Consider the following 72,089-nt stretch of genomic DNA (forward strand, 5'->3'; position numbering starts at 1 on the left):
ATGCCAAAAAAAGCTTCCTCCCAGCTATGAATGATCAGAGAAACAAAGAGAGGCATTCAAAAGACTTAGAGACAAGCACCTTCACATTCAGATGCAATTACTTGTGTGAGCCTTATCAACTGTGACTGTCCAGGTATTTAAGAAAACATTACTATATCCCGAAGCTGATTGAGACACCACCAGAGTTTTCTTTACATCAGTATCCAGAGAATAAATGCACAGAATCTAGCACAGAGACTGCAATTTGGTCTCCTTCCAATGCCCCTGAAAGACGATGGACAGAGTTTCTTACCATTAGTCAGTCTGGGTGGAGCTTCTTGGGAAGATTTGTTCAAAAACATATTTTCTGGGTGGAGGAAGTTGCATTCCTGGTCTAGCAGTCACCAAGAACTTCACTTTGGTAATCAAGGACATTATTTTGTTACCAAAGATTGTAGATGCAATATTGGAATCTCCAGATAAACCTGGGAGACATTCCTATCTGCCTATCAATGGAAAGAATAATGAGCTAAAATATTTTTGTACAGTCTGATGAATTGCACAAATGAGTTTATCAGTCTTCTACTCTCCTTCCTCCCCTGTTTGGGTTGGCCAGCAAATCCACGTTCCAAGAATGAACTGGGCAGCATCAGAGTCAACACATTCTGCACAACCAAAGAACCCTTGGCTGTGCATAGACAAGGAACATAGAGATAAGGATGGAAAGCATTAGTTAGAGGTTTTCCTCCCAGCCTTTCCATTGGCCTTACCTTTGGGTGTATTCTTCTTTTCTGGCAATTGAGAGCAGGCTACTTGGGAACCCTCATGGTGTGTTATTTTGCAGATAGTCTTTTATAAGTTTAGTTTAGGGAGAGATTTCTCTACAGATGCAACTACCATTGTTGCAGGTGTGATAAAAGAAGAGGTATACAGTGTAACCTTCAGAAAAAAATCTCCTAATTCTGGCACAGTGGTTGTCCAGCTGCATGAAGTATTCATCGGGGGTGATGGAGCAGGGCATAATATGTAGAAATGTTTTAAAAAATTAAGGCCTATACATCTATATTTTATCTACGGCAGGCTCCTAGAATCCTGATTCATCTGCAAATTGCAGACTCCCAGCTTTTTGTTTGGCTAAAACCGGACATGTGTCTTTGCAAACCGCCCCTTGAGAAAACTTTATTACAAAACAACTTGCCCTTGCCTTCTTCCTAAGGCTGAGGCAGAGTGAATGGCCCAAGGTCGTAGGAGCCGAGGGGGCGCAGTGGTTAGGGTGCAGTACTGCAGGCCACTTCAGCTGACTGTTATCTGCAGTTCGGCGGTTCTAATCTCACCGGCTCAAGGTTGACTCAGCCTTCCATCCTTCCGAGGTGGGTGAAATGAGGACCCTGACTGTGGGGGCGATATGCTGACTCTGTAAACCGCTTAGAGAGGGCTGGAAGCCCTATGAAGCAGTATATAAGTCTAACTGCTATTGCTATTGCTAAGATCAGAATGAACTTTATGAAACAGTAGTTTGCTCTGTATCAGCATGAGATTAAATGCCTTTTTAATGTCATGCCAAACTCCCTTCCTGCCTTTGCCAGTTTTTAATGACTCCCCATTCTGTGCTTCGTGATCTTGAAAATCAGCCTTTATTGACCTACCTGACAACTCTGCCTTGACATCAAGAACCATTTATTAACTTTCTTCCTCTTCCTCCTTTTTTTTTAGCTTCAGGTAAAGAAGTTATTTCTCCTTCTCATTTCATCTTCATTTCTTGTTTGGTTAAATTAGACAGGACTACCACTCAGAATTCATTCTACTTCTTTACTGGATGGTCTGTTGGCTTCTTCTAGATCAGAGATATTTGAGAAATCAGTTTTCTTGTTTCTGTCCTTGGCCATATAACTCAGCTTTCATGCCCAATAAGGTCCTTTCCTCAAAATTATAATAACTGGCAGCTTTAGAAACTTTATTATAAAGCCAGCCAGGTGACCTGGATTTGTATGTTTGCTAAAAGGAGAACCGGTCAAGATGGCTGTGTGTGTGTGTGTTCATTAGCTGTCTCCTAGGCATGTTTAATGTTCAGGTAGTTTTTCCAATAAAACAAATATTCAACCCTACTTCTTCAGTTTCAAGACTCCAGAGTTCTTTACTTCAAACTACTTCACCTCAGAATAAACTGACAGAATAACGGAAGCTAGGAGGGACTCAGCAGGAAAGGATAATATCCATGGATCAATTGATTTGTGACAATTAATTAGAGCATGGGCCGAGTTACTATAAGTGAATTCCACAATGGGGAAAGATCCCTCCAGTTGCCATGCTGATAATTAGCACAGCTATAAAGATATTATTCTGAACATTGGAGGTCTCAGAAGGTCTCAGACTGAAGCGTGTGGGACCCCAATTGGGTCTTCACTGCTTTAAATCCATGTATGATATGAACTGGGCTGCCTTCAGCTTTCCTCCCCTTTCACAATAAGAGTTCTAGCATTATATGACCATTTTCTGTGTATGTTCCTGCTATTTCCAATTCCTCCCTATTAGTTAGTATCTTGATTAGCTGATAGTCGTATCTGTTTCTGCCCACTCTAAAGGAAAAAGCAGTCAGAAAGACAGTAACTGACTATGATCTCTCCTACTGAGTCTATGCAACTGCAACATCTCCACCGTCCTCTTCTGCAGTCTTCTGCACTCTTTCCATTCCTCTGAAGATTCAGATACTGTTTCATCTCTGATGGTCTGAAAACTACTTCTGAGTTCCAGCAGTGCAGATCTTCTACATATTTTTTTTCTTTTGGTAGAGATTATTTTTGTATTGCTTTCTTTTGATCCTCTTTCTCACCAAGAGTTACTTGCTCTGTCAGCTTTTATTGTAGACCCTCTTTCTTTGAACTGAGAAATCTTCACCTTCTTTGTCAGTTGAAGTACCACTCCAATTCTTTATTTTTTTTTCAAGGACTGCTGTAAACTTGTTATTTTTGCAAATATATGCCAAGTTCTTTTCAGCAGGAATGCAAACAATTCAAAACGATTACAGTTGTGACTACAAATTCCTTTGTATTTATCTTCATTTTGACTTTTTAAAGTTCTTTTTTGTAAGTTCTCTCTAACAATGGGTGAAATAGTCATACATAAAATGCTTACAGATGCTGTTGCCAGAATCATATAAAGGTGTATTTGGATCAGGGGTATCAAACTCGATTTCATTGAGGGCTGCATCAGAGTTGTGTTCGGCCATGGGGGCCGTGGTGTGCTTGGCCATAGTGGGCATGGCAGCTTGGCCTCACTCATGTTGGGGACCCCTGTGGTGGCCCGAGAACTCTGCCAGTGAGAACGGGGTTCCGAACTCCATTTTCGGCTGGGACGGCCTCCTGCCACCCTTTGCCAGCGAAAATGTGGCCCTCCTGAGCTCAGTTTTTTCTGGCAGAGGCCCTGTGGGCCGGCCTTTCACTGTTTCCAAGGCGGCCCCACTGGCAAGAACTAAGCGCCCTGTGGGCCAGATCTGGCCCACGGGCCTTGAGTTCGACATCCCTGATCTAGATTATGATCAAATTAGAGCTCCCTGAGAAGGAAAGCGGATGTGAGTTTGTTTCCTAGACTTCATCCCACTCACTCACCCAAAAGAGAATGAACAGAGCCGAGGTGGCGCAGTGGTTAGAGTGCAGCACTGCAGGCTACTTCAGCTGACTGCAGTTCTGCAGTTCAGCGGTTCAAATCTCACCGGCTCAGGGTTGACTCAGCCTTCCATCCTTCCGAGGTGGGTAAAATGAGGACCCGGATTGTTGTTGGGGGCAATATGCTGACTCTGTAAACCGCTTAGAGAGGGATGAAAGCACTGACTTTCTCTTTAAAGATCCCCATTTGCATCTTTTAACAAATGTATTTATTGCCTTTCTATTCCCAAAGTTACCTCACCAGCAGTCATGGAGGGTAGCTTTGGTAATTGCTTTTCCTGGTCAAAGGCTCCAGAAAACCTTTTCCTTTCTCCCTCCACTGCACCTCTTGACTTGGGATACAGAGATAGGAAAAACAGCAAAACTGGAAGAATACACCACTGGTTTTACTTAGTATGCCACACATATGTAAAATCAGGACACAGCTGACCAGAGAGGAAGCCTAATTAAAATTAGAAACGGGGACAGAAGAATTCACGCTGGTTCAATTTTCTCCTCTTAGTTCAGGAATGGACAGAGAGCACTTTAACTGAGTGAAGAGGAAATTATTAACAGAAGCTGCCCCTCTCTTGGTTATTTCACAGTGCAATCAAGTAGCACTCGGTGGCCATATGCATATTCAGAAGTTCATACCTGGAGAGGTTCTTATTTATAGAATGCTCAATTGCTTTAGGGCTAAATGTCGAATGTTATCCTGTCCAAGCCTGCCCAATGAACTTCAGTGGGATTTTCTTTGAGTTATAGAATTGATATAATACCTGATTATTGACAGTAGGAAATATTGGAAGGTCTTTTGACAATGCTACCTACCATTTTCTTCAAGACTGAAGAAGGAGGAGAAATGAATTTTGTCAAGAGAGTGCATTGAAAGAGAGGACGGACTGAATTTCACAAACGATTACGCCTTTGCTTTGCCTGCCACTTGTGCAACACCATGCTCCGGATACTTCGTACATATTTAGTTTATTTTTACCATGCTTCTGAGGGCCAAAGAAAGTATGTAATCAGCACTTGGGAGAGATGAAATTAAGCAACAGAATGAATCTTGTCTGTAAAATCACTTGAAGACTCAGTGGGTGACATGATTGTGGTCCAAGGGAAAGTAGGTGAAATTACTATGAAGTTGTCTCCAAGACAATAGCAATAGCAATAGCAGTTAGACTTTCAGCCCTCTCTAAGCGGTTTACAGAGTCAGCAAATTTCCCCCACAGTCTGGGTCCTCATTTTACCCACCTCGGAAGGATGGAAGGCTGAGTCAACCTTGAGCCGGTGAGATTTGAACTGCTGAACTGCAGATAACAGTCAGCTGAAGTGACCTGCAGTACTGCACCCTAACCACTGCGCCACCTTGGCTCTGTCACCTTTTTATGAATGAAATAGTGAACATACTATGCAGAGGAGGAAATAATAATGGGTCCCCAGTCAAAACAGTGTTCGGCCACACTGTCTGAAAACAATATAAAATAAGCCAAGAAACTGGCAAGGTAGTCTAAGACTAGCCTAAGATCTCAGTTTAGAGTAGGAATACCATACATGGAAGGCTAAGCCTAAAATATAGATCCTATAGAAGCAGATCGATATTTGAGCCCTTTGTGTCTTCAGCAACTGCAGTCTGTAACTTTCTCAAATTATACTGGCTTTCAATGAAAACTATATTCTCACATCTCTCCAAGCTGCCTCCAGATGTTTTGGATGCTCCAACACTGAAGGTTTTAAAGAAGAGATTGGACAACCATTTGTTTCAGATATGATATATGATTTCCTGCTTGAGAAGAGGGTAGGACTGGAAGACCTCCAAGGTCCCTTCCAATTTTGTTATTCTGTTATATAATAAACATTGAGCAGGGCTGCATTTCTTTCCAGTCTTTCCACCTCCGTGAAAAGCAGGACTTCTAGGTCTGTAGAAATATCTCTGGGTTGATACAGAGAACAATTTATAGGATAGCGTGCCACAATAAGGAACGTATCAAATGTCAGGGATAAGTATAGGAAAAAAAATAAGTCCAGTTTTTTTCCTCTTACTTTCTTTTTAGTATTTTTAACAAATAGGAAAGTACAATTCACTCAGTGGGAGAGAATCACTCAATTCAATTCAATCATTGAATTGCAAAATTTGATTATTAATAAGGCAAATATTTTTTTTCAGGGACATACTTTACGGCAGCTTAGTAATTTGATTGGTTTTATTATCTTCAGATATGTATTAAAAGAATACAAAGAAACAAAGGGATTTTTTTTAAAAAAAAAAACTGAATCTGAAAAACTTTCAGTGTTTAACTTAAGAGACTCTGGTAATTAATTGGGTCGCATGAACTCAAAAGCCCAACAAGTGAAAGACTTCAGGATAAAATGGATACAGGATTTAGATGCAGAAATAGATATACAACAGTGGGAATTTCATTGGAAGAAGAGAATTGAGTATTATAGTTAGAGAAAATTGGTATAAAATGATTTACTAGTATATTACTCTAGTTCTAACTTGCTAAAAGGATTGGTTCGTTTTCTAAAAGTTGCTGCAAATATAATGAACTAGTGCATCATTCTTTCATATCAAAACTTTCATATCTTCTATTAATCCCATAAAGCTCAACAATTTTTGAAAATGATTTCAAATGAATGAAACAAAACTTAAATGTTGAATTCCCATCCCCACTTGCATTATTTTTACTAACCTTTAATAAACAGTACTATTTACCGTACGTTCCCCACGCTTTATTGAACCAGATTTGTATATGCTGACTATTGCAAGGATATTACTATGTACTTTTTATTAGAAAGGACAGTTGAACCCTTCTATGGAACAATAGTGAATTAATTGTGGGAAAATACTTCAATATCTGGAATAATCTCATATCCAGAGTTCTGTCAAAGAAATTAATGCAAATTGGAAATTATTCCTAGGCTACAATTTAATTCATGGAATTATACCACTTACAAAATTTAGATTTCTGTCTGCAAAAAGCTTTTATTTCAATTTTACAAGAATTTTTTAATCAAAAGAAACTTTTAGTATTATGCACAGAATTTAGTGCTGTCACAATATCATTTTGTGATTTATATTGTTTGTGAGATTTATGCTTTGTGTAGATCTCAACACTGCTAACAATATTAAAGCCATCTATTCAGTCATTCACAATGAATTAATGATGTCCTGGAACTTTACTGTCTCTATGGCAATGGAAAATCCCCTGTTTACTCATTTGTATCCTACTCTTTTATATCTTTCTTATACATCTTCTCTAAAATATCTGCCTGCCTGCCTGCCTGCCTGCCTACCTGCCTGCCTACCTGCCTGCATCTATCTATCTATCTATCTATCTATCTATCTATCTATCTATCTATCTATCTATCTATCTATCTATCTATCTATCTATCTATCATCTATCTATCTATCTATCTATCATCTATCTATCTATCATATGTCTGTCTATCTACCATCTACCTACCTACCTACCTACCTACCTACCATCTATTATCTAATTGTTGTAATCTCAATGCAACTGGAACATGCCAAATTGGGCAGAGCTAATTAACAATCACCACAATTATGTGGATTACTGATGGCATAAATGAAGCCAAAAATGTATTTATTGGTTGCCAACAACTTTAAAGAAAGTATTTGAGGAAAGAAATCAAGTATTGAATTCCAAAGATTTTAAAATGCTTAAAATGCTTACAAATTCTTGTTTCTATTCTGCATATTTAAAAAGCAGAGCCTTAAGGGTTTAAGTATGTAATAGAGGGAACTATGGAACTTGATGTTTTAAACTTAAGAAAGAACACAAGTATTAATGTCAAATGTTTTCAACCATCAATGATGTTCTTGAAGGAAAAAGTCTCTACAACAAGAATCTGGTTCTCTATTTCTGATAAAGTAGCCACTTTGCTCAGCTAGTCATGCATTTGCAAGCAATTCCTAGCATTTTAAAACAATATCAGAACTATCCATCTTTCTCAAGAAATAGCTCAAGTGAAACAGTCATACTCAGAAATATCCAAGTGCCTGTAACGTTCTATTTCTCTGAAAAGACAAATTAGCTGTATATTTCATAAAGCAATGCAGTAGGTTTGCTCTCATTCATCTTTGGCTCCCCAAGACGGCTCCCGCTGGTTGCCTGATTCAGAATAAAACAGTGGGGGGGAAAAAAAATCTTGTGTTGCTTATTCTTTGGGTGTGATAACAAGATCACTGGCTGGTTTTACTCTGAGACATGAACAGAAATGTACAAAGCAATCAAGTGATGGCCACATATTTATTTAACCCATGTGCATAAAACATGCTGCAAACATTTTTAAAACTAAAAGGAGGATTTAGTGTGGTCGAAATACCCTTTTTAATGCAAGATATGAATAATTAAAATGGATATGACAAATCCAAGATGCCAGCAGTGTTTTCCTGTCTTCTTTAGAAAGTCCTTTGAAATAAGAATGTGAAATAAGAATGTGAAATAAGAATGTGAAATAAGAATGTGAAATATGAATGTGAAATAAGAATGGCCTTCTTAAATAACATTTCCTGGAAATTAAAAACCTACCAGTTAGTGTTAGCTAAACAGAAATATCTCACTCTTATCTCGGGAGCCATTTCCCAGTCATTCTGCAAACAAAAGCAAAGGCTTTAGTGAGCCATTGTTTCAAAAAAAAAATATCAAGTTTTTGAAGATTTTAAAATGTATCTTTAACCCCGGTATAAGTAAAATCTGACATAATTTTACGTTTGTTATGCCTTCAAGTCAATTTTTACTTCTGGCCAGCGTGTGACCTGGTCCCTGCAATTTTCTCTGCAAGCTTTTTCAGAAACGGTCTGCCGTTGTCTGCTTCCTACGGCTGAGAAAGAGTGATTGGCCCAGGGTCCCTCGTTCGGTTTTGTGCCTAAAGCAGGGCTGGCACTCGCAACCTTCCAGTTTCCAACCTGGTATCTCAGCCATTTCCAAACTGGTTTATTTGACATACTCTACCTTTCAGTAACTTCTAATACAATATATAAATTGCAATAAATACATAAATCTTACACTTAGTGCATGAAAAACTCCATCTTTACATCTTTGGTCAAAATAGCATCATATTTAAAGATTTAGATTTAAAGTTTATTTATATGCCGCCCTTTTCCCTGGGGGGACTCAGGGCGGCTTACAACTTAAAAAGGGGGGGGGGGTTGAGTTTAGCTTACTTTCAGATCACTGAATATAAAAATATAAGTTTTAATCTTCATATTAATACTAAGCTACATGTTCCAAAGTATTGAAAAGCTGATTTGCTACCAGAAGCGTCAACAAGATTTCAGTACTTTGGAGCACGTGTATAACTTAGTATTGCACATTGGAGAGGGAGAGGGCCACGATGGCAAACCTATGGCATGGGTGGCAGAGGTGGTATGCAGCGCCCTCTCTGGCGGCATGCGAGCCGTCACGCCAGCTCAGCTCTGCCACACATGTCCGCCCACCTCCTGCCAGTCAGCTGGTCTTCAGGTCTCTGCCCATGTGGTTAGGGCATGTGCAGGGGGGCTGTACGTGCATGTGGGGGGCATGTGTGAGGGACTACACACACATGTGTGGGGTGGGGCACATGTGGAGCCTGTACACCCATGTGTAAGAGGTGGGGTTCATGTGGAGGGCCACATGTGCATGCACGGGGGGGTGGGTTGCATGCAGGAGGTGGGATATGTGGGATAGGGTTTTCACAAAGTGACTTCTCATCTTCATCACAAGTATAAGCCATTTATCATCATCTTTTAAAATAGAACAAATGAATGTTTCCTCCCAAATCCCATCTCTTACTTTGCAAATCCAGAAAGCATTGTCATTGCACTCCTGACATTAGCAAAAGTCCACTGTTACCAGAGATAATGACATGTATATTTTCATCTTGATCAAATAAACCAAAATTATCTTCTTTCCTTTCACTTTTATCAATTTTAATCTTAGTCCCTTCAAATAGTATTATTGAACTTGATTTCTTTTTCTTCCTTCCTTCTCACAAAATAATTCAAAACTTTAACAAGGATCTTTTGCAAATCCAATAAAAGAATATCACCTATGTTACTCTCTTGGTTTATTGTTTGTATATTCCTTTTAATTATTAAGACATCAACTACTATCTTTTGTATGTTCAGTAGAACATCATTTTCTATGACATTCTTGTAGAAATCAACTTTCAGTTCAACCTTACTCTTATCAGGTACACCTTATTCCTCTTCTATAACGTCGACACAGTCTAAAGGAGAACAAATGGCACCCCAAGTTGGCCATCTTTCTCTGTGCACATGTGTGTGTGTTTGTTTAGGGCACATATAAAATATGTATGTAAGAAGAGAAGTGTATGTCAGCAAACCTTATTGAGTGGAAGGACATTGTTATGGAAGAATCATCCAGAATTCCTACAGAGCAATATAGATGATTAATCACAATTCAAGGAAGTGTTTGGCTGCAGTTATCGCCACAAAATCTGGTGTGACCATTTCGTGAATCTAGACGATGTCTACTTTTTCACAGATTAGATTGCAGATTCAATTATTTAGTTGAGGGAAGAAAAAAAAAAAAAATAACCCAAGCACCAGCCCTTGGTCTCATTGGCTTCACTATCCAGACTCCCTTCATATATTAGGAGAACCTCAAGAAGTTTTTGGAATATTCATAGACAAAGAGATGATGGGGGAAAGAAATCTGAAAGGAAATACTTTTGTCAGAGGATGGTGGGTGTGTTTATGGGTGTACTGTATTCATGACTGCATGAGAGACCCATACGAAGAGAAGTAGAAAACAAACATTTTTAGTTCAGCGTGGGGACTTTTTTAAAAAAATATTGCCACTTACTTATATGAAAAGGATTCTGCTTTTAGGGGTTGCCTTTGAAACAGCTCCTGTGTCAGAGAAGGTAACATTTTATATTTATCATTCTTTCTTAAAAGCCAAAGATGCCAGTGACTGCTAATATATCATGCTATTGAAGCCGAGTTTCCCACCCTTTTATTTGCTCCTAGTGTTTTTCAAATAGCATGAATGTCAGGAGCTACATTTTCACCTATTGTGGCTCCTATGGGGTAATTTGAGCAATGATTATAACACAGAATACTAAGCAATGCAATTATTGATTGCATGGCGGACATTAATGCTAACTTTTCCATCATTTGGTTCCGGTGCTGTTAGTCTGGGAAACTGAGATGTGAACCGTGTCTGCATAGCTTATTTCTCCCCTCAGGGCTCAGCCCAGCATTACGTTAAACAGACATTTGTCTGTGCTAGAAAAAGCAAAGACGGAGAGGATCTTCCAAGTCCTCCTGCAATCTGTTGCTGTCTCAATTAATATTGCTCTGGAGAACGATAAGGACACCCTTTCCGCCTAATGTGAAAAACAACACAAAGGACAGAATTAATAAAATGTTTTCCTACGTCTGTCCTGTTGCTTCAGTTTCTGCTGGCTTTGGTTTTGTCAGGCAACTGAAACCTCTAAGTAGAAGTGATCTTTGGCTCCATTTTTTGAGAAAGGCATAGTTTTATTAGAAGTCAAGTGTATTGCAGTAGTCAGAACTTAGACTCACCCACCAAAATCACTAAGTTCAACTCCCCCCCTCTTAATTGTCCCCCCCTCCCGTGCCCAATCAGAATGAAGCAAGATGTTTTCAGGACAGTCGTTTCAGGTTGACAGGTTGACATGCAGCTGCCTTCTTCTCCCAGCCGGATGACCTTGAAGCTCTGTCTCAGGGGGGATCCGGGAGTTAAAAATTTACACTTCCCCCTTTCAAGCATTCCCCCTCCCACCCACCCTCCCCAGAGTCCATGGCACACTGTCCCAGCACAGTAACAGATGACAGGCAAGCACAAGGTGACAGCTGAGAAGTATTTTCCTTGAGATTAATCAGACTCCGAATAGCCTCGCCGGATCCACTTTGAGATCCCTACAGTCACAGGTGGAAGATCATAGGAAAGGACTTCTGGTTTTCTCTTTAGCTCCACATTGCTCTTCTGGGAACTAAGAGCCACCCTTCACTGGAATGTGCTGTGGTGTCAGGGGAAGGCTGGGAAGATCACGCAGAGATGTCAAAAACCTGGGGAAAAAAAGGTGTCTTTAACCGTTCTTAGCATCTTGGGTAGCTAAGCAATAAGAAAAAATAAGCTTTTAGAAACATAAAGAAGCAGTGGGCCATTGCTCTTAGATTGCCCCCTGAAAACACGTACAGGTTAAAGTGGGTCACTTCTCATTCCTTACTCCTGAAATCTAATCCCTTATTTTGACTCTTTAAAACCAATTTGCTTTTTAAAATTGAAAACTTTTCTTGCCCGGAGATCTGGGACAGAACTTTTTCCTTTGATTAATCTGTGGTGGCATTGGGCAGTTTACATATCTATAAATTTGGAAGATCTGTCAAAAACATAACATTCAAAAGTTTCAAATGGCTTGGGTAAAAATATGGATTTTGAAGTCTTTTAAAAATAAAATATTTTATTATCTTAAATATATTTCAAGATACTTTATTCATAAAAATATAATAATAAATCAAATTTTCCCTGCAGCGCATTCCTTCATAGAGTCCCTGCTGATAAAGACATTGATGAAGAATTAAGATCCAATGCTCGTGATGGGATTAGCAAAGAAAATCTGTTGAGGAATAGAGAAACTGATCAGGAGTAGCAGAACCTGTAAGTATAGACCTCCACCTAACAAAATAGATATTTTGAACTGGGTTAATAAAGCACAATACTCTCAAGCTGAAGAAACAATTGTGGGCAAAAATACATTTTTACCAATTTTTCACTGTGTATCTACGTAACAGATTCTCATTATTGGAAAATAAAAACATTCTTGAGTGACTAATTGACTACAGCTACAGCATGTAATGAATGCCTCAGAAATTAAATCTTCCAGCCTAGAAAATAAAGATGATCTAGTGCACATGTTAAGGTGTTGCACTTTAAGTGCCAGGTTCTAGCCTACTTGCAGTTGCAAAAGTTCTCTCTGGATGACTTTGAGCAAGGCATTCTCCTTCAGCCCAAATTTTACCACACAGCATTGTTGTTGTTTAAAAAATGTAGAGAGAGAGAGAGCATGTTATCTTGAGACCCTGAACAAAAGTTTGGACATTCATTTAATAAAGATATTTTCATCCATAAATTGTACCAGTAATGTAAGTTGCTTATGAATGAGAAAAATATTGAAGGTTAATTGGAGTGAAGTTATCCACTGGCTGTAAGATGTTCTAGTTCTCAAAACTGAGTTATACTCATTAAATTTTACTTTTAGTGAGAGAGAAATCAAGATTCCCAAAACTCATATTCTACAAGCTATATCCAAATAACACACTGGGAATTTCTAACAATATTATGTAGCTCCTGAGGTTGCTACCAGCAAGGCCCTACTGTTAAATAGCATGCAGATGCTCAGACTCATAAGACATTCCAGGAACATCACATTTTCACAACTCATGGCTCAATCCAGCGATCTGGATCCTGGCAGCAATGTAGTATGGGCAAGAAAACTGTACATTTAGTGACCTCAAGCAGAATCCTCAACTAATTAAAATGGATCTATTTTAAAATAAAGCCTTTTCATTTAATCAATGCATGTTTAATAGCATACTAAGAAGCTGCTTGTTTTCTTCCAGTTTGATTCATTTGTGATGTTGGAATCAATGTGTGAAATCATTTTTTCTGCTCTTGGGTTAATGAAATGGTCCTTGTGACAATCTGAGTTTGAGACTCCAGTGTTAAGATTTTGGTTCAAGATATGAAGAATTGAAAAGGTTTATATCTCCATTGAGTCATCAAAATTACCGAGTAACTTTCCCTGTCATCTAAGTTTAACTCACATCTAAGAATTACCTGGTTGAATATCTACCTTAGACACACAGATGGAAAGTCTTCTAAAATATGATTTGTGTTTAAAGGTAGATCCTGAGTCTAACATTAGACTCAGGATCTACCTTTAAACACAAATTGGAACACAATGACTATATTTACTAATGTTTCATTGTATATATTCACCTTCTACTCTAGCTACTTTCAAATCTGCAGTTTAAGAACAGGAGTTGTATTGCTAGCTACCGTATTTTTCAGAGTATAAGACACCCCCCCCCCCAAAAGAGGATGAAAATCTGGGTTCATCTTACACACTGAATACAGCGTTTTTGGCCTACCGAAACCCCATCCTTTTTGCAAAAATGAACATGCAGAGGGTTTGAAAGGCTTGCAAAGTGCTCCTGGGGGCTGGGGAGGGCAAAAGCGAGCAAAAAAGGGCCATTTTTGCTCATTTCTGCCCCCCCCCAGCTCCCAGGAGCTACAAGCCTCCCAAAGCTCTGCATGCCTTTTTTTTTTGCAAAAAATGAGGTGTGCAGAAGGTTTGGGAGGCCTGCAGAGTGCAAACAATTTTTAAAAATTTACCTCTTCAAAATCATGGTGCGTCTTATACTCAGGTGTGTTTTATAGTCTGAAAAATACAGTAATCCTAAATCAGATTGACACCAAGGTCCATTAGTTCAAGGCTAATAGAGTCTACCATAAATATTCAATATATCAGAATATATATCAGGATGTTAAAATAATAGCAATCGTCATTATTACCAAAACTAGAAATGACTATGAGAAAAAAGTAGAAATTATTGAAATGTCAATTTGCTCCATTTTCACTATAGCTTCATTGAAAATTGTCTACAAGATAGCAATTTCAAGCTTGGCTATAAAATAAAGGTTAACAAGTCCTGTAAAATTTCTATAACAGGCATAAATAATCTTGCATTGAAATGACATAATTGCCTTTTGGTATACAGACGGCAGTTTGTTGAATCATAATGTGAGTCATAAGGGGGAAATGAAAAAAGCAATACAAAGAGTAGAATTAATGAAATAAGCATTTCTGTGTGTATGTTGAATATGTTTGTTGTGTGCGTAGGTGTGCGTGTGTATATTCATCCATCCATTTCATTTGGGAAGAGAAAAACGCTTATAATACATCTTTCACCTGAATCTGTCAAAGATAAGGAAAGGGGATTTGGAACATTTTCAAATGTGAATTCATGTACTATAAAACTGTGCAAGATGTAGACAACAGGTTTTTTTCCCATTAATCAAGCTGCATCTTCAAGTTATACCACAGTAATGGTGCCAAATATTGATCTCTCCCAGTGCTTTGAAGGTGGTGATGATGTCAATGTAATGGTACACATATGCTGGGTGTAGTTTTTAGATTAAAGATTCTGATTTGCATAAAATTGTGGGCAATGGGGAAAGAAAGGTATGTGTTGGTTCTGTTTATGACTTACAGCATAACCGACCATATAATTGTATCCTTGCCAGTGGTAGAGGTTGCTACATGGGTATGATAGATAAAATCTTTGAACAACTCCATGATGGCCAGCAAAGGTAAAATTGTATGGAGCCTTATAGTGATAGCCATAGCATAATTGCACCATGGAAAGTAAGAGGGTAAATATATGAATGAATTAAGTAAATAAAATAAATAAATATAAGTGAGATGTGTGTTTGTGAATTTTTTTAGAGAAAGGGACAAATATGCTACATATGAATGAAAGTGGACTGGATATGTTGAATATAAATGCCAGCCAGATCTCCAGCATGGGTTTCCCTTTCATGCTTGCTTGCTACCTGCTGATGGAGGAGATGGAGATAGCATTGGGGTTTAGGAAGTGAGCTGGTGTGAAGAAGGCCCAAGTGAATAAAAAGGGAGGTTTGCTCTCATGAATTTCTGCGCTGCTGAGTGGAGTTGTTTACATCCAGTCAAGGCCAACTCCAGATGGATGAAAACACCTGAAGATGTGCCCCACATAACACTATGAGGGATGGGGATTGGACATTCAGCTAAGGTCCCTGGGGGGGGGGATGATGATGACCCCCTGGTAAGTCAGAATGTAGCCCTCATGACCATCCCAGGGGAGCTGTGGGTGCCTTCGTCTGGCACTCAGGGCAAGATGCTAGCCCTCTTGGACTCTGGGTGCACAAGATGCGTGATGAGCCCTGAGGTAGTAGACAAACTGGGACCGAGACTGAGAACACTGAGGGTGCCCATAGCATTTTGAGAGCTGGATGGGTCAGTATCTGGGGGAGACCCAGCTCACTTTGTAACTGAACCAGTGGATATGTGGATGGGGGATCACCCAAAGACACATTGTAGCCCCAGAAAGGAGCAACCTCTCTTGCTTGGATTAGCCTGGCTCAAAAAATGGAACCCCCATTGAACTGGAGGAAGGGGCTTTTACGTATCCATTCCACACAGCTGGGAAGAAGAGGGGAGGCAAAACCCCACCCAGCGCCAAGGCTGGAAGGGAGCTAGGAGCTGCAGCAAGCAAGCACCTAGATGCTGAGGACAAAATCCCCAAAGAATACTGGGACCTCAGATAAACGTTCAGCAACAGCCGCTTGGATGTGCTCCCACCCCATTGCCCCAGAGACTACAGCATAGAAATCCTCCCAGGAGAGTCCCTAAGCCAAAGATCTACTCAAGGACCCTGCGAGAGCTGGAGGAGCTGTGAGCCTTTATTGAGAAAAATCTAAAGCAGGGCTTCATCCAACCAGCCAGGCCATGGGTGGCCACTCCAGTGTTGTTTCATGAGAAAAAGGAAGGCTCTCTTTCTTATGCATGGACTATAAAGGTCTCAATGCAGGGCTTGTGGAGAATGTTTACCTGCTACCCCTAATGAAGGACATGTTGGCTCATCTGGCCAAAGGAATTTTTTTTACTAAGCTGGACTTGAGAGAAGCTTATTACAAAATCCGCATGAAGGAGGGAGTGGAAAACTGCTTTCAATTGCCCCTTGGGTGCTTCCAATTCAGGTGCTCCTGTTTGGATTACAAGGGACACCTGTTGATTGATCAATGAGGTGCTACATGAGCATACAAGGAGGTCCTGGTTTACCTAGATGACATTCTTATCTACACTGAAATTACAGAAAAACATATGAAGTTCGTGCACTCAGTCCTGAAAAAGCTCAGGGCTGCTGAACTGTATGCCAAATTGTCAAAGTGTGAATTTCACCAGGGTAAAATTGACTATTTGGGTTACCACATATCACATGAGGGGATAGAAATAGACCCCAAGAAGGTGCGGGCCATCATGGAGTGGGCAGCCCCACCCACCAGAAAGCAGTTGCATAGCTTTCTGGGTTTTGCAAACTTTTATTGACAATTCATCCCCCCCACTTGGTAAAATTGCATTATCCATTACCAACCTCCTAAAGACAAAGGGAGATGTTAGGCCAAAGTCTAGGCATCCCCTTGAGTGGACAAGGGAATGCTAAACAGCCTTTGAGAAACTTAAGTGGTTCTTTGCAGCTGAACCTGTTCTGGGAACTATATAAAGTCTGGAAATAAAGTTTTTATTCTTTCTGTAGTAAACAGAATGATTTTGTTACCCATATTCACTCAAGAAATGAGTAGTGTGTGGCTAACATTTTTATTTACCAGCAGGAAGCAAAATATATTGGCTCATGCTGTTATCAAAATGTTCTCGGAAGTTTGAAGTCAGCAACAGAAAAATATGATTGTAGGCCACTTTCATATTGTTGGCTTATGTTGAAATGAAGAAAATCCCTGAAGAGCAAATTAGAAGAGGAACAAATTAGATGAAGCAATAAAGAATACATGCTTTAAAAAATACAAAATAAGGGGAGATGATAGTGAAATTTGTTGATGCATTTTACAAAGATTATAAATATACCTACCAATGCAGAAGTAATTTTTAGTATTTAATCTACTTAAAGATACAGGAAATGTCTGAAAATCCAATTTTAATGGGCCTACAGTATATAATTTAATCCAAATGTGTTTGGAGCTGTGACATCACCACAATTTTTTAAAATCACTTTACCAATAATAGAATATATGAGATTTCCCTATAATTAAATAGCTATTCTGGGTCAACTGGTAAGGATTTTATAACTTTTTGAGCAGATAGAAACAAATTCCACGTTCAAGAAAATATTGATTACTCCTCTTAACCATAGGGTAAGTCTCAATCAGATGAGTTAATTAACCAGTGGTAAGGACAAGTGTTGTTTCATTGATTCTTACATCTCCTGTTTATATATTTTCTCTCTGCAAGCTGAAATTTATCCATATTAAGAGAAGATGTTGCCTCCATATAACCAACCTCAACATTGGAGTCAAGATCAAAGTAAATTTGATTGACTTCACACAAAAAATTAATAAAACAAAGATTGCTAAGAGCAAGCTTTTCCTAAAATCTGGATGAAGGAGGTGCCCACATACACATATTATGACAAAGTATCATCACTCTGTCTGAGACAGTCATTGTCACAGAAGAGACTTTCAGATGGTCTTTGAACAGGGGATCATATGCATATTTGATCTGATCTATCTCCACAGTAAACCCAGAAGATTTTATAGTTCTACCGAAATAGTAATAATAGAATTAGGGTAGTAATAATGTCAGCAGTCTGGGCTGCCTCTGAGTTCCATGTATTAGTTGTGAAATTAACAGTATTGGCAGCAGATGAAGCACGACATTCTCTAAGCACATTTAGGAACCCATTCCAATCTGTAGGGCTATTTTAAGCAATTCTCCATCCCTGTACATATTGAAATGATCTGCCTATGAGAACAAACCATAGTTTTTCCAGTTTCATTTGACTGGTTCCAGCCAAACAGAATGCCAATACAACGTGTGCTTTTATTTACATGTGGGTTCAAATACTAGTGGAACAGGCTGCTGGATAACATGGAAAAGTCATACAATACTTCTAATTGGACAAGTTCAGTGTGGGCATCGACAAGACAGGACAAGAAATCTCGGTCGGCTACCGGCAGGCAAGTCAGCACCCAGCTAACTCAAAAAGATAGGTTGATGTGCAGTGCAACGGATGGTGCCCTTCTTTCTCCTGGCCACTACATGCAACTAAAGACATTCAGAATTGGTAGAGTGTTGAAGGGAGGAGTTTACGTCTAGAGCGTCATTATTAAAAAATGATTCCCCCACTGCTTTCTTTTCCCCACAAAGAAGACAAAAGAAATCATGAGTAAATTGGGCTACACTTTTCTCATATAAAATAAATGAGTTGTAAAAATGAATCAAATACTTGTCCACCTTTAAAAAATATGATAATAAAAATGGTATTCAGCCAAGTGTATATAAAGACAATGATACGTATCATCTTAGAGCAAAATACATCAGCAAACAATTCTTTTCTATTCAGTTCTCTAGGTTGGATTCTACTACATTGCTCTCTGTGCTTTTCCTCCAGGAAAACATGATCATACCCTTCTCTCAACTCCTAGGGTATTTTAGAGGAAGTGGAATTAAAAAAAAATCAAAGACAGAACGCCAACTCAGTTCCACATCAAAAGGTGTCACTTGGAAGGAAGGTTGTTCTCGCAACTGTAATCAGTTCCAAAAGCCAGCATGGTAAAGCCAGTTTTCTGCATACTTCAATTACCTTTTTCATCTCAAGTGACACGGGGGAAAGTTCTGAAGCTTGCACTTGTCACATAATTACACTGGCTGTAAAGCTCAAAATAGAACTTGGTGATATGGAAAATGAGATATTTTTTTTGCAATTAAATGGTGGAGTTGCCAACATTTCTAAGTCTTTGTTCCCAAGGAGTAGGTATTCTGAGTAGTAACTGTCAGTCATTTTATTTTCCAAGAATTTGGTTTATGTACATTTAAAAAAAAACAACCCTAATATTAACTTCTGTAGGGAAATTCCATTGCCAGCCTATGTACGGTTCATAATACCTGCCTTCAAGGTAAGGTGAGCATTATAGCCCTCAATTTTATTCCCATTTACCCATACTTAGTGTTGTGTACACATTTACTTACAAGGAAGCGCTTGTCTCTAATTTTTGTGAGCAGAGCTGCATGATCATAACATTCTGCTAAGTAGAGGTAGCAGTAATTGTATTCCACTTTGCCTACTGATTTGAAAAATGGGAATGGATAACTTCCTATGAAGAAAGAAAATAAACGAACACTCTCATCTCTAATTTGTAACTTCCATTTCCACCAGTACTTATCTAGAAGAAAATTCAGCCCAGAATTTGCAGCTAGCTTGAGTGAACTTTAAGAGGGGTTAGACATGGTTAGTATTTGGATGAGGTACAAGCAACAAATCCCAGAGCAGCATCACTCCAGGGAGGAGGAGTAGAATAATATGAGAAAAAGACAACAAGCCACTATTGCCAAGACATGTCTCTGTGCTTAGCAGATATCAAGCTTAACTTAAGGGAGACACTTTATTTTTGTACAAAATTAGATGTTTTATCCTCCAGGCAAAAGGAATAATGGAGAATTTCTTATCTGTTTCAAAGAGCTCAATGAGGTTGGACTACTGACATAATGACATTGCAGAGGAAGATATAGATAGATAGATTGATCAATAAATGATAGATATATGATAGGTAGATATATAGATGATAGAGATAGATAGATGGATGGATAGGTAGATATAGATGACAGATAGTTAAATAGATGACAGATAGATAGATAGATAGATAGATAGATAGATAGATAGATAGATAGATAGATAGATAGATGATAGTGATAGATAGTTAAATAGATGATAGATGATAGATAGATAGATAGATGATAGAGATAGATAGATGATAGATAGATAGATAAATAGATGATAGTGATAGATAGTTAAATAGATGATAAATAGATAGATAGATAGATAGACAGACAGACAGATGATCTGAGATTGATTGATAGATAAAGATAATGTGCTACCAAGTCCTTTTCAAATCTTAGCAACCACATAAATAGATTTCTTCATGAAGATCTATTCCTAGCCTGTCAAAGTGCATTTATCACCACCATAACTGAGACCATTTGTGGCTGGTCATTTGCTACTGAATTTTGGCAGCATGATCTAAGGATGCTCTGGATTGCAAAATTGGTATTGAGAGGCATATTCATTCCATAGGTTATAGTGTGGTTATCCTTTCCATATAGCATAACCAAGATGTATAATAAATTACTGAGAATCTTGACTATAACAATAATGCCTTATTAAATATAGAGAATATTGGCATGTTAATGATGAATGAAGTTCTGATGACAGAAATATTTAAAACTTTCTTTTCAGTAGAATAATATATAATGTCAGTTTTGTTGTTCTGTCTTGATTGTCCAGATCTTTTGAATTTCTTTCTGCTTTAACTACCCGAATCAGGACTTTATTTCTTTGCTCATAGTAACCTACCATAAACCTGCACTGTGTTCTCTGTTCTCTGTTCTGCTATGATTGCTGATCTCTGGATCTCTGGTCATTAGTTTGATTTGGAGACTGACTCTCCATTGTATGGGATTTATAGTCCCACTTCTGAAGGACTCAAGGACATTTTATCACATGAGAAAGAAAGGAAGGAAGGAAGGAAGGAAGGAAAACAAGAAAGAAAGGAGGGAGGGAGGGAGGGAGGAAGAGAGAGAGAAAGAAAAAGAAAGAAAGTATCAGTCTAATTGGAGCCCAAACACCATTAAGCTCCATGTGGCTGAATCTGCTGCCTCAGGTAGGCAAATAGGTTGCTGCACTTTGGATTAATTGAAGCTTCCATATAATCAAAGACAGTACAATTTAGTGCATATGAATCACTGTCACCAGGTATCTCAATCTGGATAGCCCTACACTTAGTGCCTCAGGTGGAGCTTGGCAAACCATCTCTCCAACCACCTCTTCTATCCGCTGCTCCAGTTACTGGAGTATTGGAGGACCCCCACATTGATAGGGATCTTGACCTTGTCAAGAGCTAAAACAAGAACAGAGATAAACCAGATCGGACAAATGACAATTTCATTTTGCAGGGATTTAATCTGAATCTCTTTTGACCCATTCACATGGCACTATGTCGGTATCTCCCCAGGCAAGTAAGAATGGCCCCGTAATGGCCACCCACTGAAAATACTTTGCATTACAGACAAGCTGGGTATCTGGTGTACTGGTGCCTAGAAAATGCATAGATCTCTCATAACCACTCAACATTCAGAAAGGAAAAGAAACCAAACCGGCAAGATTTGCACCAGTTTCCACTTTCTTTAGAATTTGTTCTTGTTTCTGATCCATTAACTGAACCCATCAAAATTTAAAAACTTCTGCAATAACTGTCTTCAAAATCTCTAATGTGTTCAGAATTACATTCTGGATTGCTTTACGTCATTGCCTGTAATTGCAGAAATCATGGATGATCAGCTTCTAACTTTGGGACCAACAACACCAAGGTCTTAATAAATTATGTTCTGCTGTATTTGCAAGGGAGCTCCAGGCTCATAGTAATACATTAGGAAAGGTCGGCTCTGCTCATATGAAATAGGGATCATCAATTTATCGAGCTAGCAATGGGGAGAGAAATTCACCTCGGTCTGTCTCCCCTCCTCTTAACTCTTGGGGTGGGGTGGGGAGAAACAGTTAATCAAGCTTCTTATCTGGAGAAAGTCTGGCTCATTCATAACTGAAGAAATATTTTTATATCCTAGTGGAAGAGGCACTGGCCTCATGAAACATTGTGGAAGTCCACCTCTGGGCCTATGTCACCTTCAGAAAATCCCTGGCTTCATTTTTTCAAGGAAGTGAAGTGAAACAAACAAACAAAAATGAAGCAAAAGTTACATGACATTTCATATCAAATTAAAATGAAACCCACTCCCCTGAGTGAAGTGAACAATGCACCACCTCCTGCGGGGAATAAGAGTCTCTGGCAAAAATAAAGTAATGCTTTCATGTTCAGCACCCAATTCATTTAGAGCATATCTAGAGAACTTCCATCCTCTACTTGGAATCAGGGGCTCAGTTGCCCAATTAAACCTTGCATACTTTCTGGCATCCTTTTTTTGCAACAAAATTTTCATGGGCTACGTTTTTGAAAGAGTGCTGCTTCTGTTAAAGTTCACACCTTCCTAATGAGAAGAGTGGGATGCTAAGAATGCATGCAAATGAGATTTGAATAGGAAAATCCTTGTATAGAGGGTTTTTTTTTTTCAATTGAGAAGCTCAATTAACCTCTAAGGACATCAATATGTACCTTCCAAAATCTTTTTAAAAAGCTCTAAACTTTAAAAGCTTGAAGTTGAAGGCTTTTGAATATCTTCCTGATAATTCATGCAAGTTGTCCCTTTTTATCATTATAAAACTTTTTTCATTCAATTAGAATATTTAGGTATGACATTTTTATCCTTTTGCTGCAGCACAAAATTAAAACTATGGGAATCAGATTTCTAGCACAATATTATAAATTATTATTATTGCACTCAGTTCACATAACTTAGAGGGTTAGAGGTTCAGGTAGCTTAGAAGGAATATAGCATATAGAAATAGATTTTATATAAAGATATTGAATTTCTGTTACAAAATCAACATAGAAACAATTGGGAGACAAATTCGAAATATCAGAATACGTTAGGCAGGCTAGAATCCCTTGAACACAAACTCATTTGAACACAAATCCTGGCAAAGAACTTAGACACAATAAATAACTCACTTCTCAAGCTTTCCTGGCTCTTACAGATTGCAACCTTCAATCAAAGCCTAAGAAATACTTCATCTTAGCTCCTGTTGATGGTCTGGAGATGTTTGAGACATGGTTTGGTCTCTTATCTCACCTCCAGCCCAGAGACCCTTAACTCTGCTGTTGGATACTAGCTCATCCAAAGCATGAGAAACACCAAGTCTTTATCTTCTTTATGCTTTCTTTGTTTCTCCCTTTTTCAGGTATTCTTTCTCCATGGTTCTTATGAGATCGTCAGCTTTCTTTTACATCTCTGGCTGTCTTTTTCAGTTTTTGTTTGTTTTAAGATGGTGGGGTTGAAGTTCCAGCAATTAGTTTTTATCTCCCACCCCTTGAAAGTTGGATTTTACAGACATCATGACCTTCCCTGCTTGCTTATTCAGATATTTAGAGTAAATCGATGGTGTTAATATAGGTTTTCACTGCACGTAACCCAGGTTTGAGTGAATATTAGCTAGAGAACAGCTTGTGGACTGAGAGTTTGCCTGTACAATACAGATGTGAAAAAGTTATATGAACAAAGAATTGTGAATACAGTTCCTGACATGGCCTTACAGTTTTTAAAAGGAGAACTTTCAAGTGTCTTAGGTTTATGAAATGTGTAATTTCTTGAAGGATAACTCACAGTGCCTAATCTGAACTACAGTATGAAAAGAATATTATACACAGCTAATTTGCTTCTTTAGTTCCAATTTGTCCAACATTTGAGCCGCTAAATTTAGACACTGTAATTAAACATAAGTTGAGCTATTTGCTGTGTTTTAGAATTGCCATCATATTTCACCTAAGATCAAATTTCAAGGTGTCCTTGGACTTTCCTATTTCAATGAAGCATTCCAAGTGTTATTCTTACTGATTTAATGTGGGTTAATTAAGGTGATTTGTGAATGGCCCAGCTAGGTGTCTTTTGGGAGTGGGTGAGTGTTAACAGAGTTGGCATGATCAAGCAAGCCAATGCATTTTTAACTTGCATTGCTTGTATTGTACAGGGGTGAAAATGTTTCACTCACTCTGTTCTGATGCTGTGGAAATCTCTGTGGATGAGCCCAACTCCATTTTCCCCTCCTCCATCTGAGAGTTTGGGCCAGGATACCTTAGAGTGAAGGTTTATCCCTCTGTTATAGAAACTCCTCCTCCTCCTCTTTAAAAAAAAAACCCTCCAAAACCACAATCTTCTGTCCAATCATTTACAATTTCAGAGAGTGCCTGTACAAATCCTGCAGTTTCCCTGCTCATGCTTTTCAGAAGCGGTTTGCCATTGCCTCCTTCCTAGGGCTACGTGAAAGTGGCTGGCTCAAGGTCACCCTACTGGCTTTGTGCCTAAGCCTGTCTAGAATTCACAGCCTCTGTGGGTTACATCTGGTGCCTTAAGCCCTACACCAAACTGGCTCTACCTTTCTTCTTAAAACCACTAAACTTATGTTTTAAAAAATGGGTCTGTTTTTGTTAAAGTGCTAAACTCCTGCACTTTAAGGTTCTGGTCAGGCATTGAGCCTATGCAAAAGCATCTAGATAACTGGCCTGTCTTGTAGGTCAACCCATGGAGGACAATTCCCAGTCTCCAGAGGTGATTTGTGTGCTCAAAAGAGGAGATGGGGGCTCAGCAAATCCCACTCCCTGACCGTATCAGCAACTACCCTCTTTCCCGGAATAATAAAAGCCCAATCAGCCTTTTGAGCGCATGCACTAAAACAAGCCCCCCCCCTGGAAAAAAGCCCCCCTTGAAAATATTGCAACACAGCAGCAGCCAATCAGGTGACCATGTTTGCCACCCCCTGCACCTCAAAAATAATAACACCTCCCTGAAAATAAGGCCAAGCGCTTATTTTGGGGGTCAAAAGAAAATATGACCCTGTCTTATTTTCAGGGAAGCACGGTTTTTGATAAAGTTCATCAAATTGTACTTATGGCCAACATTGTGTCAGTTTATGAGGAAAATACTTTCAAAGAACTGATCAGATGACTGCAAGGAATATAAATCCTTCTATTCTCCGCCATTCATTCAGAACTGAAGAAGCTTCTTGGATGAGAAGTGAAACGTCTTCTAGCAAAAACCAAGAAAGACCAATTGCCTTTTGAAAACGACCTGGATGACTAAGAGTCCCCACAGACCTCAAAGAACTCTTTGGCATAAGGGAAGGGGAGCAGTTAAGATGTTTAGAATGAAGGCAGGGAAGTCAGACATAACCAACGCAAATAAAGCAGTGGTGAAATTCAACTTTTTTCGCTTCCAGTACGGTGAGCGTGGCTTGGTGGGTGTGGTGTGACTTGGTGGGCATGGCTTGGTGGGAGTGGCAGGGAAAGGATACTGCACCATCTCCATTCCCACCTCACTCGGGGGCCAGCCACAGGTGGCATTTGCAGGTTCTCCGAATTACTCAAAATTTTCACTAGCGTTTCTCCAGAACCTGTCAGAACCTTCTGGATTTCACCCCTGATATAAAGTTATGTAAGCAGAGATAATGTAGAGAGAGAGTTTTTTTCTCCGTCTTTAATAGTGTTAGAACTCCAAATCGTTCATCTTTCATTTAAACTAAATACCAAGGAGACGCCTGAGAAGAAATACTGTTTTTAATATAGTCAACAATTCAACCATTGAGGTTAATTCTAGTAGTTGTATAATGATGGTTTTAAAGGGGGACTGCAGGGACTCACGGAGAATCAGACTGTCAATGGCTATTTGTATTGATGGTTGTCTACAGCTTATTAGGATTAGGCAATATGCCCGAATTCTTGGTCAATGGGAAGGCACAATGGTCTTTTTATGGACCTGACCGACACAGAACACTAGATTAGATGAACCTGTGGCTTGATCCCATAGCAGTGGTGGGTTGCAGGCGGTATGAGCGTACTGGAGCCTGCCCGGAGGACCGGATACCGTTCTGGTACAGTGCTCTGGAGGGCCCACCTGCCCGTCTGAGCTCCTTACCTGTCTTTTAAGGCTTCCGCGCTTCTGCGTATGCACATGGAGCATACAGCACTTGCACAATGCTCCACTGAGCAGCTGGAGTATCACGGAGGCGGTAAGATGCATATGCACGCTGCGTGCATCCATGTGGACACCGTCAGGCCCGTTCCAACCATAATGAAATGGGATCCGGAACCCACCACTGTCCCATAGGTTTTTTCATATATTCATTTGTGCTTACGACTTAACAGTCAAGTGGTGAAATTTGCCTTTTGGGTACCCTTGAAAAGGTAACTATATAAATAGTGTATTTTAGAAGGCTAGATGTATGCAATGAAAACATGATTATTGTTGCTGGACCACATTGATTCAGAATATATACAAACTGAAATGGGTTTACTGAATCTGTATCTTTGAAATGTGTCTTCCTAGATTGTTAACTTATTTTGGGTTATTTTATACTCCAAACATATATATTTCTCTACTCAGCATATCCTTAACATTATCAAACCATTTTGTAGATTTTTGTAGGGTTTTTAAAACTCTCTTTTGCAAAAGAAATAGGTTGCTTTTTAAAGGTAGTTGCAAATGAAACTTTCTTATGAATTAAACATCTGCAAGAGGGGTGTCAGCTTGGAAGTAGCTTTTAATGGTTTTGTACATGAATGGCTTCTTCATTATTATTGTTTATATGTGCTGTGCATCCATTATTGCCACTCTGCAGAAGTCACTGCTGAATGATAATCAGGTGATAAACCTTGCAGAGATATTTCCTCATCATCCGGTGTTCTTGTATTATGATTATTATTCTGCTTCCATTTCATTTTTCTAAAACCTAAATTGGTAAAAAAAAGTTTTAGGAGGAGAATAAAGTAAAATCCCCTCTGAAATGAAAGAGGAGCTTATTTTGTTTATTATCCACAGTAAACAGCTTGCTAATCTATTGGAAACCTTCTTCTGGTTAGAAGAGTTTTAATGATAGAGACATGCAGGAATTGCTTTCTGTTTTGTATAAATCATTCATCAGGATATTACTTTATCACTATTGTTGTTTTTAATTTAAAATATTTTCCTTTCAGCTGTCAAGCTCCATCCAGAGCTGGCTTCTTACTTGCTTGCTGGATATTCTCAAAGGATCTCCATTATTTTAGTGTCTTATACCATTTGAAGGAAAATTGAGTCCACATGAATAAAAATCTGAGAATAATCTATTGGTAGATCAGATTCTGGAGGGGTTTAACAGAATGGAGGAAAAATAATCTGTCACTCTAATGGTCTTCATATACTCAGATAATAAACATTATGAAGTATCCCAATTTTCTAGACATAAAACATTGATTAACAGAATCCGAAAGACACAACTCATTAACAAAAGCAAATTAACTCTTTGATAAGAAGCCAAAATAATTAATTGATATGTTATTAAAATATTTTCAGATTGCTGAGTCAAGATTCTCTTAAAGTGAGAAGGTATCAGATTTGGGAGAAAAACATCCAATGTGAGAAAGAAACTATATTTGTCCTGCTGGAAATCCATTTATTTCCCACACGCTTGAGGACATGTGACTATGATATAGTACATTAAAAATAGTACATGTGACTAAGATATAATACATTAAATTAAAATGAGTGCTGAACAGATTTATTGCTTTCAGTAGAAAGAAAGATAATACAGGTAAGCCTCAACTTATGATCACAACTGAAACGGATATTTCCATTGCTAAGTGATGCAATGTTAAAGGAAGATGTGACAGGACTGCATTGCTCAAGGACTGCAGTGCCAATTGCCATCTTCACTTTAGAGCCATGGGTTGTCAAGTGTGTAGTTACCTCTGTCCAAGACACCCCATGACCTGGTCCCCGAAGCTGAGCCCTGGGCCTCAGTAAGGGAAAGATCTGTCTCCAACTCCCCCAGAATACTCTACTTCCCCCTTTGGGTCACCTGCACCCCATTTGCACAGCGGAAAGAAACTCCAGGAAGACGCGGCTGTGGGCGGCTTGCCACCCCCTGGGAGACCACAGCTGCCCCAGCCCAACCCCAGCTGCAGCCATCCTCACCGCTTTGAGCCCTGCTGCTGCCCCTCCTGCCCTGCGCTCTCTTGCCCCAAACGTCTTCCTCCGACCTCTTGCTCCCCCTTCAGCTGTCGGGGTGGGAAAGACGCCAAAAGCGGCCTCAGAGCCACGGGACCAAAAATCTTCCACAGATCTGGGGCCAGCCTTCCCTTGCTTGTTTCTGGTTCTGGCGGCATCCAGGCTGGGGCGGATCTTTCTGGCAGATGATGGATCAGCGACTGCTTCCTGTTTTTGTTTCCTTGCTTGCTTCTGCTTTTTGCAGGGTGCCAGGAAGCTGCACCCCACTCCAGGTTGGTGCTGATGCAAGCAAGCCAAGCAAGCCAAGCAAGCCAAGCAAGCAACCCCAGGCAGACCAGGAAGGCTCACCGCCGGCTGACCCAAAGGCAAGGGGCAAACCAGTTTCCTGGCATGAAAGGCCAAGCCAGGCGCGCTTCATCAGCTGCCGTTGGAGCTAGAAGAGGGTGAAGGCCAGCTGGAGCCGCAGAGCACAGGGTGGAGAGGAGCAAAGGGGCGGAAGGAAGACAGGCGTGGGAGGTCTGGGAACTCTGTGGTCGTAGGGAGGCTTCCATGAATTGTGATGACACAACCACAGGGAGACTGTGGTGATAGCTGTAATTAGGGCTTCAGTCATACGTCCTTTCATTCAGCACTGCCGTGACTTCAGATGGTCACAGAATGAAGGGTTGTAATTCAAGGGATACCTGCATTCGATGCCTGTTTTCCTGTTGAATACTGTCTTTAGTTAATTGGGCTCTTTTGGGTTCAAAATATAACAGAAAAGGCGCATTTATTGTGCTACATCAGTATATTTCTGAAAATTACAGTTTGGCCTTTTTTTCTTATGGTAAATTGGCATTGTGGGGAAATATGGGTGATACCATTTACAAGAAACCCATTTTATGGATAATTTGAAGGGACAATGGGATCTTTTATTTTAAATCAATTCTTGAATGATAAAGGCAAGCTTTTATCGTTTCTCGTGTTAAAGAATGAACACCATTGCTTTCTGGAAATATTTGCAGCTCCATCTACTGACATCTTGACTTGGCTCAAACAGTTCAGCCTTGGAAACAACTAAGGATTAGATAGATTAATTAGACTAATTAGATAGATTATTAGATATGACTTTTAAATCATATTAAACAAGAAAGTTCACAATGAATCTTAGATATTTTTTATCAATAAGTCAATTTGATAAATATTTTAGAGGGACAAGGAATTGAAGATTCACACTTTGTCAGAATAATGGGAAAGTATCTTTTAACATTTTTATTGTTTACAATGATTACATTTTAGGAAGTCACATTTACAAAATGATCTTGTGGCAGGATTTTTTTTTCCTCTTTCTGTTCCATTTAATTTAAAAAAAGGCAAAAACAAAAAAGAAGATTCTCTTGTTCAGCTCGATTGGACTATTCATTTTCCCCTTTTGAATTTCCCTGGGACATTTTTGTTTGTCTGCAAATTGAAACTTAAAGCTTGGTTTTTAGTTTATTTTAATTTTACCAATTAATAGGTTGTTAGGGTTGAATAGATGTGTAGATTTCTAATATTTCAATATGTATTCCATCTGGGAGATGGGAAAAGATATATACATGTAAATTGTAAAGTTTCTGGAAGCAACTATAATGAATATTTAAAATTTAAATTGTGTTGTTCTTCATTAAGTACAGTCACGTGCTGGGAAAATGGTATTGAATACATTAACTCATTATTTAATTTTTACTTCACCAATTAATCACCTCATTTTTTTGTTAATTATGTTAGCAATTAATGCACTAGTTAAATCATGAACATAGTTGAATATTAAACTATTTAGTCACAAAATTATTTCATTCCACAGAGCACTGAACCCCGTCAGAATAAGACACATACATTTATAAATATTTTGAAATGTTAATAACTAGTACTTGCTAACAAACTTAACCTTGTTCATTTTATAACATGTTTGCATGCATAATAAGAATGGGATGTATGTGAAAAACATTTCTGACTTAATCAGAAAAATCTGACATTTTATAAAAATGTCAGTAGTGTAACTATTTGAGCCATTTGACATTTTTCCAGATTTACAAACAATTTTTTCGCCATGGTGTTTCCAGAAACAAATGAATAATGTCTGACACATGTCACTCTTGTTAATGTAAGGCATGGATTTTTTTAAGATATTCAAAGCCATAGATAGTCCATACCTCTAAAGCAGAAGAATTCTGTAACTTGACCTGCATGCTTGTTTGCTCATGCGCCAGCCCACCCCTCATCCAAGTTGAGCCGCATGTACACGCCCCGGGCCGCTGCTTGTGCGGACTGTTGCGAATAGCCTAGTAGTGGGCCACGGCCCGGAGGTTGTGAACCAGGGGTGAAATTCAAAAAATTTCCCTACCGGTTCTATGGGCGTGGCTTGGTGGGCGTGGCTTGGTGGGCATGGCTTTCTGGTCATGTGACTGGGAGGGCATGGCTTGGTGGCCATGTGATCAGTTGGGCGGGGTAGCACAACTGACACACACAACGTAAAAGCAGCTGGACTTCACACAAAATGTCCCCTGCAACAAGCAGGAACCTCACAGACAATCAGGCACAGCTGATTGTCACACAGCTGATCTTCGGAACTTTTTTAAAACAGTTTTTAGCATTTTTTTTACTATTGGTTCGGGTGAATAGGTAGTAAAAAAATGCTAAAAAAGTTAAAAAAAAGTCCTGATGAGCGGCACAGCTGATTGTTGCACAGCTGATCAGCAGAACTTTTTTTTACTTTCTTAAGCATGTTTTTACTACCGATGTGGGTGAACGGTAGGATTTTTTTACTACAGATTCAGGTGAATCGGCCCGAATTGCTAACATTTCACCCCTGTTGAGGACCCCTGCAGTAATGAATACGTTATGACTCTTCTTATTCTCACAAGGAGAAACTATTCGCTATTTGCACAGTTCTTACTTTACTTTTAGTCTTCATTTGAGGTCAAGTTGTTATAAAGAGGAAAGAAACCAAAAATAATTTAGAAAGGTAAAGCGTGGCAGGGAGGGAGGAAGGAAATGCCACAGATCGTTGTGAAACCCAATGCCACCATTTTCCAGCACTGTCTTCTTGGAAATCAAAACTGGACTAAATAATCCAAAAACAAAACTCTGCACTACCAAGTTTGATGCAAGGGCAACAGCTGTAGCAGCAACAACTGAATGTCCCTCTGTTGTATTTCCAAAAGGTTACTAAACCATAATTAAAAACAACACAACAACAACAAAAAAAACCCCTGATGAAACTCTTCCTCCAGATGTCCAATTACCAGGGATCTTCCTCCCTAATTAACACTGGTAATTGTACTAGATCGGAAGGCCAACATCATTTTTGTCCTTTAGGCAGACCAGAAACTTGGCCAATGGCTAATTAGCCGTCCTTGGGGATCTATTTGCCCTACTCTATAAGTCATTTAGTTTGTAGAAATGAAGCATTTGGTTTCAAAGAGTAACTATCAATGGAGTTACTAAAGTGGGTATATATTGTTCATGGAACTTGGTGATGCATTTGCACTTTTTTTTCATTGCACAAGAATATTAATAAGGTACATGTAGATCATGTAGAACCAAAATCCGGAAGCTGATGTAGCTGATGTTTTGGAAAGAATTCCACTGCCTAATTCTAAGCATTTGAAAGTGTAGCTAGGTACGTTACCAGGACAATTATATTAGTATCTCTATAAAAACCTTGGTACTTGTGGCCTTTTTAATATTCTACAATCCTTTGAATTTTGTTATTCTGTTATACTCCTTTCTGACAATTACTGTTAACTTCAGGTCTTTTATTATTTATGTATTAAGTAATATTTGTTTTGCAAAATACATTAGCTCTAATATCTTCTTAATCCAAAGAGAACTCCCAAGAGAAATTTATTCTTTGTTCTACAATATTGGGAATAAACAGGAGTGAAGTGTTGCTATGATTTGCTTATGAGCTTCACAAAGACTCTACTTGGCCAAGGTTAAAGAAAGCACACAATGCAAAATTTTAATCAGATTTAGTAGACAGCTATTCCTGTTACAGATAACAGCTTTTAAAGTCTAAGATCTTAATTACAAAAGCAACAGTTCATTCATAATCCTTAAAAATGATAGGAACCGAGTGTCCTCCAGATATTATGGACGTTTGAGGGTCCGAGGTTACTCATTACGGCATGCATGTATCTGCCCACTAGACTTGCTTGTCCCACATGAATCTTCTACAGGAGTCCTTCATTAACATCAGGCTGTGTATATAATTCTGGGCTTCTGCTATAAAGTTTCTATTTCTATCAAAAATGCTTTATTTAATCTGAATGTTCGTCTTGCTTGGCTGGATTTTTACTAAAACTGCAACATGCTTTCCCTGTTCTTTGATCACCATCACTTTGTCTGCTTTCCCCTTTCAGTTTTATGATGGTTTATGTTCTAATGAAGATATGCTTAATTATAGATACGTAGTTGGATATTCCAGGGAGAAAGGGGCTTCCTTAAAGTACGGTTGCGCTAATTGAGATCTCAGGGGCTTCTATATATGGAACAGTCTTTCAAACATCTCTCTGCCTGAATGACTTCCTTGATGAAATATAGATGAGGAAAACCACTTTGTGCAAGCTGTCTACTTCCGTAAATATGAATAAGTTAGCATAAATGCAATGGGAACTTTAAAAAATGTCTTACCGCTGGAAATCCTAAATAAGCACATGCCATGTTCAGATGAAAATTACAGTAAGAAAGACTGGATTTTATTTGATGTATTTTACAAAGAAGAGGGAGTCAAACAAGCAATGGGTGGAAACTAACCAAGGAGAGAAGCAACCTAGAACTGAGGAGAAATTTCCTGACAGTTAGAACAATTAACCAGTGGAACAGAAGTTGCCTCCAGAAGTTGTGAATGCCCCAACACTGGAAGCCTTTAAGAAGATGTTGGATAGCCATTTGTCTGAAATAGTATAGGGTTTTCTGCCTAGGCAGCGGATTAGACTACAAGACCTCCAAGGTCCCTTCCAATTCTGCTAATGTATTGTATTGTATTGTACTTCGCAGTCATAACTGATGGGAATATTCTTTTTTCTTTTCAATCAAAGCTTATAGGGTTTTTCCCCCATGCATTTGGTTAAAAAATAGGATTATAAAGAAATGCATACATAAATGAATAGATGCAGAAAGAACTAGATTTTTCAATTCAAGAGAAGGGCCTTGAGTGTTTAAGTCCTTAAAGACTGCATTTCAATTCTTATATATTCAGTCAAGTTCATGGCTTCTATCTTTTCAGGCAGTTCACGATCTATCTTCTTTATATGGGGAATACTTCAACCTTCCCCAGTCTAATGTTATTCCAACGTGTGAACTTCAGTTCTAAACATTATCAGAAATAGTCATGTTGGGTAAGGAATTCAGTGCGATAAAAATCCTGATATTTGAAAGGCATCCAGGCTGTAGAAGACGTGACTGTTCATGTCCATCAGAATGTCTCTAAGGAACCCTAGAAAAATTATTTTAAACAAGATAGTGGTGGAAAGAAGATTTTCCACTGAAATAAATATATACAAATTCTTCCAAGCCAATGTCTATTGTCATTTTTCTATTGATATTCTTATCTTCAGGGATCTTCTTGTATGTATGTATGTATGTATGTGTATATATATATACGACACCTACAGTTTTATTCTGCTTCAATATTTTCTATTCTAAGTAGCTCACAAGCAAAAAGAAAGTACCATAATACAAAAAATGTGATCAGAAAGCAAATACAAAATCATAAACCAAACCTTAATAATCATGAAGCACAACTTTCTATCTCTGACAATTAAGTGCTGTCAATTCATCATGTCAAAGCCCTCAGCAATCCCAGAGACCGTAGGATGGAAGCTGTCAGCAGGTACTCTGTGTAAGGTTGGCTAGGCAGGATTGAAGGCCGATCCTATCCGAAGCATTAATAGATTTAATAGATAGGTAGCTCCCAACCCATAACCCCTAGTGGATCATCCTTCTTCTCACAGGCTGGCATAATTTCCCCTCCCTTTTTCAACCCTTAGAAGAACCCCGTGAAGCCTCCTCCTCCTCCTCCTTCTGCTCCTTCTCTTTGTTGGGTGACTCATGGCAATGCTTGCCACTCTACTGAGGAGAGAGGGAACACAGGCGCTGTGAGGAAACTGCCCATCTGCTCCCCTTTCCAGTGTGTCCCAAACGCCTGCCTACCACCAGGGGAAAAGGGGGCTTTTGGGATCCTCTTGCCAGCCTTATGTCACCAGCAGGCATCCAAATCATTCCTTTATCCTTCTTCTCTTCTTCTCCATAGCCATTAAGAGATTTCAAATTTCACCCTCTGTTCCAAAGCAGCCAACCCCCATCCACCCGTCTGGCCTTCTCAGGATATGGAAGCAAAGGGAAAAAGGAAAAGAGGGAGGATTGTCTCTGCCCTTGCAACACCCAATCTACAGTTTTTGGGGAAGTGTAGTCGGAATTCAGGAACACATGATGGTGGAGAGCCACAGCAATTGTGCAGCTTCTACAACTTTATAAACTGGAATGAATTTCCTTGTCGTTTCAATGATACGGGAGTAATGCCTTCAGGTTTTTGGATGGATTCTTTAAGTCAGATTATTTTAGGTCCCTTGATTCAAAAGCTTTTGCCTGATGCTGCACCGATTTGTCCGATTGAAGATTACAAACAGAAAAACAGACGAGAGAAATGTTAGTAATGTATAGATAACCAGGACTTGAACTAAACCCCAAAACAGACTGGCAACCGGTGGAGCTCAGGTTGTACTAATACTATATATTGACAATCAAGCTATATCTGTAACAGTGGAGGGTTTCGATTTATTTTAATACCAGTTTGCTTGTGTGCTCGTCCTCATGCGAGGGTTCTGCACATGTGGAGGAGTGTCCGGGCGGGTGGACGGAGCCTCCCACTGCCGCCACCATCGGTTCACCCAATGCGGGATGGACTGGCAGAAACCCACCTCTGATCTGTAAGTGTGTGAGGGACAATTAAGAAGGAAAGACCCTTCCTCTTCCTGAAATATACATCTATATCGCCAACTGGGGGGGGAGGGGGTGTTATTTTTCAGCTGTTTAGAAGTAAAGTAAGTTCTCTGGAAGGGATGTCCGAATGCACTTTCTTCTTTTTGATGCTACACTTTACAGAAGGAAGATGCAATTTTAGGAACCGCTACTATCTTCCCTCCGTTTTATGTTCCTTTCAAAAAAAGAAACTTACATTTTTGTTTTCTTCCCTTTATCTATTATTTGAAAACCATCTCTCTAGCAGATTTATTTAATCAAATAAATACATTAAAACATTCTCCTTTGCCTTGTTTTGAAATATGCATCAGAATATTCAACTTACACAACGTATCTGAAGAGAAATCTCTGTAACCTTCTAATTTGCTGACTGCTTAGCTACTGGCATAATTTATGACTTTTAGGCATCATTACTCAACTTCTTGATTTCACAAAGCTTCCAATAGTCCTACAACTACAGCAGATTTAATGATACCTTTTTATAATTGTGTTGGGTTGAATGTCAATTACTGCTTAATCAATACAAAATTTTGCTTCAGTCGTCTGCTTTAGTCCAGCCATGCATGTTAGTCTTATTTTCTTCTCAGGTGCATTTTATGGTGATGCTGATTGTATTTCAATAAGTGCTTTCCTTAAATACTGTCATCAGAATTCAGATAGGACAAGCATAAATGTATCATAGGTGTTTCTCTGGCTGAATGAATAGAAAATCACGGGAATTAATATGCAAAGTATGAGTTGCTCTTTTCCTCTAGTTGTATGTTTGTGCAGGTAGTCCCTCACTTAACAACTATTTGTTTAGCAACTGTTTAAAGCACCGCTCTTCAAACTACACCCCGCGGGCTAGATACGGCCTGCCAATGCAAAGTATCTGGCCCACGGAGAGGTGGGACTCAGCCCCTCCCCTTGCCCCACTCCTCACCGTTGGCCTCATCTTCCAACAAGAATCCGCTTCAGCTGCACTTCTGGTTAGTTACCGTATTTCACCGGTTGAGCCGCACTTCCGATCACACCGCTGCTGCCGAAGGTCAGGCCGAAGGGGGCTGGGGAGGACCGGCTGACTGAGGGGGGATCTTTCTAGTGATCCAGTAGGTAAGTAGGGGAGGGGCTACTGCTGACTTGAAAAGCAGCTCTGTTGCCAGCTTGAAAAGTAGCGCTTTAAATGTCTTTAAAAATGCTTTGAAAATAGCCTCTCGGGATGTTTTTCACAGCCATGTGTTCCAGGACCGGTCGGTGAGTAGGGGAGGGGCAGGTACAGTAAGGACAAAGGCTAAATGGATTGCTAAATTGGCCACGCCCACCCAGTCACATGACCACCCAGCCACACCCACCCAGCTGGTCCGGGTCCCCAACAGTCTGAGGGACCGTGAATCGGCCCCCTGTTTAAAAAGTTTGAGGATCACAATGGTTTAAAGTCACAATGGTTCTGGACGGGTGACTTGTGATCTAGTCCTCGGTGTACAACATCCCTGCCCTTGCTTGATACAGATTTTGGTGTTTGGCAACCATCACACTTTTATTATGTTGGTTGTAGCAATCCACAGTCCACAGAGAAGCTGATAGGATGGGTTGCAAATTGTACTAACTTGATTAATGACCATGGTGACTCAGTTAATGACCATGGTAAAAATGGTTGTAAAATGGAATGTGTGACCTTACTTAATGACCACGTCTCTTAACAATGAATTTTCTAATCCTAATTGTGGTTGTAAGTGGAGGAGCACCTGTAGCCTTTTACTGGTGGAAGCAAAGCCGTTCTAAGAGATTCTTCCTTTTGCTCATCCGTGTCTATGCTTACTCCCAGGTTAAAGTTTTGTAGAAACTCTACCATCATATGCTTAAATGAAGAGGCAAGTCTGAAGTCTCCTCCTAGACTGAAAAAAGTTTCTTTTTCTACACTGTTGCTTAATATATAAATATATTATTCAACCTAGAATTCCTATTATTATTTCTCCAAAGGAGGTGGTAAAGTATAAAAAGTGCAGGAAAGCCATAGAAAAATGATTCAGGGGCTAGCATGACATCTAAGATGTTTTATTTTGGATAGAAAAACGGACTGAATAAGAAATACAGGATAGTATCATATAAAATTATGTTTGTGTGGAGAAAGTGAATCACCCTTTCTCATAATGCCAACTAAACTGAATGGAAAAAAAATCAAGACAATTTTTTTAAAAAAAAAAGCTTTTTTCACACAATGTTCAGTAAAACTATTTTTTCCTTCCAAATGGGGTTCAGTCATGTTTTGGATTTTCAAAGGTTCTAAAAGGTGCTACACAAATTAAGGTTGGGCTTTCACACCATGATCTTTTAGTGCTTCTAGTACCAGAAAAAACATTTCTCTAACTCTGGTTCCTGGACATTCAGAAAGATGTTACCCTTCTGCCCTGCAAAGCAACCTCGGCTATGTGTCAACTCCAAATCTCAACTAATAAATGCTCTTTCCTATACACTGGCAATAAAAATCAGAACACCAAATAAAAGTTCAGCGGACATGACCTGATAGATGACCCTCATTCCGTCAAGGACCCAGGTGTGCTCCAGTGGTGGGTTTCTATTTTTTTCCCACTGCTGGTTCACTCGAACCGGGCCAAACCAGGAGCAACCACCTCTGGTGTACTCATCTCAAATGATCTAAGCCCCAGATCTCACTGTAACAACATTAACGCCAAAAAGGCATTAAGAGTTGTTAATTTTGTGAAGCTTCTTCTCTGGTAACATTGTACTGCTAACTAAGGCATACAAAACCTTTGCCAGACCAATTCTTGAACACAGCTCATCTGCCTGGAATCCACACTGTTTATTGGACATTAATACGATTGAGTGAGTCCAGAAGTATTTCATGAGAAGAGTCCTCCATTCCTCTGCTCACCATAGAATCCCTTATGCCACCAGGCTTGAAATTTTGGGCTTGGACAATCTGGAAATCTGCCACCTACAGTCTGACCTAAGCATAGTACACAATATTGTCTCCTACAACATCCTACCTGTCAACAACTGCTTCAGCTTCAACCTCAATAATACACGGTCAAACAATCGATACAAACTCAAGGTCAACCGCTCCAAACTCAATTGCAGGAAATATGACTTCGGTAGCAGAGTGGTCAATGCCTGGAATGCCCTACATGACTCCGTTGTTACAGCCTCAAACCCCCCCACAGCTTCAATCTGTCTACAGTGGACCTCACCCCATTCCGAAGAGGTCCTTAAAGGCCGTGTGCATAAGTGCACCAGCACATGCTTACTGCCCCTGTCTTACTGTCCCCATTTATCTGTATTTACTTCCTTTGTTCATGTTTATGTTCATTCCTATGCTTGTTATCTTGTACGTATTTGACAAATAAATAAATAAATAAAGTATTCCTGCACTATAAGCATTGGATCTGATCCTGGATCTTGTCAAATACTTTAGAGCAGCCCCCACAAGCCCTGGGATGTGGACTGCTACCAGTCCGTGGCCTGTTAGAAACCAGGCTAGTGCAAATGGCTGATGAGCAAACGAAGCTTCATCAATTCATGTGCAGGATCTAAAAATTGTCTTCCATGAAACTGGTCCTTGGTGCCAAAAAGATTGGGGACCACTGCTTTAGAGTAAGAACATTGACATGTTCTTACATGTTCTAAGAGAAGAGCCCCGCTGTAGTGTTAATTATCATGGTAATATATTAAAATCAGTTCAATTTGTTTTCCATAAAACAATCAATCTCATAAGAAGTAATTAATTGTCAGGATTCCATGGTCTTAGAACGTAGAATCCTGACGTTTAGACAGATGGTGCTAACTCTAAACCTGCAGTTCCCTTTAACAGCTTCTCTTCCATTAGATCAGTCTGGAAAATCTTCATCCTTGGAGTTGAATGAGGCAAAAGTTTCCAATCCAGTCCAAAAGCCACATTTCCCAGATTCCTCCCTTCTCCCAGCCACGACTCTTTTTCCCTAATCTAATTTGCCTCTCCTTTCTCACTGCAAAAGTGAGAAAGAGATTTGGTTATGGGAGAAGGACTTTATCCATTGTTAACTACCTGGATTATGTTGCAATTCAACTATTGACTATATTTTTCCTCATTCTTTCGTTAGATAATTAATTATATTTCTAGACAGATGAGGGAAGGGAAGGGAATACTGGATAGTATTAAATTTCACACTAATCAACCTCTGGCTGTTTTACTGGTAGATAAAACCTTTTCATTTAAAAGTAGTTAGCAGAAGAAAAATTGTTTGTTGTTGTTGTTTATCCGTGCTCTGGCAGAAATAATGATTCTACAGAACACTGTTAATCTCATTTTTGCAAATGTTTTTTTTTCCTCGTCTTGATTCAATTGTTTATTGGGGCCAGAGAAAGTACATTATGATGCAACTGCTTCTAAAAATTCAGTAAGACACAGATGAGAGCTTACAGAGAGGGTTAAGGGGCTGGTGGGAATTAGCCATTGCTTCAGTAATGCTTTCTCTGTAAGCAGCCAGGCAAGGGAAAACAGAAAGTGGCATCTGGAAAACATTTAAAGTCAATCAACCTAAATACAAGTGAGGAACTCTGCAGAGAGGGTGACTCAGAAGTGGAGAGCCTCTAGCTCAAGTGGAAAATAACATGGAAATGAAGGGAAAACCCAGACAAAATATGTGCACCTAGAACTACCTACATGCCTAGAAAAGAATGCACATATCTAGTGTGTAGTCAAAGTCGCGCAGTTGGTTTTCATGCCTTAAATGAGACTAGGACTCACATTCTCCTGGTTTCTAGTCTATTGTTGTTACAACAACTAGAACAAACTGGCCTGATGGTTTTAAAAGAATCAAATATGGGTCTGTGCAGTATGTTTCTTACTTTGAAGTATTCTAAGCCAGTCCATTTGGAGATTGTCATTTCCTGAACATGAAGCATTGGGCTTCTGCTCTAAAGACCTGCTCTAATGTCACTATTTGTAGCCAACAGAATAAATCTAGCTTCACTGATCATTAATGGCCTTCTAATTCAAGGTGCTACTATAGTTATCACATATAAAGCACTTCAGAGCCAAGGGCAAGGGAAAATACTTCTTTTCCAAAATAATTCTCTTCGCAAGATCCTGTGCCTAATGTAGACATTGTTCCACAAAACTTCAAATTCCAGAGTTTTGAAATATAATTTAACAGAACACAAGCATTTTAATCATTTAGATATTTCCCAATAAATCTTCTTACACCTATTAAAATGGCTCAGAAAAATAACATTGACTCATATGATTTAAGACAACAGCAGCAGCAGCAACAACAACACACACACAATCTGATTTCCATCCCTTAAAGCACATTCCTTGGGGAATCCAATATACTTAAAATAAAATCTTTTGATGAATCAATTTTAATCTTAAATCTGATGATTATGGGAGATGTGTAATCATGTCCCAGAAGTATTTCTTTGGATGCACAACATCCTGACAACTAGGAACATCCTTCCAGGCAGCTGCATAAATTGTCTAGAGGATATGCTGCTTTAACACTTTTTAAGTGGAAAAGTTAAAAGCAATTAATTTTTTCTTCCTTAAGCCTTAAAAAAAAAAAGAAGCTCTATGGGAATAAAGCTTAGGATTTCCCTAAACCTAGAGTTTAGCCAAGCATTTGCCTGTTTTTGGAAATAAAGAGCAAAGTATTTCGGGAACGATAATAGTTAAGGGACTTACCTCAAATTCATAAAAATCAAATTCCATGTAGGTCAACTTGGAAATGTAAGAAAACCAATATACCTCATACTAGAGTGTGTGTGTACATACATACATACATACATACATACATACATACATACATACATACATACATATATAGTATGTACTATCTCTTTATATGTACTTAATATATAAATTAAATGCAGAAAAAAAATTAGAGGGGACCTTGGTCATAGGTTGCAGTCAGGTCCACAAAAAACTATTTTGGTTTTAAGGTCTTGTTGGAATCCTGGTTGAGTGTAACTTGTTAGGCTCACCTAGTCTTCCCAATTTAAATTCCGTTCCATAGTAAAAATCTTCCTCTGTTGTGAGCTGACCCTGTTCAGGGGTAATCTTTCTGAGAGTTTGTAGCAGGAGTTTAAATGGGCTTTTGGATGGCAGCTTTCTACCCTGCCTTTAACACCTGCCTGGTTTTAAAATTGATATAACCTTGGCCTTATTGCTGGAAAACTCCAACTAGGAACCTCACCCTGCATGACATCCGCCAAGACTCTGTTTAAATTGGGCCGAGCGTCTTCCCCTGAATGTGACCGTGGTCCTTTTTGCCAGGCACTGGATTGCATAGGGACTGGCTGCCATTTGAGAGCTTAGTGTTATTCATGTGTTCTCTGCCATATGCTAAATGAAGAATGAACACCATGTTATTCCAGTAAGTTCTCTCTTCAGCTGAAGAGTTCCAGCGCTGTCCCAAATATTTCAAAAATGCTCCAGGCCTCAAAGCTTTGAGCTTGAAATGCCCTTTTGTAGTTCAAAGCATCTCCTGCTTCAAGGACCACTTGGAGTTCAGAACAGTTCTGGGAAGGGCGGATCTGTTTTGAACTCGAACAGTAGCGGCATCAGATTTAGAATGGAGCATTTCAAGGTTGAAGTATTTCAAATTTTAAACCTTTTACATACCTAATACATACACATACAGCATTCTTCCCTTCTCAGGGAGATGTCTGAAGTGAACAGAAGCAATCTTAAAGTCTAAATAAAACATAGCAATGATTTCCCACTCAGCCCCAATTTTCACAGCGTTGCATAATAGGGGAAAGTTGGCTTTTCTTTCATATCTGCTCGTCTTTCTCAGCAATGTTCCCTGTTTGACAATTCAGTTTAAAGGAACTTCTATTGAAACTTAGGGGAATGGGAAAAAAACGCATCTCCTCTCAGAGACAAGCGTTTTCAGGGGAAAAAACAACAACACTTTGAACCAGTCAGAAAGCTCACATAGACATCTAGTTTTCCTATCTTATTTGGATATATAAATATACCAAAACCTGAACACGAGCTTTGCAGTTTGCTGTGTTTCTTGACAGATATTATTTGGTTTGGAGATGTAGCAAGAGGTCCATTTTCAAAACTGTGGTCAATGTACCCACTGATTTTCCTCATCTAGTCCATGCTTTGCTTACAGTCTGACTTGGATATTGTATTTTATATGGAACGACGCTTGAAAAGTGACCATGAAATATGATATTTTTGCAAGATGCAAAGCTGCTGAGAGATGCCAAATATAAGAATAAAAAACGAAAGGTCAACCTTTGCTGCCAATTAACTTTTGAATACCACTGAAGATGTGGATGCTGAGCTAGGACCTGATTGTTTGAGGGAATGTCTCCCATTGTGAGACATTGTTCAATTATTTAGATTAGCATAAAAGACCCCTTTGACAATCTCCCACTATGAGAGAGAGATGAGCTTCGGTTGAGGTTCTTCTCCCGTGTGACTCTCAGACTGCTGATGCTTTCCATAGGAGATTAATTTGGCTCAGTGTGTTACAGTATTTAGAAAGAACTCAAGTATCTGCAGGTGAGGGAACAAACAGGTAGATGAATATGAAAGATTATCCACTGTCAAGTATGCAAGTACGTAATATTAACCTGCAAGATTTTCTACCTTTATAAATGGAAAACATTAATATTTTCATCTTTTCAAAATCTATTCTTGAGTCAAAAAAAATGTAAGAACATCCCTGCTTCTTCTAAAGAAGAAGCGCTTTCCTCTCCTTAACGGAGTCTTCTTGAGTTACAGATAATATTACTCAACTGGTTGCCTGGACTGGGTGCAAATCATACGCTACTGTCTGTATGCAGAGATCCACAGGCTCCTTTTGTGGGCCATTTGTACATGAAGCTGAGGGCAAATATGGTCTGGTATCTAATTTTTGTTTTGATAAAAGATAAGTCATAAGTCAATGGTTAGATGGCCTAGATATTGGTTTCTAAATACACCAGTATACCTTTTTAAGGTTCATATTTTATTGTGTTTTTAAATCTAGGCCAAGTGTTAATATAAATTGCAAGTTCATATAATATCATTATCATTTTAACGACCTTGTTGGGTGGAGTCTGGGCATCCAAATGGAGCTGAGTATGAACTGGCCAGATGCCCTTCCTGTTGCCAAGGTGGAGTTATATTCAGCTGATATAATCTTAATGTGCCCAGAGAGAGAAATATCTGCCTCTACCTAGGATCCAACTCACAGCCTCCTGATTGAGAGGTGAGCGCTCCACCTCTAGGCCACCACACCACTCACAAGTTCATATATAATATGCCATACGCTAAATAATTGACGTATGTGACTCAGCAGTGTTAAGCATAGACACCCTGCAGGTCTCCTCTAAATGGTGGCACTGTTGCATATAGTGTAGCTATACAACAATGGGGGGCAGAGCACAGACTGTCTAGGTCTCTTTAAATAACTAGATTCTGATCTCAAATATCACTCCTCTGGTGTGAAGTCGCATAGGAATCACAGAATGAAGGATTGAATAGATACTGGACATCACCTAGTCCAACCCTTTGCTCAGTGGAGTAATCCACTCAACACATAACAAGATAGGCATTTGCAATGGAGTGGAGCCCATTGCCTTCTGCTTCATTACTCAGCAGCTCTTACTAATAAAGTTTTCCTAATGATCAGCTGAACTCTACTCACTTGTAATTTGAACATATTGCTCCTTGTCCTTGTTTTCTGGAATAACTCTGAACAATTCATCATCATTTCCTGCATTTCAGCCTTTCAAATATGTGAAGAAAGTCACCCAGTGTTTTCAATTATTTTTTTAAAATACATTTTCCTTACAAATCCCTTATTTTTTCCCGCTCTCCTTGGATAAGCTCCAGGTTGTCAATCACCTTCCTATGTGATGTCAAGAATAGGATCCAATAGTTTAGGTAGGCTTTGATCAACAGAAAAAAAGAAAAACTTTTTTAAATATTGTGTCTGAGGATTGTGTCTAAGCTTCACCATTTCTCTTTCACGTTATAGTATACCCATACTGCAAAATAAGATGGACAAAATACAACCTCAAGTTGAATGCAGCATTCAATCAACTGATTCGGAAAGCCCTTTACAAGCAATCAAGCCTTTCTTCTGGTGCAAAAGCATGAATCAGAAAGACAAAAAAACAACCACCCAAGGTGAGTGAAACAGAGGAGGAGATGACAAAAGAGAGAGAGAGAGAGAGAAACTGATTTGTCAGAAGGAATGGATGCTGCCACAAAAAACATGCTTGATAAAAACCTGACTCACATATAATACCATTTCATAGCAGAGGAACGCTTAAGAAAAATAGCAATAGCAATAGCAGATAGACTTATATACCGCTTCATAGGGCTTTACAGCCCTCTCTAAGCGGTTTACAGAGTCAGCATGTTTCCCCAACAATCTGGGTCCTCATTTTACCAACCTCAGAAGGATGGAAGGCTGAGTTAACCTTGAGCCAGTCAGGATTGAACAATGCTGATCTTTGTGATTGTTTCACCTTCTCTTCAGCTTATTTGCTAACTTAAATTCTACTAGTTGTGTTTGGTTCCATTTTTGGCCATATTTTATTATTTTTGTTACAAAATTGGTACTTGCTGCAAATGGGAGCAAAGTATCATTGATCAGGTTTGGCTGAATTTAATGATAATAGAACTTATTCAGAATACCATTCATTTGTGGTATTTGTACATTTTAACACTTTATGAAGAATATTGTTATAGTCTTGCTGCTTACAGTTCTGGAAGCTACAGTATAACTGTTGTATAAAATTGTAATATTTGAAGAAAGGGCAATCAATCAAATATTTTATCAGCTGTTTGTTCTGTTTTCAGCTTTAGTTTCATCCTTATCTTGTAAATGCATGCCATTATACTAATTCTCTTGGAAATTTCAATCAATCAGATGAAGTAGTTTAAATTTCTGAGGTTATGTAACATTGCATTTGCTCAAGCATGAATAACATTTCACATCTTTCGTGCTTAAGTTGAACAGAATATTTGCATGAGTGAAATATCAGAATATACATCACAATATTATCAGACTATAACAAAATCATTTTGATTTTTTTACTCTTGCTTACCTCTTTTTCTGATACTTTGAGAAATATCTCCTGTCTTCTATCTCTGAACAGAAGACAGCAAATAACAAAATATGATTTATTTACTGATAACTAGGTCTTCCCACAATCGATATTAAATTTAAGTCCTGACTGTCATTATCTTACAGTGATTTTCTTTAGCTGCTATTAAGTCACAAAACAGAGAGGGCGTGATGTAAAGAGCTTTCAGTTAAATGAGAAAAAGTTGAGTAAGCTGTGTCATACATTCACTTATCTCTGCATTCTGTAAATTTAAAGCAGGGCTGGCGTAATTTATGATGTCATGCATGTTGATGAATCACAAAATCACCAGTCCATATTTAGATAACCAACAGTGAAGGGAGCTGGCAGGGCACTGAGGGATGAAGGAAGGGAAAAAAGCAATAGAGAGAGGTGGACTTTGATCATTGCCGTCTTGATTGTTTTGATTCCCACAATCTTCTGAAGATACTGGGACAGTGATGGGTTCCTACTGGTTCAGTCCGATTCGGCCCAACCAGTAGTGGTGTGGCGGCCTGTGTCGCTGGAACCGGCAGAGACTCAGGCCGGCCACATTCCTGAATCATTTCCCTCGTCATCGCCGTGACCACCGTCAACGCCATCATTTTGTTTTTTAGTTCTGTGCATGCACAGAACAATTTTAATTAAACTGCACATGCGTGGGCAGCACACATCCAGTGCATGTGCGTGAAGCGCGCCCGTGAGCGAACTGGCAGTGAAGCCGGCAGTAGAACCCACCCTTGTACTAGGAGTTATAGTTTAAATAAGTAGTAGATACATCAGCTCTGTTTTAAAACATCATGAACTCAACAGATACAGAAGAAGAAAAATCTATTGGCAAAATCTTCATAGTTTAGGACACAAAGAGCCGAGGTGGCGCAGTGGTTAAATGCAGCACTGCAGGCTACTTCAGCTGACTGCAGTTCTGCAGTTCGGCTGTTCAAATCTCACCGGCTCAGGGATGACTCAGCCTTCCATCCTTCCGAGGTGGGTGAAATGAGGACCCAGACTGTGGGGGCGATATGCTGACTCTGTAAACCGCTTAGAGAGGGCTGAAAGCCCTATGAAGCGGTATATAAGTCTAACTGCTATTGCTATTGCTAATAACTTTCAATCACCACATAAAGACAATTTTCTATTCCTTATTCCTATCCTATCCCAAGTTTTAAAAGTCTTTCTTATTTTCATTCCTATTAATCTTGTTATTATTATAATTTTTTACTCTTTTTCTTTCATTGTTCTTGCATATATAATTTATATTAAATTTTTTAATTATGATAGTAAAATCATAATTTTACTACATTTTAATACAAACTAAATTTTAAGAAAAAAGTAGAGAGAGGAAAAAAGATACAAGGAAAAAGATAGAGAAGAAGAAAGAGAAGAAAAAGAAAAGATATATATTAGGAAGTAACTTCCACTCTTCATCATAAATACAACAAATGTAGTGACTTCTCATCCTATCTAAAGTTCTAAACATTTAGCTTTTCATCCCATAATACATTTGTAATCTATAAACAAATCCATAAAATATATTTTCCATGGTGGCATCAGTAGGAAATTTGTACAGGGTTATCAGAAGCAACAATATATCTCATTTTAACCTTCATCTAATAAACCAACTTTATGAAACAGTTCCAATCTTTATTTCCTTAAAATATTGTTGAGGATTTTTAAAATTTCTCTTCATTTCTTATTTGCCCCATCAGACAGAATAAATCTGGGGTAAAATTATATTGGTTTGTCATTTGTATTTCCCTTTTAGATTTTAAAACCTCAGCCAGGTTGTTGTTGTTGCAAATCTACTGGCTGAAATATCCTTTTCTAAGCCATTCTGTAAATCCACTTTTGACACAATTTCTATCATCAGATAAAATTTGTTCTACATCAATCATTTCTTCAATAATATCTTTTGGACAGAGTATATCCATAGAAGCAGACCATGTTGTTGATATGGTAACTACTATTTTCTGATTCTGTTCATCAAAAGCTTCCTCCAGTCTTTTCATTGTTATGGCATTTGGCAACACTGTACATGTTTGTAAATCTTTCCTCTATCCAAAACTTTAGTGTTTAATTTTTGAAATCAGGAAATTGTTTATCTTTGTTTTATCTTGTAAAAATCAAAACAAAATTTATTTCCCATAAGAAGCCATAAAAATATTATTTAGGGTTGGTTTTTTTTTTGTTTTTTTTTGCTATTTTATTTAGATTCTGGAAGTTCTAAAACTAATTCATTAAAAAGTGAAGGTCCAAAAGTCTGCAATAGCTTTACGTGATTAATGAGCAATTTCAGAAAGTGGTTTGAAAGCAATGTAAGTGAAGTTAGTTTTCTTAAAAAGTCTCTGCCATGGTTAGGAGCAAGTTAGGAAATCTTGCTCAAATCCATGGAAAACCTGCTGTTTCCTAAAGTGAAGCAACCCTCTGGAGGATCTCCCATCCTCTCCAAAATGCTCACTAGTTTCTTTATCTTGGCTGCAATCATTGATTCCGCTTCTGCAGTTATTTTTAGTTTGCCATGCCTCCCCTGGAAGTCTCTCTACTCATATTTTTCTTGGTAAAATTTGGGCATTACTTCTTCCAGAAGGTTCCCATGGCTGAGACGTCTCGTGGTATGTTGAAAACAGATGCCCTATTCAATAGTCTTCGCTGAATTCCACCCTCCCCCCCCCCTATAATCCCCCCTCCCTAACCCCCTTACGGCTTCGCAGGTCCCATGCCCGGCATAATTCTTTAACAAGCATTTGAGTATAATAAGGCCAGCTAACTTTAAAATTAAAAAAATAAAATAAAAATAAAGCCAAAAAGAAAAAGGAAAAATAGTAGAAAATAAGAAATAAAAAACACCCACACTCACACACAAAAAGAAGAAAGAAACAAAAAGGGTCAATAAACCCACTACGTTAACACAGCTTCCCATTATCTGTAAATCTTAAACAATGTGACTCATTCCAAAATTCGATTATTTTGCTACTTGCAGGGTTTCAAACTGTATTAGAGCCAGGTAAGTTGATCAATTAGAATTCCCCAACTAAAAGTCTCCTTGCTTTGCCTATCTATTCAGACCTTTAATTTATCTCTTTTTTATCCAAATATCCAAACCTTTCTATAACACCATTAAACTCAAATACTTCTTTCATTTTTCATTTCCAACACCTCCCTTTCTATCCTTACCCACCTCCACATATAAATTTTTTACCTTCCACCCTGCCTTTATCCATATCCACATATATATTTTATCCACATTCATTGCTCCTCCCATGTTTACTCCACTTTCCTGAAGATTCTCCGACCAATCTTTCTTAATTATATTGATATAGCAACTCAAACAAACATCAGCTTGCGTTCTAGCCCCAGGTAATCTAATTAAACTTTCGCTGCCCTTCCCTCTCCCACGTACCTCCCAACTCCGTTCGTCCCAAACCACAACTCAAAAAGATCACAATTTCCGCTCTCCTCGCCTAAGAAAATAGTTCATGCACAATTTGAGTTAGAGTTCAGACAAAACTTCTGTACAATATATGTCCACAATCAGCAACGCTTCTTTCAGTCTCCATGTCTCATCATCGATATGCCACTTTTCCATTTTATCCCAGACAGAAATCATAAAACTTTAAAAACATCGCTTAGTCTTTATTCTTTAGTCTTCTGCCCTCCCGGAAGAGAAAAACAACACCCTCCGCCTTGTAGCCACGTGTCTCGCTGTTTGTCTTCTCCTTCTCCTTGCCTCTCCCCAGATCCGGATGAATCAGGAAGTCCCGCCTTCAGGGTCTCGTAGTAAAATTTTCGGGCTTCACCGACGGAGTTAATGCGGTGTTTTTGGTTGCCAAATGTAACTGTAATACCAGCTGGGACTTCCCATTTGTATGGAATCTGAGAATTTCTGAGTTCTTCGGTTAAGAAAGCGTACTGTCTTCTTGTTCTTAATATTTGAAATGGTATCTCTTTAAAAACAATCAAGTCCTCCCCATCAATTATCAACCTCTTTCCGTAAAGCCTCTGTATTATCTCATTTCTAGATTCCCTTGTAGTAAAGTATATTATTATGTCCCTCGGAAGCTGTCGCTGTTTTGCTACCCAGGAATTCTGGCGGTAAATTCTTTGAATCTGCCAATCAAAGTTAAGTCCCGGACTTCCCACCGAGCGACTGAAAGCCTCAAAGAATGTCTGTTTCAAATTCTCCTGTTGGTTTTCACGCAGTCCTCTAACTCGTATAGCAAAGGCAGCCTTGTTATAATTTATCATGACAAGTTCTTTTTGGGCAGATTCAATTTCCTGTTCTAACGTTTGGATTTTTGATATCAGATTAAGATTAGTTTCTTCCAAAAGTTCCAATTTGTCCTCCGTTTCAGCAATATAATCTGTCATGACTGTCATTACTCCGATCATATCCTGCTTTGCCTGAGCAATTTTAGCATCAAATTGATCACATAAATCCGATATCAGTTGATTAATCTCCTGTCTGAAATCATTAAGCGTTTTGAGAAGGAATTCTTGTGTTAGCAAATCTCCCGTGGAGGGTGTAGGAGACAAGGGTAGCGACTTCATAGCAGTTTTTGGAGATATGTTATTAAGGAAGCGCTTCTGTTTAGGTTTGGGAGCCATTCCAGAATAAGAATAAAAGACAAGCAATCAAGCGAGCCAAAAATCAAAGTCTGTGCTCCCCTCAGTTAATCTTTTAGCAATTAGTACGGAGAAGCCTTCAGGAGGGTAGGGCTTACTAGGTACGTCACATCAAACACAAAAGCTACGAGATCGCCATCTTGTGACGCAGCTAAAAAAGAAAGGGAGCCTTTTGCGAAATTGAAGCTGGTATTTTAAATAGTAATAGAAGAAATTCCTCGGGAATGGTCCCCGCCCGGATTGGCTTTTAAATAGCTTAGCTTTGTCCTGGGGGGGGAGGCAATCTGCCTAGGCTGCAAAAAAGGCAGCGCGGAAAACTGGCCGGAGTAAAGGCTCAGCTAATGTTGAATCTCTTCTCCATTCACAGCAAAAAAAAAGCTATGAATTACAAAGAGATCCTAACGACTGACCTCCTCTCTGCCCCTTTCTGCCAGAAAGGGGAGATATCTATAGATCTTATAAGATATACGAACCAGAGTCCTGGCAGGAGCTTTTTTGAGCTCCCGACGGCGGCAGCTCCTCCCCTCGAAGCCCCTTAGAACAATAAGAATTCACTTGTGTACTGCGGCTCGTTTTTCTTTTTTTTTTCTTATTTTCTTTTTCTACTTTTATTGTAAAAAACAAATTGAATGGTATGGATACACCAAAGTGAGGAGAAGAGGGAAAGAGAAGGGAGAAGTAAAGAGGGAGTGAGAGGGAATGTAAGGAGGGTGAAATGGAGGGAGGGGGAGATGTCTGAGGGGGTAGGGAAGTAGAAGAGGGGAATGCTGGAGGGGTGAAAGGAAAGTTGGAGGGGGAGAAGAGAGGGTGTATGGGGGAATGAAGTGTTATGTGGGGTTTTTTTTTTCCTTTTTTCTTTTTTTTTTTATGCACAGTATATAAGTGATTGTATAAAATGAAAATGAAAATGCAATAGTCTTCGCTGAGATCTCCTACAAAGAAAATCTGAGTCTTCCCAAAACTTTTCTTGTCTCTTTGGAATAAAAAGAACCTTCCTCTCTGGCTGAGACAAGTCCTTGTAGTTTATTTTTATTCTTATAATAGTCCAACCCAAGAAGGGAACGTTTTCAAACACACTTTGTTTTTTGAATATTCATTGAATTTTACCTCTAAAGTTATGAACCTTTTCACAAGTTCTGCCCAAGGAGAACCCTCCAGTTTTGCATGGAGGTTTTCTGTGGATGGGACGTCGTTCTCCAGGCAGCCTGACCTATTCTCCCTTTAAGCCCTCAGCATAAGCACAGAAGCACGTTTTGACCTCAGAGTAGCCTTCATTGTCTCTAATAAATGCAAATGTTCTCTTAGGTGCATTACCTTAGTGACTTTAGCGAGGTAAGATGATATTATAGGCTTAAGGAAACCATAAATAAATCATAGAGCATCACACATAAACTATCATTTCAATTTAAAAGAAAGGTTAACTTTTAAGTGCATCATTTATTTAACAGTCAGTTCACTGCTGGAGAGACTTTTGCTCCCCGGAGAAGCACTTTCAACCACAAGTCCTTTTTCTTTCTCACTTTCTTTAATTGATGGCTCCAGTGTGAAGACAGCAAATGATAATGGACTTCACTCTATAACTGCTTTTACTCCATCAGAGGAGAATGTGAGGACCCTCTAAACTGTATTAGGCAAGAAAAAAATTGAGACCTTTTTCCGCTCTTTAAAAAACTAAAATATCCATTACATTATAGAAATGAAAAGCACCAACTTCTACCTGACTGAGCTCCAGCATACTCATCCTTTCCACGCTCTTGGAAACACGTGTCCCGTCGTTATTCAGAATGATGCTATCCTCAAGTATGAGAAGGATGGCAATGGCAGCCATGGGGATTTTTTTTCCTATTGTTTTTAGCTTACAACTATCACTTTGAAATAGAAGATGCTGTTCCAGCACTGCTGATCTTCTTAAGGGTGTTAATTCCAGGAGAATAATTAAATTTATTCCCAGTCATATTTTTCTAAGTGTCAGTATATTCCATGAAACCTACTTCTAAACAAACATTTATTGGAGATGGGTAATGTCACTGTCCTTGTATATCACCTCAATGCTCAAAGCCAAATAAAGTGTTTTTTTTTTTTAAATTTGGCTTTGAATGTTTTTCTCTTTTCTTCTTGGTGTCCGATTTTCTTTTACACAGGTAATTAAGATCAGGATTTTCCTATCTTCATAAAATAACCAGTGAGATAAAGGCTTAGAAATCAAAGCAAAATGTTATTATGAAAGATAGTGTTAAATGTTCACGCCTGCACGCCCACATCTGTGAACTGGTAGGGAAGGTAAGCGAATGCCACCCTCATCAGCATCAGCATCAGCATCAGCATCATCATGTCCTGTCCAGAGCACATTGGGCAGCAAGTGATTTCCAGTGGTTTCGATTGTTTGCACATCTTCGCCTTTGTTGCAAGAGACATTAATAACCGTAAGAGCTTTCTCAAGTGTTTGTGTTTGACATTATAATGAATGAAGTTAATACGGTGTCAAAAATAACAGAGCTGCTTATTTTTCAAAGCCTGCCTCAAATTAATAGTTACAATGAAATACTTGCAAATTGTCTTAAGTGTAGCAATATTGCTATTACATTCTGCTGTGCAGTTCACAGACTTTCGGAGAACATAGGTTTGAAACTTAATGATGGGGTAAAAAATATGGAAGGAAAAGTAATAATCATCATCAGAAAATTAGAGCACCGCAGGGAGAGGAGTGGCTCCAGGAGAGGCAAATATCTCTCTAAGTTGTAAGAAGGTGTGCAAAAGGTAGAATAATTTCCCCAAACAGAAATCACTCCTGACAGCAAATAATTTCCAGTAATTCAGTCAGCTAGACAACGACAGTTTTAAGTGAAAGGCATTGTGGGAGGTCGCCGAGGTTCTCTTGTCCCAGCCAAAAAGACGCTTTAAAATACAGATCTCGATTATAGACATAGTAAAGCATAGAGGAAAATAAAGAAAAAAGTAAAGATAAGTGTGAGTCATGGCAACAGCCATTGCCCACACTCATACTTCTCCTTATATCCAAGCCAGGGAGGGGCTTAATATCTCCTTCTTTTCTGGATAGCTGCCCCTCAGTCCTATCTTGCTCCCTTCTCCGCATTTCTCTGAGCATTATGCACACTTGGGTCAGGCTCCAGTTCCTTCCCCTCGCGCAATTCAGGCCCAGAAAGCTTTTTCTCTTTGCCTGAGTGTGAATAGATGGGTTCTGCTTTGCATCTGGCTCTGAGACCTCCTGGTCCTCAGAGCCTCCCACAGGCCCCAACCGAGACACCCCCCCCCCTCCATCTCTTCTGACTCATCTGACCACAAAAGCCTGGTTGAAAAATTTGGGCTCAAGAAGAACTGAGATAGTTGAATTTCAATTTAGATATAAATCAACAGTGAAACTTTTCTTCTGAGGAAGTTGCAGATTACAGGTAGCCCTTGGTTTATGATCGGTTCCTTAATGGCCTGTCAAAGTTACCTGAAAAGGGGGGACTTTTGACCTGGATCTGAAGTACTGATGGTTGGTCATGTGTCCACACTGCCATATTTACAGTTCCTTTCATGTGCTGTGATCACATGACCATGTTCACAATGGTTTTGCTGAAAACCAGCACTTACTTTTGGTTTTCAACAAGACTGCACCCATCGTGAACAATGGGTTCACAGCTATGACCTCCTTGTTGTACTGAATGACCACAATGTTCACACTTACAATGACTGCTTCAAAATATGTTCTAAAATTATGACTGTTGTTACTTACAACTGTAATGTGCAGGTTCCATCGCATTTGTAACTTGTGGGTTATCTGTTCACATGGATTGGAAGGTGAGAAACACAGCATTATCAATATCCTTACTTGCTTATTTACGGAACCATTATTTCATTTGTATAAAGTTTTTCAGCTAATGAAAACAAGAACGGAAGTAAATGGAAAAGTATAGATGACCGGGAGGTAATAATTTTTTAGATGGATAGGAGGAACTTTATGGAAGTGTTCTTCTAAGTTATTACTGTTTTGGACTTTCATAGTGAAAGTAAAGTTAATACTCCTTCATGAAGTTATTCCCAGTCTCAGTATTAATATGCAAGAAATAAAGCTTGAGTGAAAATAAAGTTTCCTTGAATCACTTGTGGCCCAATAGTTGCCTCCTGCTCATTACAAGGAGATTGCCATCCCCCCTTCCTAATGTTAAATTAAATTAAATGCATTGCTTGCATTATTTATAAAGTATCATTCTTTCAAGTCTCCATTGAGTAAAGTTTTGAAAGGGAGTCCAGATGCTCTGTCATATTTAGTCTCAGCATTCCAATGAAACCATTAATGAAAGGCAAAGTTTTTGATCTGACCAGCGTTCCCATTTACACCGACTCTTATCACCATTCCACCAATATCGACAAAGTTAAGAACAAAGGAATGAAAGAAAATGCTAATGTGAGTTTCAACTTGCATTTTGCAAATTCTGGTTTCCTCAGGGAAGCGTGGAACTTGACACTGCATTTTCCCCTGGGAAAATATATAATGAATTATGTTGTCATTTTATAACCTGTATTTTATTGGTGTTAAATGCTTAGCAATAAAAGCTGTCAACTCTGCTGTTCCTGAAAAAGAGCAGGAATGATTCTTGGAGCTAGCTCGCCTGCTGTGGTTGGGGCAAAGAAGTCTCTTGGGAGAATGCTTTAAAAAAGCAACTCTGAAAATGCACTTCAAATAGAGAATTATTCAAAACCATTCGGTGTAATTCCCTTCCATAAATGTTCATGCAAACATATGTCTGTCTGTATGTGTCACTGTTCCAAGAGAGACAAGGAGTGAAGTAAATATTCTACACATACATTTTTTTATCTATTAAATTTTATTTCTTCATTAAATTTATATTCCACATTTCCTTCAGAACTAGTTCTTGCTGACACTGGTCTCTTAACAGTTTACCGTTAATGATTTGTACAGACATATGTGATTTCCCATTATTCCTCTGAATGAAAATATTGGCTATCATCCCACAAATTAAGTATGTTAAAACCTTATTAATTTCAGTAATGGAATCTTCTATTTATTTATTACACTTTTACCTCTCCTTCACTCCAGTATCACATGGTTGTCTCCCCATCCTGTCAAAAAAAGCACAATGAAATGGGTTAATCTAAAAGATGCTGACTGGGCCAAAGTCCCATTTGAACTTGGCCTTCCCCAGGCCTAACCTGCTACTCTATTAACTGCGATCTCACTGTGGTCTCTTTTTACTTTACTTAGACAGTGTCTGCTTATTATTATTTTTTCTGGTCAAAAAGCATCTGGCTGTCAATTAATTCTTGTCCACTTACATTTAGAAAACATTGGTGAACAGAAGCAGAAGTTTCATTCTGCTCTTTGTAGAATGCCGTTTTATTTAAAGAACATATTTGAATGTGAAACAATTGGAAGAATGTAATTTGTAGGCACTGACAGAAGTTTCCGTACGGAATGGAGGATCAGTTTACCTTCAAGGTCCTTTATTCTTTAAATAATAATTTTAAGAATAGAAGACTACTCTTTTGCATGATGTTATTTTCCTTGTTTTCCAAGGGATGGAAGAATTGTCTTAGGAAATGATATTCCCCCCCCCCACACACACACACACACAACAGGGGGGGAAAAGGTAGAGATTCTTCATTAAAGCTCTCTGGTTATGTATCTAAAACTGACGTGCAATTCTTCCTCATAATGATCACTGCTTATGAGATGGTAATTTGACCTTTGAAGCACAGGTGAGACTCTTGACAGGCCAAGTGAGCATGGATGCACTTGCTGTAATGCTGCCAGAGAAGCACCTTTCCTCGTTGCTTAATCCAACCTTCTTGAAATGAGTGGCTGACATTAAAGCCTTCAAACAGTTTAGACTCTCAAGTGGGATTTGTGTTCCACCGTCTGCTTGTCGTTGTAATAGAAAATACATTGTGCTAATGCCAGACTTCTGAAGGGCCCCAAGGTCCCTTTACAACAAATGCAATAGTAAATCCAGGATTTGTGTAGTATACGCAATAAGCTTTCTCTTAAAGGTGGATTTATACTAATCACGTAAGAGGATTCAGCATCAACACTGGCAAACCCAGTTATCTCCTCCCCCCTTTTTGGAAGAAATGTATTGTACTGGAAGTAACTTCCAAATGGAGTTCTGATGCAGAAATGCCAGAGCAGAACAACTGTTGTAAAGCTCAGAGAACATGACCGATTCCAGGAAAAGGGTTCCGCCAAATCTGGATTCCATCAAATTGATGGCAGCAAAAACAGATGTAAACACTCTAACTGTTCAGATTTTTATCTCACATAAGTTTTATTTGGGGTTTAAAATATTAGAAATGATAATTTTAAACTGGGTATATTTTCAGAGCTCTCTGATAAATTTCATCTAGGTTCATTCTGGAATAAATCCAAAAGAGCTAACTCTTATCTTCTAAATGTCCTCTGAGAACTGGGCCTGTCGTAGGCATAAAACCATCTGGACCAGCCCTCTCTCAGCCCAACAACCAGTTCTCTGCCCTAATGGCCAGCTGGGTAGGTGTGGCTCAGTGGTCATGTGACTGGGTGGGTGTGGCCAACTCAAGGTCACTCACGTCGATGGGCGCTTCGCCTTAGCTGTTACAATGTCATAAGGGTTAACCGGAGAGGCAGTTTCTGTAAGCAGGGCAATAAAGATTAGGCTAAAAACAACACCAGAATGTTTCCTTCCTGCCTTCCTTACAGGATCAGCCCTGTAAAGTGGGAAAAAAGCAAAAGAAGATTTCTTCCAACAGCTGGTTCTTCAAACTGCTTAGAAAGTTAACAACCGATTCTCCCAAATAGGTGCGAACTGGCTGAATCCCACCACTGGAAGTGATAGCAAACTTTGTCAATAAAACTGCACATGCTACAACTTGACCCAAAGTCCAACTTGGCCTTTAAGCTCTGCTTCAAGAAGGGATTGTGTAGGAAATTCATTGGGACATTTTTTAATGCACCAGGTGCCATTGTCTGTACTATTGATAGAAAGACTCCAGATCCATTCAATGAAGAATTCAGGAAGTTCCAGTCACTATAGTTTCTAACAGGGTCATTATTTTATTATGAACATCCTTGCAACATTACAGAACTGGATGTAAGCAATGGTTCCTACTTTAGTACTATATACTACCTGATTATGTAAAATGACATTTTCTTCAAATTCTTGCAATTGATGGCACATGTGGAAACCACCCAGCCCATCAGGCCATGCCTTCTGCCTTGTTTAAAACTGGTGAATCTATTCCTTTGTTTAGAACAGGAATAAAGTTAAACACAATGAGGAAAAGATGTTACAGTCTTACTTAAGCCAAACCTTGAAATTTAAAACATTTGGTTGAAAAGAAAAACTAGCAAAAGGGAAATGGTGGATGGTTGCTGATTTAGGATGGGATGGAGGGAGAAATAATGTTTTGAAACATATTGCCTAGATCAGCTGCCCCCTTGTTCTTTGGGGCAACAAGGACCAGTTCCATGTAGAGAGGTTTTCCCACGCATCCCGTGGATGGGGCTTTGCTCATTTGGCAGCCCAATTTCTGGCATATCATGGCCCAGTGCTGGTCCACAGACCAGGGGTTGGGGACCCTCTGCCTAGATGGTAAGAAATGGTAAGAACACTAACCTTTTATAAAGGATTTCTCCATTGCCCAGTGGGTGCAAACGGTATTCAAATATTGAGACCTTCACAATCAAAATCAGTCCAGAGCAAGTAAGCATCTGTTTCCTATACTCTGCCAAAGAAAACAATTTACTATTATTATTTTATCTGTTACAAATTATTGCACTCTGTTTCGTTATCTGGACTTTTATGAAATCTGTGATGAAATTTCTCAAGCTTTCATTACGTGTTTGTGTTTATATTTATGGAAAAGATTCCCAACACCAAGACTTGTTTCCCGCACCAATAAGAGAAAAGGCTGAGTCAGTCAACATGTTCTTTTGACACAGGTGGCACCAGAGATGGGTTGCTGCCCGTTTGGCCCAGATTGGCTGAACTGGTAGTAGCGGTGTGGGAGGCTCCACCCACCTGCCTGGACGTTTCTGCGCGTGCACAGAGAGAACCATTAGTAAAGAAATTGGCAACCTACCTCTGGGTGGCCCCTAATGTCATTCCAGGTTATTTGAAGATGCTTGGATTGGATTATATCAGAACGTCTGCTTCTCCTACTAAGTAACCAGGCTAAGGAAATAGAAAGGTTGTGAAATTCTGGACCAATCCCAAATGTTGGCCCTGATGAATAAAACCTCAATTAACGTATTGGATTATTGAACTCTACAAACTGTTTCTAACTTTTTACTATAACTAATACCTTTACTATTATTCTTTTACTCTCTTCCTCTTTTTTTATATTTGCTTCTTTGGATATTTGTTTAATCTAATATCATATTGCTCTTTTGATCTATTATACATTCAATGGATAATATAAATAAATATATCAATATCAATATTGTCAAAGATAATTCTTTTGATCCAAAGCTAAAAAAAGAAATTGAACAAACGTAGTTACATCTGGCACTAATCTTACGGAACACAGTTATTAAGTAAACTTACTAACTGGTAAGTTAGTAAGTTATCATATTATAAGAAGCAATGGCAATAATTCAATGCATCCAAGCCACGCAGCTGTAACTTAGTATTTTTATAGCAATGACAGAAATAGAAATTGGAGGGGAATTGGGTTTAGATTAAGATCCCCATACAATATTTTTTAATAATTTAGTTCCCCGTTCTTCTCATTTCAGCTATTAAATCAGTGTAATTTCATTGGAGCTCTGCAGGATTCATGACTGTGAAGACCAGATGCAAAGTAGCATTAAATGAGAAATTAAAAATAGTCTCCCTTAATAAAAATTAACAAAGTTGAGAGTATGGAACTATTCGATCTGCCATTCCCATCCTCCAAGTTCTTGCTAGTAGCTTTGGAAATTCTATTTCTTTTGACACAAATAGCTCTGAAGCCAGTTTGATGTAGCAGTTAAGACATCAGGCTAGAAACTCATAGGCTGGGAGTTCTAGTCCTACCTTAGGCACAAAGCCAACTGGTTGATCCTGGGCCTGGGACTTTCTCTCTGAGCCCTAGAAAGTGTGCAGTGGCAAATCACTTCTGAAATCTTCTCAAGAAAACTGCAGGGACTGTTTCAGACAGTCACAAGGGAATAAAGAAAGACTCCAAAGAATGCAACCCCTTTTAGAAATATGGATAATGTAATTGTTTTCCCTGTTATTTCTCTCTCGCTGCTTTTGCCTGCTTATCCTCTTCTCCCAATTAAAAATTTCAAAGTTTGCTGATTCATTTATTTATGAAATAAATAAACATTTATTAACCGATGGTGATTGATTGGGAATATGCTGGAGCAAACTAAACTGGGAATTACAGGCATTTTCCAATAGGTTGCAGCTGCTTCAATGCACCATTTTATACTGGAAAACCATCTTGTGCCAACATGGACCCAGAATGAAATCCATTATGTAATATAATAAGCATGAATCTACACCAGGTAATGTATAACTAGGTACAGCTATGTCTAGCTATACAGTTTATTTTATAAATTTCAACAGTCTCCAAGGATACAGATTTTTTTTTAAATGATCAAACCACCTTTTCTTAGCAGAGGCTGACAGGTTTTGCCTGATTGTTTGAGAATAAAGAAGAATCTTGTTATATTTTTACAGATCAAAGCATAGTTTGAGGGAGCATAAACTTTATGGACAGCTAGCTCACAACAAGAATGGTTATTTACTCTATAGTATAAATAAAAGGCAAACATTCCCCTTGGCACATGTCCTTAAACAGAATGTCTTGACGTATGTCAGAGACTGCAGCAGCCTTATTCATCCTAATTTCTTTCTAGGTTGCTTATAACTTCCATATCTATCAGCTTGTTTTTTGTTCCGCAGCCATCCCTCAAATTAATTTCACTCGTTTGCAGTGGAGAGAGACTAATAATCAACCTGTTCTCCCCTTTTCTGGATATTTAATAGGGCTACAAATAATAACTTGAAATTACCCTGTCATTCAAATGCCTATTCATATGATCTCCAGGGCAGCAGTGAAATGATTTAACTGAGAACTAACATGATCCGCGTTGCTCAGAGGGCAAAGAAAGGCAAGAAACAGGAGAGACGATCAAATTTAGGAGCAATATGGCACTTGAAAGAAAGTGTCATGATTCAGCCTTCAGTATTCCAGAACTCAAAAACAACCATTTTACCTCCCTCCTGAAGGATACTTAAATAGAAGAAATGCCACTAAATCCAATGGGAGAAAGAAAACATCCAGCACTTGGCATTGCTGGTGTTAGTGGCAAACTGTTTATAGCAAACTGATGGCAGTCTCTGGAAAAACCATAAGATTATAGTGGGTAACTTTTAAATGATATCTATTTCAGTAATGTAAGGCCTAATAATAGAGGTCAGGCTGAGCAAGAAATTTTGATTTGGAAAACAGAGAAGAAAAGAGGATTCAGAACCTGGTTTGTTTGAAAGTTGATGACTTTCTATTAGAAGGCCAGATCCTGAAGATGAAACTCAAATACTTTGGCCACCTAATGGGAAGGAAGAAGGACTCGCTGGAGAAGAGCCTCATGCCGGGAAAGATGGAGGGCAAGAGAAGAACTTGTACTCAAAGCACTTAGGTGAAATTTGGATGGTCATTAGATGGAAGAGACAAAAAAAGTATTTGTTTTTAGATTTAGTAATCCTGTTCATGAATAGAATTCAAAGGTCCAAAACCAAAGAAATGAGGGCCAAAAGGAAATCTACTACTTCTAAATTAAACATATAACTTTCTCTATATTTGCCGTATTAAATTGTACTAGGTAACTCATGACCAGCTGGATCATCATTTTAGATATTTTTTTTTACCTAAACCCAGAGACAGAATGACTACAGGTTGACTGGTATCTGTTTGGTTTGAAAATTAAAGAATAAAACATCACTTTATTAAAGAAGAAAGATGTGTAGCAAACGAAATATACATGGTTTTTGTTTAACAAAGGATACTTTTGATGACAACATTTCTGGGTTGATCTGCCATCCTTTAAGAATACTCTAAAATTTTCATTATTTTCCCTTAAATCAGCACACAGCTGACCATGCTAGAATGCTGATTTTTCAAGTTAAATCAGCACATTCTCCGTAATTTGTCCTAGTGCTTTATGCTGAATGAGAGCGAAGCAGAACTGTATTGGGAACTGGTTTCACTGAGGAGGAAGTAAAGTGAGCATAACCTTTTCAATCAAGGCAATGTTGAATGCACCACTTTCTATCTTTCTTCAATGAGATTTTTGTGGAGATCTTCCACCTATGTTCCACCACAAAGCATTGGAAGATCCAGGTTTCTCATTAAAATGATGGTAAGGCCTAGCTTCAGTTTCAGTTTAGGTAGCAATCCATAGAATTCAAATAAATCAAGAAATTCAGTTGGAAAATGAATGTGCTAACTCCTTTACTGATGGCATTGAAAGAACAATATTCTTTCATGATTCCAGGGAAGTATCAAAATTGTGTACTCAAACGCACATAGTGATTAAAGAAGTTGTGACTTATGGCTTTGAGGTTTAGACAGAATAGACTATAGGAAGAAGAATTTGTGATAGAACCAATCTAGAGAGATTAAAATATTATTGTACTTATACTGTAACTGCTGTGATGAAGATCAGAAGCCACTTCTTTATAACTTCTTTTCTCTATTTTTCTTCCTTCTTCTCTTTACCTTCTTTTTCTTCTTTGCACTTTTAACTTTTTCTTTCATTGCTCCCTTTTTCTTTCCTGGATATATGATGGAATGGGAAATTTACCACTAAGGAATGAATTATGGGTTGAATCTATAATATTAATAAGTTAATCATCAATCTGCCACTGAATTTCATTCAATAAATATATGTACAGGGGCTCAGAAAAATACCTAAGCAATCAGAATGCTAAGTCAAGGAACGAATAATGAATTATGCTTATATTATTATTTTCCTTCCTTATGCCGTAGCTCTTCCATATGCAGGAAATAGTAAATTAATCTTAATGGTATTTTATTCAGCGAATGCCATCTTGATGCAAATTTATTTTAATAACTCTGTCTAGGCAATATTAAGAGTGTCTGATAAATTAAGAGTTGTTATGGTTGACAGATGGTGAAAGTCAATTGAGATCTAATCAGAGCAGAGATACAATGACCTCTCCAGCTGTTGCTGAACTACAGCTCTCAGTTTCATAGTCAACAGTTCAGCAACATCTGGCAATCCTCAGTTTCTCCACCTTGATCAATGTGCTCAAAATCTATGGAAACTGTATTGATAGACAATACATTGTTTAAATCATCCAAATACTTACCAACATATGAATGCTTCAACTGACTAATCTTATTAACCTAATCTTTAAGCACCTAACAGTGGGTTTTGAATTTACATAAATTTACTGAGTTTATTCTTTTTTAAAAATATGTTTTGGCTCCCGAGGCTAAGGAATCATATACATTTCTACTTTTATTCAAGAACAGGTGGTATCTGAATGTGCATCATTCATTTTTTTTAATTAAAAGATATTACAGGAAAGCAGAAGGCAAGCATTTATTTTTTGTATGATTCCTCAAGTAGCATCTGTTTCCTTTGAGACAAAAATGATATGAGTTGTCATTTAGTTGCTGTTCCTCCACAAAAGGAAACTCGCTTTTTAAAATCATCAATAAGAGAATTGAAAACAGAATTGAAACTTAAAAATGCCCTTATCTAAATTGATAATGAAACTTCAAGCATGCTGTTCTGGACACCACTGTTCTGACCTATACTTCCTGAGAAAGCATAAATCAAAAACTTAGTCCCCCCAAACCCTCTTTTATTTAGACGGCTATGAATTATGGTCATTCATAGCCCGTAATGAGTCACAACCATTCTGTGAAGATTCTGGCAGATGTCTGCTTGAGTTGACACAGTCTTTCAGGGAAATGTTGATAAACACTCACCTTTATCTCCCTTGAAACGCTGTCAGAGATCTAATTGCCAATTTGATTTGCAAGGCCAAACGGAGCACAGAATCAAACAGGACAGTGGGGGATAGTGAGCAATACCTGGACACAACAGAATGAGAGGAAAAGAAGTGGAGAAAATAAGAAATACAAAGGCTTACAAATAGAAGTGGAACAAAAATAGGAAAAGATGCTTGGTGCGCAATCTCAAAGCCTCTGAAGTACCATCTGAACACCATCGGCATTGACAAAATCACTATCTGTCAATTACTAAAGGCAGATTTACTTGGAACATCTTACATCTTACAACAATACCTTGAATAGCATCAAAAAATCCATCTCTCTCACATTCTTGGCAATGACTTGATAGGTGGCTAAAATGCCAAGTCTAAATGTCTGTCTGACTGTGCAATGAACCATAATAATACTAACACCTTGGCCATACCAGTGATATAAAACATGGGTGGAATTATTAATTGTACACAAGATGAACTTGACTGTTTGGACTGAAAAACAAGGCAGCTATTGACTATTCATTATGAATATTGATACCAATAGATTATAATTGCCCTGTAAAAATAGAGGCAGTGATTTACTTCAAGTCACACAAACTGTTAAAGAAGACAAACGTGCATTGGCTGGCTAATTCCATAAGGGGTAGCCAAGAACAAGTATTGATGTAAGTTAAAAATAGGAACTTACTGAATGTACAAGAAACAAAATGTGAATATCAATTTGTGATTCTTTAATCTCTACCAAACCAAAATACTTGAAAGTGTTTGAGTGTTTGAGTGTTTATTATAATTTATAGGCCGCCCTTTTCCCTGAGGGGACTCAGGGCGGCTTACAAAACACAGGAAAGGGGGGTACAAAGACAAAAAAACATAAGACAATACATAATATTAAAAATAAAGCACAACATTCATTCATCATTCGGGAGGGGACAAACTAAGATTTTTATCCCCAGGCCTGACGGGATAGCCAGATCTTAAGGGCCGTGCGGAAGGCCTGGGCGGTGGTGAGGGTGCGGATCTCCACGGGGAGATTGTTCCATAGCGTCGGAGCTGCGACTGAGAAGGCTCTCCTCCGCGTAGTCGCCAGTCGGCACTGACTGGCGGATGGAATTCGGAGGAGGCCTACCCTGTGCGATCTGATGGGACGCAGGGAGGTAATTGGCAGAAGGCGGTCTCTCAAATAGCCAGATCCACTACCATGGAGCGCTTTGTGAGTGGTAAGTAGGACCTTGAAGTGCACCCGGAGATCAACAGGTAGCCAGCGCAGCTCACGGAGGATTGGTGTTATGTGGGCGAACCGTGGTGCGCCCACTATCACTCGCGCGGCCGCATTCTGAACTAACTGCAGCCGCCGGATGCACTTCAAGGGCAGCCCCATGTAGAGCACATTGCAGTATTCCAGCCTAGAGATCACAAGGGCTCGAGTGACTGTTGTGAGGGCCTCCCGGTTCAGGTAGGGCCGCAACTGGCGCATCAGGCGAACCTGAGCAAATGCCCCCCTGGTCACAGCTGACAAATGATGGTCAAAACTCAGCTGTGGGTCCAGGAGGACTCCCAAGTTGCGGACCCTGTCTGAGGGGTATAAATTTTGTCCCCCCAGCCTGATTGATGGAACATTAGCCAAATTATTGGGAGGAAAACACAACAGCCACTCCGTCTTTTCCGGGTTGAGCACCAGTTTGTTAGCTCTCATCCAGTCTTTAACAGCCTCAAGGCCTCGGTTCATCACTTCCACCGCTTCATTGAGTTGGCACGGGGCGGACAGATACAACTGTGTATCGTCCGCATATTGATGGGAAAGGGTTTTTATTAGGTTGATAAAATTAGAGGGGCGTCACAAAGAAGCCATTTTAAACTTTCCTAGAAAAAGGAGTGTAGAAGTGCAATTAGTAAATCATATTTACTTTTGTTATTTACATATTCAACATATGAACACTTTTTGAAGTGCCATTTTTTTCAAAGTTCCTAAAATAATGGCTTCATGGCTGCTATTTGTAGCTCAGTTCATATGTGTAACATTAGCTTGAGGCAAAGCATCCACAAATAGATACCAATAATATGCAAATATTACTTCACCAGACAAATGTCTTCAATATTAGAAGATATAATTACATTGAAAATATAAGCAGCAATCAAATTGAGTTGTCCAATATTTTACTGCTACAATTTGGGAGCAACAACCTAAAAAAGCCAAGGATAATTAGATATAGGACCTTTGAATATAACATTATATCCATAATGAAGAGATTCACATATACCACATATTTTGTTCTTTCAGCATAATAAACACACATTTAAAATCACTCACACAAACAGCTTATAGACTAATCAACACAGATTTTATCTTTATCCTGTAAAATAGGTAAGAGAAGATCTTGTAATGACCAGCAATGAAGTTTTCCTAAAAACAGTCCTGGTGATTGAAACAAGACACCCATTCAATCAGAATTTCTAATATCTGACACTATGTTCTGCTATTAGCTCTGGGATTAGGTGTCTAAAGAAATGAAGCAATTCAAGACAATTGTTTATCTGGGTCAGAGAGATGTCTTTTATCAGTTCTGAACAGTTCTAATAGCAATGCTACTCTTTAAGAGTATTTGCTGGCTAAAACAAACTTTATCATACTATTAACTTTTTGCTGTAAAACTTTTAAGTTTGTATGAAAAAGAAAGACCATTCTACTATTCAATTCACAATCCAGAAAGATTTGTTTATTTATTGTCTATAGGAGGGGTATCAAATTCATGGCCTGGATGCTGGCCGTGCCCACCCCCATTTTAGCGAAAGGGGAAAAACTTGTGATATGTCATGTGATGACAATGGGACACCACATTGTCATCACGTGTGTAATAGCAAATAGTGACGTTTAAATGAAAGATTGAAATACATGAAATGTGTCTTCAGTACGCAGAAGGCTCAGCTTCAGTTCTGGCATAGAGTTGAGAAAAACCTAAGAACAAGTAAGTCATAAATAAATAAACAAACAAACAAATAAAAACTTTTTCTTTCTTTCTTTCTTTCTTTCTTTCTTTCTTTCTTTCTTTCCTTCCTTCCTTCCTTCCTTCCTTCCTTCCTTCCTTCCTTCCTTTTCTTTCTTATTTATTTATTATGAAATTTATTTGCTGCCCATCTTGAATCCAATAACTTTCAGTGTATGATCAATCCCCAATATATATACATATGTTCCACCTTTTAGTCCACTTTTAGCACAAATATGTAGCTGATACTCCACTATTTATATCACAAGGCTCTATTATAATATATTCAGTAGTTCACCTAATCTATGCCAGATAGATTAGTGCTGCTATGAGTCTTAGTATATACAACTTTCTAACTATCTCACCATTTTCCTTCCTTCAATCATATTATTCCCAGTTGCATATATTAGGAAAAAAAATGTTTGAAACTATATGAGATGGACAGGTATCCCAATCACATTACAGTTATAAAGTAGTCTTTTCTGTTGAATGATTAAAAACAAAAAGGAAAAACAAAGCCGGCATGAACTTAAGTTACATAGTAAGATGTTATTTATAGCTGACCACTAAATTCTTCACGAGGGAAGCCATCACGTCAGAGGAAAGGGGAATTTACATGGTTTGGCTCTACTACAGCTGGGGGTTGACAGCTGGTTATTATGTACACCTAATTTACTCAAGCAGTAAATACTGCAAGCAGAAAACAATCTATTCAACCAAGGTTTATAGTTCAATTGGTTCATGCTTTGCTTGAAAATAAAATGAAGAATGAATTAATGAATTCATAACAATGCAAAATACTATTTATGAAAGCATACCTACTGTACACAAGGGTTCTTTGGTCTAATTATGATAATGAGGCTGATTCCACCATGCAGAACAATTGCAATCATATTAATTTTTTTAAAAAAATCTGCGAACAGTTCCATAACAGAAAGCAATTTCTCAAACATTGTGGCAAAATAAGGCAAATTAGTAGAATGCTCAGCTCCTGTAGAATGTGGGAAGTCAGTTTAATTAATTATCTATCGAAAAGGAATGGGAAGAAACAGATAAAAGATCTACAGCAGCTTTGGAAACACCTGCCCATCTTGGATGTATAAACTGCAGTTTGAAATAGAACAATATTAGAACAAAATAAGATCAAGTAATAGTGACTATTGTTTGTTATTGCATGATATCTCAATATATTTGAATTAACAATTGATATTTCTTAAAATGAAATACATTGAGAAGAAAATGACAATTCCTTCTCTACTGATACCCTCCAGATCAAACTCAAGATTTCAGATTCCCTAATCAACATAGTGAAGAAGATTTGGGGAACGTAGTTGAGTGAATGTGGGCTTCCCAGCGAAACACACACACACACACACACAGATTGGTTTGGTTTGGTTTATTGGATTTATATGCCTCCCTTCTCCCAAGGACTCAGGGCGGAGTACAACATTAAAGAAAACACATATTACAAAAGTAAAAAAAAATTAAATAGAATATCCCAAAGATACCCAATTAGGATTAAAAATAACATTTTTTTAAAAAAATCGATTAAAATTACCAATGATCAATAATTTATTTTGTTTTGATTCAGGCCAGCCTGGCTTGCTGGAAAAGCCAACTTTTTAGGGCGCGTCGGAAGGACCGGAGGTCGGGGATTATGCGAAGCTCCGGGGGCAGCTCATTCCAGAGGGAAGGGGCTCCCACAGAGAAGGCTCTCCCCCCTGGGGGTCACTAGCCAACACTGTCTGGCTGACGGTACCCTGAGGAGGCCAACTCTGTGGGATCGCACTGGACGATGGGAGGCTACCGGTGGCAGTAGGTGGTCTCGCAGGTATCCTGGGCCTAAGCCATGGAGCGCTTTAAAGCTCATAATTAGCACCTTGAATCGCACCCGGAAGATAACCGGCAACCAGTGCAGGCCGCCTAAAAGGGGTGCAACATGGGAGCACCTAGGTGCCCCCATGATAACCCGCGCAGCCGCATTCTGGACCAGCTGAAGCCTCCGTGTGCTCTTCAAGGGCAGCCCCATGTAGAGAGTGTTGCAGTAGTCCAGGCGAGAAAGACGAGGGCATGAGTGACTGTGCACAGAGCATTCCGATCCAGGAAGGGGCGGAACTGACGTACCAGGCGAACCTGGTAAAAGGCCCCCCCTGGTCACGGCAGTCAGGTATTCTTCTAAACTCAGCCGCGTATCCAGGAGGATGCCCAGATTGCGGGCCCTCTCTGAGGGGGCTAAAGTTTCTCCCCCTATCATCAAAGATGGAACAAGATGCACAAATCGGGATGACGGAAACCACTCCGTCTTGGAGGAATTCAGCTTGAGCCTGTTCCTCCCCATCCAGATCCGCACAGCCTCCAGGCATCGGGACATCATGTTGAGGGCATCGTTTGGGTGGTTTGGGGTAGAGGTGAAAAGTTGGGTATCATCAGAATATTGATGATACCGTAACCCAAAATCACGGATGATCTCACCCAGTGGTTTCATATATATGTTGAACAGGAGGAGTGAGAGAACCGACCCCTGGTGATGCACCTTGGGGTCGATCCCTGCCCTCCAGTCAACACAAACTGTGACCGATCCAATAGGTAGGAGGAGAACCACCTTAAAACGGTGCCGCCCCACTCTCAACTGATAAATAAATAAAGGGAGACTAGTATAGATCTATTTCAAGCTATTTAGCTAGCCATACCCTTACTGGGAATCGAACCTGTGCTGTATTGCATCCTAGGCAGATGTGTTAACCACCAAGCCACAGAGCTCGACTCCTTATCAGCTGTGCCGGGGTGAAAGCGAAGGACAGAGAATGGAAGTAGTAATCTTCCTCCCATATTTGGACACACCGGGGGTTGTAACTCTAAAATAGATACCTTTCACCCTGGCACAGCTGATAAGGAGTCGAGCTCTGTGGCTTGGTGGTTAACACATCTGCCTAGGATGCAATACAGCACAGGTTCGATTCCCAGTAAGGGTATGGCTAGCTGATGACAGCTAAATAGCTTGAAATAGATCTATACTAGTCTCCCTTTATTTATTTATCAGCACAAATGCACACACACACACACACACACACATATATTTCTATCTATCTATCATCTATCTATCTATCTATCTATCTATCTATATCTATCTATCTATCTATCTATCTATATCTATCTTTGCTGGGTCTCACTGGTGATTGAAGAATGATATCTGAAATTGCCTAGCAATTATAGGCCAGCTGTCTCCTCTTTAGCTTCCAATACCTACAGCAGTCATTTGCAACAGCTGTCAGAAAACCTTGGAACTGCTATTTGCAAGATTGATGCGCAGAATTAAAAATCCAATTAACATAATAAATACAGTACCTCTCAATATTACTCCACCTCCTCAATCCATATACAGAAATTCATGTCTGTGTAATATAAATGTAAATGTCAAATCAAGGATCATTTCCAGTGGATGGATGGATGGATGGATGGATGGATGAATGGATGGATGGATGGATGGGTTTATATCAATATCTATCAATCCAAGGAACTCTTGGGAGTGAAGAAACAAAAACACAGATTTCCAACTAAAACTGTAATAAGGTTCAATAAGAACACAAACCATCAGACACATTTAACCATAACTGGACTTCTAATTCAACATTAGAAAACTACTAGGAATACTAATTAATGGAAATAACAATTTTTATTTCTAAACAACATTTTTGTAATATGGATGGAGATAAATGTCACTAGGGAGTGAAATTATATATTGCACAGATGAGAGCTATGCCACATTTTGAATGACAGTGCCAATCAGTCTTGGGCAACATGACTAACTACAAGATTTTGCTAGAAATGTAATCTAAAACATTTGGGGGAAAGCACTAAATTTAAGATTTAAGATTTTAATTTAATATTATGATCATTTTTACTATGTCCCAGCCAGAATTCTTACAGAGCTGGATAAACTTAGACATTTCTAAAAAAACATAAAAAAAAAATTCAACCTAAATAAATAAAAAAAATAGTAGATGGCTATAAGGAAATGTTAGAGATAGTTATGCAGGAAAATAAAAATCAAGTGGTAGTAAAAATGTTAGTTGGCATGGATAAAACATGCATACTTTAAAAGAAACATAAGAGTGGGAGCAGAAACGTGTTTAGTTGCCTTTTAAGAGAAAGGGAATAATACCAAAAGGTGTCACTTCTAGACAAATTAATTTCTTCTTTCCCTAAAAGATATTGCAATTTTAGAAGCACATCGTTTGACTGTTCATTCTAGGCAAAATCAGGTTTCCAGCAACCGTGAAACAACAGAAGAAAAGTTATGAAATCATAATATAACAGATGATTGATAATAATATCTACATTTAAGACAAAACCAGTTATATGCCCCAACAAGAAATGGCATAGATGATACAGGCAAGAGAACAATTATTTTTATGAAATAAAAATGGTTATTAGATCTGTAAACAGAAGAATATAAGGTCCATTGGGACGTCCGTGATTTCCTCTGTGGTTCTAGGTTGGATTTTGACTTGACTGGATGGCAGAGCTCAGAAGTAATTTATGTATGTAACATGTTAATGCTTGTTTGTATAATACTGAATAGTCTATGGCTGAACTGGAAATTTAATTTTAAAACAGTCTTTTAGTTCCCGATGGAAAACATATACTATTCATTATATTTCTATTATTTATATTTATATAATACATTCAGAGCAGATATTAGTGATTTTGCAAAAAAAAAAAAACCTGGACATTTTTGACCAGCACTAATTCAGAACTCAAATATATAACATCAAAATAACATATTTTATCTTTATTACAGCTGGAATCCCATATATGTAAATGAACTACATTTAACTGGAAGGATCCAATATGCACTGTAGTGACATAGAACATTTATTTTTTTTATGTCTTTCTCTAAAAATTACAGAAGGAATTGCTTGATGATTTAATTAGTCAATTATGGACGCCTTATTTCCCAGTTACATGCCTAAAACACAGTCAATAGCTAATTAAACAAAAATCCTGCCTGTTTATGTTAGTATACAATCTCATGGAAATTGCATTGATTATTTTTAAGTTTATTACATTGGTTATTAATTGACTTGTAATGAGTCAGGGAGTAATCTGTTGGAAAATTAATAGAAAGGAATAATAAACCAATCAGTTATTAAATCACAAATACATGGAGACAGAGTATTACTTTGAGTTATGTTGAACAATGCAGTTTCCTGTTGTTTTCTTCCTTAATGACTTTGATGGATACTGTAGGAGTTATAATTGCAAGCTTTCTCTTGCCAAAGGATAAAGCAAATCAACAGTGTTAAAATGAAACAACAGCTCTTGTAGCTTGAATAGCATGTCACAATCAGCCTGTGGGCATTTAAACAGTATAGAGGACCCCAGTCAGATACATCTTGTAGGCATTATAAATCCATTTATGAAAGAAAAGAAAAACACTCCAAAACAGGCCTTTCTGTCTGCAGTTCATTTATTTTATTTTATTTTTCATTTACTGAATTTTAAAACACAGTAAAACACAACAGGCAATAGGCAGAAGAAAATCATTCATTTTAAAACCTGAAGAGAAAATATGCATGTATTTAAACAATCATTTTGACTGGGGCAAATTAGATGCTGACTGGAAGCATAATAATAAATTGCTGAAAGAGCCACCAATAAGCTACTAAAATGAGACGTTATCATCAAGTAAGTTTTTTGCTAGGCAGAAAAGCATTTTCCTAATAGTCCAAAAATCAAAAAATTAAAAGAAAAAGTTTCTCCTCAGACTGTTTTTTAATGCATAGACTGTCCCAAATCTGTAGGATTATGTAAAAGCTGCTAGAGAACACGAAAGCAGCATCAGTTTCTGATTCCTATATCCAAGATGACGTGGCCTGGAGGCTCTGATTGTTCTGCCGAGACCTTGAATCCTAGGTGACTGCTCCATCTAGGAGCAACTAATGTTTTGAGTTTCTGATGTTGTTCCCAATACTTTTCTGAGCTATGGTTTTGTACTGGTCCATATGGTTCTGTAGCTTGGGGACTATGATGCCTGAGAGGACATCATATCTTGGGTGTTAAAGGTTGTTGGCCGGATGTTGGCGCTGTTCCCTTGTGAAGGCCTTTCATGATCAGCAGTGTCTTTCCTTGTCAGTCTGGGTGGAAGTTTGAGATTAGCAACTGATTCATCTATGCTGCTTGGCATTCATGCGCTGCTAGTATTTTCTTTAGCCAGAACATGTGGATCATATCCAAAACAGTTGTTGTTCCAGATCTTCATGTTCTTGACCCACGTTTGGATTCCTCCTATTGTAACAGCAACTGGTTTCTGCAGAAATGTGAGTGTGCTGCCAATGCATTAGCAAAGGACACTCCAT

At 38.7% G+C, this 72,089-nt stretch overlaps 1 long non-coding RNA gene across 1 annotated transcript; it reads left to right on the top strand.

The window, feature by feature from the left end:
- Window positions 1-12,172: 12,172 nt before the first annotated feature.
- On the top strand, window positions 12,173-51,778 carry LOC116514583. The gene is made up of 3 exons (XR_004256146.1): window positions 12,173-12,277; window positions 44,063-44,214; window positions 51,476-51,778. It is a non-coding gene; the product is annotated as an uncharacterized LOC116514583 (long non-coding RNA).
- Window positions 51,779-72,089: the final 20,311 nt, after the last annotated feature.

Source organism: Thamnophis elegans, chromosome 11, assembly GCF_009769535.1.
Source record: "Thamnophis elegans isolate rThaEle1 chromosome 11, rThaEle1.pri, whole genome shotgun sequence".
Classification (NCBI taxonomy): domain Eukaryota; kingdom Metazoa; phylum Chordata; class Lepidosauria; order Squamata; family Colubridae; genus Thamnophis; species Thamnophis elegans.